We start from the raw sequence: 72,089 nt of genomic DNA, 5'->3' as shown, positions 1-72,089 counted from the left end.
ATTCAAATTCAGATCCTAAACTATGCCATCAAGCATAATATTGCTAAGAATAATTCCAAATCTTTTTTAGATAAAAATGCATAGTCTGGCAAGCAGTATGAAATGTTCTTATGCTTTGCTCTTCATAGCTAAAAGATGTATAGATCCTGCTGGTGGGGTTAAGTTCAGAGTACATTTTATTCCACATTATAAAACACTTATGTGATAATAACTGTTTTCAATTCTTTCCTAGTCATGCAGCAACGCTCAAAAGTAATTTCAGTAAAATTGTATTACTATTCTTTCAAATAAGTAGTGTGTGTTAATATAAAGACATTCTTTTCAAAGCACAGTCTAATTTTTCCATGGACATATAACCTTTTGCCAAAGCACAGAGCTCTGAGGCAGGCCCATGCCCTCATTTGTTCACAATTCCTGTTCACGTTTTTCCTTTGTTGCCATGGTGACCCTTATTAATCTGACTCATTCTCCACCGTTTTTCACTTTCTCCTTTATTTATTCATGTCTTCCTTTCTCCTCTCCTTCTTGTGCTTCCCTATGAATCATGCTTTCCATGGAGCAACTTTTCTTCCACCTCCTCTGGGTCTGATTTCAAGGTGATTTTTTCCACATAAATGGGCACTGTTCATCATGAGCAAGTAATGACACAACTTCAGGAGTGACAGCACCTACCATCCAGATACTCTGTGACAGACAGATGACCGAGGCAGAGCAAAAATAACCCATCACTCTCCAATCCATCCATATTTTCCAAGTGTAAGGCAAAGTACACAGACCAGGCAAGCTAAGACAACTGTCCTGGAGAGCTTTCTTTCTCTTGGTGGAAAGGTTTCTTACATCTCAGGATGTGTCTGAAGAAGATGTGACTTCAGAGATATTCAAAGCCATGTCTCTCATCAAAGAAAGAAGCCAGAGAGACAGTAGTGGCATTCAGAGAGAAAAACAGAATATTTGTCTTATAAATTGTTTAATTCAAGTCTTTGAAGGTTCCCTGTATTTTATATCCATTTCTTCAAGTCTGCTCCACAGTTTTTTTCACCAGTCCTGGGCTTAGTTCAAGGCCTGAACACTGTCCTTGGACTCTCTGAAGGTTAGTGCGCTACCACTTGAGCCTCAGTACCACTTTGGCTTTTTTCTATGTATGTGGTTCGAGGAATCGAACTCGGGTCTTAGTGCATGCAAGGCAAGCACTCTGACACTCCAGGGCCTGCTCCACATTTTTAATGAGCATCGTTCATTTCTCTTAATATGACTTTGTTAGAGTTTGTACTGTTTCATTCTCTTACAATGATGAATTTTATTCAGTCCCATTCCTTAGCACTTTTCTGAAACTATAAATTCTGCTACTACTTGTCTTTGTGATGCTTTTTTCCCTTAATGTGATGATCTACCATTTAACCTTTTTTTCCACAAATGACATTTTTAATGGAACCTAAATAATTCGCTATTCATTTATAATATACATATATCATGTTTTTGTTGTTTAGTCATCTGTCAATGGGGCATCTATTCTGAATCCATAACTATGCCATTATGAATAATGTTGCAGTAAAGATAAGCATGTAAATATCTCCAGAGCCCGCTGGCTTACACTCGTTTGGATTTATACTCAGGAGTGCTATAGCAGGACACTGTGGTATTTTTATTTTTAATTTTTTGAATGAATTTCTGTATTTATTTCACTATGGACATACTCATTTATATCATTTTAATGATATTTTTTGTCATTCTTGGGCTTGAACTCAAGGCCTGAGCACTGTACTTTGGCTTTTTCAAGGCTAGTGGTCTGTCATTTGAGCCACAGCACCACTTCTAGCTGAGGAATCAAACCCAGGTCTTCATTCATGCTAGGCAAGCACTGTACCACTAGGCCAAACTCCAGGCCCTTATCATTGTATATGATGTTTCCTCCTTCCATCTCCAATTTTTGCCATTGCTTGGTGTTCATTTTCTTGATTGCTACTGTGAGTCTATTAGATAGAATATCAATCTTATTTTAGTTTTTCTTGATTGCTAAGGATGTTGAACATTTCTAAATGTATTTATTAGCATTTCATACTTCTTTTAGTTGTTCATTCATTTGCTCATTTAGTGGTTGGATTGTTTTCTTTTATTATCCAATGTCTGATTTTTTGAGACTGTTATGTGTTCTGGATATTAATAAGTTATCAAATGAATATCTGGTAAACATCTTTTCCCATTCTATAGAATGTCACTTCACTGTTGTAATTGTTTCATCTGCTATGGAAACACCATTTTCTTAAATACAAGTAAATGAGTAACAAGTATATGAAAAAGTACTAAAAGTCATTAATCACTAGTGAGTAGTGTGAGTCAGAATCAAATGGGGGTATCCTCTCAGATTAGAATGGCTATTGCTATTATGAAAAAATTGAAAGATAACAATTCTTCAATACATGAAGAGTGTACAATATTGGTAGTATTGTAAGATGGGATAGTATGGAAAACTATATAAAGAGTCATCAAAAGACTGAAAAAAGCTTGATGCTAGTGGTTTATTCATATAATCCTAGCTTTCAGATCTCAGGATCATGGTTTAAAGCTCGCCCAGGCAGGAAAATCAGTAAGACTCATATCTAACTAACCACCAAAAAGCCCAAAGTAAAGCTGTGTGTCAAGTGTTAGAGCACACTTGCCTTGATTACAAAAGCTCAGCGATAGCAACTAGGCTCTAAATTCAAGGCCAAACACACACACACACACACACACACACACACACACACACACACAAGGAAATAAACAAAAAAGAACTGCCATAAATGATTTGTGAATCCCATATCTGTGCACATATCCAAAGGAAATGAAACTGGTATGCTGAAGAAATATTTGTGCCAAGTTTATTACATAATTATTAACAATAGGAAGATATGGGATTAACTTAAATATGAATGAATAGAGGATATGAATGGGTAGAAAAAGTGTGATATTCATACAATGGAATTCTGTTCAGCTTTAAGAAAAAAGACACCCTGGTATTTCTGGTGATATGGATGGATATTTAGGACAGGATGCTAGTCAGAGAATGACAATACATGTTTTCACTCATATGTGGAGCTTAAAACAGTAAAAATCAAAGGAACAGAAAGTACACTGGTATTTGTAAAGATCTAGTAAAAGATGAAATGGGAAGATGTTGGTCCAGCAGTTTCAATTTCAGCAATGCAGTTATGAACTCTGGAAACCTCGTGTACAGTAAAGAAATAATACTTTATACTACATAGTAAATTTTATACTTGAAAATTCATTGAGAGAGGAAATGTTTTTCTCATAACACATAACAAATAAGCAAATAAATGATACAAAAAATGTTTAATTAGGAGCAAGGAGTTTGGCCTTGTGGTAGAGTGCTTGCTTAGCATGCTCGAAGACCCAGGTTCGATTTCTCTGTACCACATACATAGAAAAAAGCCGGAAGTGGTGCTGAGGCTCAATGGTATAGCTCCAGCCTTGAGAAAGTCCAAGAACAGTGCTCAAGCCCTGAACTCAAGCCCAGGACTGGCAAAAAAATGTTTAATTAAACATGAAGCTTTTTAGTAAAAAAGATTCATTTGTGATCTTAGTTTGTAGTCTCCTTAAACTATATCATATACCAGCATGGTCCATGGGTCCTTTATTTAAAAGGCTGCATTCTTCTTAGGAGGACATGGTACTGAGGAGTAAACGGAAACCTCAAGGGCTAAGCCAGCACATGGCCAGCAAATCTTGTTCGCAATTATTTCTACTGCTGTTTATTAATTATATGAAAAGTTTTCATTGTAATGTTCCCATATATAGTGTATGTGTGTATATAAGTGTATATGTACACGTACAGATAATTTTAAGTGGTTTCCATGATTTTTCATGTACATACAGGGTGCCTCAATTATGCTTCCCTCCGCCCTCACTTTGCATGATTTCACCCCTCACAGGACTCCTCCAAAAGTCATCCTTTTTATGGTTAAGACAAAAACTTTAATTTTTCTAATCAAATAATTCTAATGTACTATGTGAACTTGTTTCTTTACTCTATTGTTTTTTATTCCCCTGTTGTTGTTGTATCTAACTTTGGTACCTCGTGTATTGTATAGGCATTTATCTGTTTATTTGAACTAGGGAAGGGGAGGGGAAAAACAAGATGATGAAACAAAAAACAAATGTAACAGTGCTAGTCACTAGACAAGATGCTGGAAATGAACTTTACAACTTGGGAGGGAGGGAGGAAAAGTTGAGAAAAATGTGAGAAGAGGTAATAATGTTCAAGAAGTAATGTACTCATTACCTTCTGAATGTGACTGTAGCCCCTCTGTACATTACCCTGACAATAAAATATTTAAAAAAAAAGACATTTAAACAGCACTGCCAACATAGTCATTGTTGGAACCATCCATGCCTCTCTCTAAGCCCATGGCATACTTCAGGTGGTTATCCAGAACTTTCGTGACTAGAGACAATGTGAGTCAACAAAAGCATTCTAAATATTCTGAAGGGATGAAAGAGGAAGTCTGCCCAGTCCTGCTTGCTTGTTATCTTTAGGTTTATTATATCTCACCATCCACATCTTAGCAGCATAACAAAGTGACCCCTCTCACTTTTTTAATATTAAAACTTCTCATATGAAAGTATTAAATAAACTCTGATGATGTTACTAGAATATTTCTCATTTTTTAGCTTTTTAGCTTAAGGCTACTAATCAGTATGGAGAAGGGAAGATTACTTCCTCCAGTGAGATTTACTGTAACATATTCACAGGTTTTTGATTAGCAAAGCCCTATGAAGCAAATAATTCTTAAGGCATACATTGACCTAAAATTTATCCCACATAATAAAAACACAAAACTTGCCATTTTGACCATTTCTCACTGCTTTCATGCGATAAAAATATCACCATGTAGTTTTTAATCAAACAAAGGTAAAGTTGTGTTCCTAAGCATTTAAATTAAATACTCTAGTCTCATATTATTAATAGCATTGTGTGTAAAAACTCTTTTAAATTCATGAGCTTATTTCTCTTATGAAAACCAGATAGATGATAGATAGATAGATGATAGATAGATAGATAGATAGGTAGATAGATAGATAGATAGATAGATAGATAGATAGATAGATAGATAGACAGACAGATAATGTGAATATGTGTCAAACTGGGAGATGTTATATTTATTCCATAGCCAATATATTTTCAAAATTGTTCAAATGGATACTAGAAATCACTGAGTTTGTGTATGCCAGAAGGGTAGAAATACTTTCTCCATTTAGAGGTGATTCTTTCTAATATGGAACACTTAACAACTTTGTGGGTCACTCTTGCACAGGGACCATGCTAATCTTTGCTGTATTTATCCAATTTTAGTATATGGGCTGCCAAAGCAAGCACATAGGTGATTATTTTTACATCCTGTGGAGAGCAGATATAGTGTTAATATTTCGTATCTTCAGACAAATCATAAATCTCACAAATTGGTGTTCTAGACAAAGTCTTCAAACTATGTACTTCCCATTGTGATTCATCAGTTTCTGAAAAATTGATTCATTTCTGGAAATGTGTATAAATATGTGAGAGAAATAGAATTAAAGATGGTCATGATGAAATGATTGTCAAAATGCATAAACTCATAAAGGGTGTTATAATTTTATAGACATTTTATACTGAAGAATACACCAAGCTCTCTTCAAGTGAATAACTTTACACAAAATTATCCACTTTACTTGTATGATTCAAGAGGTATTTTTAACTTCATTTTAATCATTCAATAAAGTATCCAAGGAATAAAACAGTTTGTAAAGCTTTTTGTTGAAGTTTCTACTGATGTCTACCTCCTTGTCATATGTGATACTCCAAAACTATCCTCAGATGAGAGGTGAATATTTTCATGTACATTATCTGTTTCTGCTTATTTTCTGGTACTAAATTTTGTTGTTTTGTCACACTTTTGCTTATTAAGTCTACATAATAATTATTTTATTTAACCCTCTTGTTATAAATGAAAATGCTAAGTCTCTTATAATGCAGTGTTTTGCTTATCCACTCACTGTAATTTTTGTCTCAATCTCCATTCATTTCTGACTTATAAAATATTTCTAAACTAGAAAAGATATCTCAAATATTACAGTGACATTTTTCCTGTCACTTCTATGCCTTTGCATTGCTGAAAATTTCTCTTTTATTTGCCTGCTATTTACTTTTGATCTTAGGCTATTTTCCTAAAATAGTCATTTTCTCAAAATGAACTCAAAAAATACCTGTTGGGAAAATACTTTTTTAAAAAAGAAAGAAACTCCATAAAAAGAAAAGAAAGGAAAGGAAACAGTTTTATTATTGAATAAATGCTAAAATCAGTATGTCAAAACAATTCACAAACAACAACAAAAACCCCAAAAAGAATTCTTGCAATTTTATGTAACCCAGAAGATACAACCCTATTACATTCAAGTTCTCAAGAAAAACAGTAAGGCTGGTCAGCATCATTCATCATGTAGAGTGAGAATCTGATTCCTTAGCTTTACTTGGTTAGTGACAGGAACCATCTAATTAGCTTTATCGAAAGGAAAAATAAACTTCTTATACCTTTCCACTAAGAAGTTATTTACGAGGGTTAAAGTAGAGCTGTACTTTTATATAGAAACTGGGAGATACTGCAGGTAGGGTTCTACCTTCATAATGACACAATTACAATTACAATACAAAAAAATGGCTACCAGCAGTTTGAAGATGATATCCTGAGTCATTTCTTGGACAAGAGGCACATTGAGTGTGGGAAAAGAAGGATACTATTGCAAGATCTCTAAAATACAAATGATCTAAGAGAGAGAGAGATACAAGGAAAAAACACAATTTTCAGGACCATGTGTATGACCTAGTGGTAGGGTGCTTGCCTAGCATGCACGAAGTCCTGAGTTCGATTCCTTGGTACCAAATACATAGAAAAAGCTGGAAGTGGTGCTGCAACTCAAGTGGCAGAGCAAAAATGTTCAAAGACAGCGCCCAAGCCCTGAGTTCAAGGCCCAGGATTGGCAAAAAAAAAAATCCCCTTATTTTCAACAAGAATCCTCTAATTTGTTAGTGCACATTGTAATGTGCTGTAACAGACTCACAAAGGAAAGGTAGGCTTGTACAAATATTCTGGGAAAACACAGAACCACGTGGTATCTCTCAGTCTTGTGTGAAGTACTATCTTGGAAATTCATTTTTATTTTTTTGCAAATCTGAGTTTTCAGCAATAACTATGATGCACAACATACTTGTAAATCTTAGCCTGAGGGAAGCTGGAGCAGGAGGATCACAAATTGGAGTTCTGCGTGAGACATTCTCTCAAAGAATAAGCAGTCACGTGGGTACAGGTGGCTCATAATCCCTGCAGGAGAGTTTGTGAGACTCTAATCTCCAAATAACCACCAAAAAGCTGGAAATGGAGTGCTAGCCTTGAGCACAAAAGCTCAGGGACAGTGATTATACCCTTAGTTCATTTCCCAGGTCTCTCTCTCTCTCTCTCTCTCTCTCTCTCTCTCTCTCTCTCTCTCTCTCTCTCTCTCTCTCTCTCACACACACACACACACACACACACACACACACACACACACACACAGTATGGGAGAAGAAAGGAGGGAGAAATAAAAGAGGAGTAGGAGAGTTAAAGGGAGTGAGGGCTACTTATGAAAATCACAACCATGAACTATGGATAAAGAAAGTAAGTATCAAACACAATCCTGATTTGAGAGGCTGGACAGTATCTAACAGGGAAAAACAGCAATAACTCAGTAACTGATTTTTTTTGTTTTTTGGCAGTCCTGAGCTCAGGGACTGAACAACACTGTCCTTGGGCTTTCTCAAGACTAGCACTTTACCACTTGAGCAACAGCGCCACTTCTGGCTTTTTTTTTTTTTTTTTTTTTGGATGTATTTGTTCTGAGGAATTGAACCCCGGATCTTCATGCATGCTAGGCAAGCGCTCTACCACTAGGCCAAACCACTAGGCCAAACTCCTGGGCCAATAACTGACAAAATAAAACATGCCCCAATAACAAACAAAATAAAAAAGTATATGTGTTATCTACTAAATAACAATTTGCTTATGTTTGAACTTATTTGATGATTAAACGCAAATGTCAGGCATTTCTTTGAGTCTGGATGTGTTATGAAATAAAAATTACTGAGACTCTAAGTTATCTGAAAACTACAAAAATTTGGGAATCTCTGGATCAAAACTTAATCTCTAAAAGAAAAAGGGAAAAAAAAACCAGATACGAAGAGTAGAGAAACCACATCAATCTGTGTCTTTTTCTTCATGGCATCAGTAGTGGAAAGGTATTTCTGCACCCTGGAAGTTTAGTGTACATTGATTGGAATGGGTATGCATCCATCATGTAATCTAAGAAGAAAGAGCTGAGTTAGTAACTTAGTTTAACTTCCCATTGCCAATTCCAGAGGTCACTGCTGGACTGCCAGGCTTATTCTTATTTCTAGACAAACAGGAACTAATTAGTGAAAAAATTATCTTTTACCAAATTGAAAACATCCACCCAACAGCCAAATGAAATACTGCAGAGTAAGCAATTCACTGAAAATTGGGAAGATACTCAGATAACACATCTAATTATAAAGTTCCTAGTGTATAAATCTAGCAATTCCATGCAACAATATTCATATGACATAAGAAAACGCTTGTCTTTTCTAGTAGAAAAGTACAATATAATGTATTTCCATTCTTTTAGATTTCCTATGCACAGATTGTTTTTCAGCAATGTAGCTAATCGTTCAAATCACAATGGGGGGAACGATAAACAGGGGAAAACGGGAAAACTGAAGGGAGTTAACCTATATTTGATCATCACTGCACTCATGAACCATTGCCAGTAAAGGTCATTTGCTTTCACTGGAATACAACACAATGGCAATGTAATTTTCTTAATCTCCTATATGACTTTCCTTTCATTCATTACACAGCTATACCTCATTTCTTTTGTCTCATTTCATGTCTTCTATTATAGTGGCTTTAATATGCTTACTCTCCAGTCTTTTATTGGCTCCCATTCAAACCTTTTAATGTAGGTAATTAGCTTCAGCGTGTCTGAGCCTTGTTATCTCAGCCTGTTCTGTTCACAGCCGTCTATTATGATTACTCTGAATTTAAAACCGTAAAAATAGGATCATTGTCTGTAGAGGACTCTGTGGCTTAATTTTTTAGCCTCCAGTGACTAATTGCTGTGTTATATTTGTCTGATTAAAACCACAAATCCACAGATAGATGTGCTGCTTAATTAAAATATAATGGAGTACGTCAGACTGAACATTGAAGAAAGGCTTTTCTATTGCAAAGTCAGTAAATCCAAAATCAAATACTAAGCAACTACAGGTTATGTTGGATTGGGGTGGTTATATATTATTTGGGAAGTGTATATGGAATGGATTTTTTTCCTGTATACATAAAAGTAAAGTTTTTCAACATTCTTGGCAAAAAATAGGCCATTTCTAATGTGAGTCATTTTTACCATAAATTGTTATTGAAATATAAGGGACTTGTGAAGTATTAAAATCTTTCCCAGGACCTGCCCTTACACAGAGTCCACATCAAAAAAAATGGGAGTAATTTACTGGTTGACATATATTTTACCACAGAAACATGGTTTACTAGCTTGGATAGTGAACAATTTTTTGTACTAGAAAGTTTTCATTGACCCACCTTAGGTAGCAATAAATCCTTTCACTAATTCTTAGGCAGATGGGGGCCTAGCAAAAACCTATCTTGTGGTTTTTATTTTACCACTTTAGTGGGCCACTAGGCTGGCTGTAAAGTTTAGTTACAATGCTCTTTCTCAAAGACTGCATGTTCTCATTTTCTATTTGTCATTCCCTTTGTATTTCCCAAATGTTCAGTGGTCATATACTACTGGTCAATTATGACAATCTACATCACTATCACATTTATCATTCTTCCTCAACTTCAGAGTGACTGTAACTTCTATTGTGCCTTATGGCAATGGATATCTTCATGAAAACCTGGAAAAGGAGTTCTGAGAATCTCTTTATATCTGTATTATTGTGCCAGATACTCTAGAACTGAATATGGGGGAGAGGGATTAAATTGCATTTTAGTACAATTATTTGTAATCCTATTTCAAAAAAAAAAATCAGAGAGCCTGACTGGGTACCAATAGCTCATTCTTGCAACTCTAATACTCAGAAGGTTGGGAAGTGGAGGAACTCCATTCAAAACCAGCTTGGGCAGAAAACTCTGAGAGATTTTATCTCTAACCAGCAAAAAGCTACCACAGAGGGATGGCTCAAAAATAAGAACATTGTCCATGAGCAAGCAAGCAGAGAGAGAATGTGAGATCCTAGGGTCCCTCGGCTCAGAGCTCTCTCCCTGTGCCAATAAAAACTAATGAAATAGATCAAATAAAAACCAGTGAGCTACTTCTCTTGCATTTTTCTTTTTTCATACATTTTTATTGTAATTAATAAAAGGGTTACATTATATTCACCAGAAGGTGCATTACTTCACTAACATTGATACCCTTTCTCATGTTCTCTTGCATTTTTCTCTTTACCTCTCATCTTTCCCTCATAATTTTTCTGGAGTTCCTGCAATTAAAAGATCAATAAGTGTTTTTCTGAAGCTAAATTTAATGCCTTTGACTTTAAATCTTCAATGACTAATTTTTTATCTTGTATTATGCTTTCTTTTTCAATTCCAGTCAGAACACACCACATTAAAGTCCCAGTTAACTTAAAAAGAAAATTTTGTAGGCAGCAACATGGCCACCTGCTGGTAGAAACACAAGCTGGAGCCTTAGAAAAACGGAAATAATTCACTTTTTTTCCTCTTCTATTCTTTTGCAGTACGAGTTATATAAGTACTTTTGTCACTGAGCTGGTACCCAGACAAACTCAAATCATGATCTCCTGGGTCTTGACCTTCTGAGTAGCTAGGGTTGTAGATTTGGCTACTGGGGCATAGCATGAAAGAATTTAAATTTAGGTTTTTTATTTTTCAGATAATCACATTTCTATGCATGGCATATCAAAATTTGCTTAATTATTTAATAAATCTTAATTTTTAGAATTGAAAAATGTATTGCCTAACAGCCATAAATAAAAACTGTGTTTTCCTTAACCCATTAAGTAACTTCAACATATTCTACTAGTAAAGATAAATTTCCATATTTTGAGCCACTGATACTTGCATGAAGTTCTAGTTCAGACACTGACATTGCAGCTTAACATCTTAATTACTGTGGGCTCATCTTTCTCCTGTGCAGTACCTCTAACCCATTTCTCTGTTCTCTGTGCTTGAGAAGTAAGCAAGAGGTGACATTTATCTCATTTTCACTTCAATTACCTGATCTCAACTAAACTCAAGGAAAATGTTTTTTTATCATCAGTTTTTGCTGCTTATAATTTTCAGAGTTCTAAATTCCCTTGGCAATTGTCACTTACTTATATGACAAGGAAGCTAATAATAAATTGCTTTTATTTAATAAGACCAAAACAGGATATATAGGAGACAAGGAAAGAGAAGGGGAAAGTAAAATAAATGCAGACACAGTTGACATAGTGATTTATTTTTCCTTGGGTAGCTTTAGGCTTTGCAGAAAGCAGAGTTCTGCTACTGGGCTTCCCAGATAGGTCAGTTGTTTCTGTATTATTTAAAGACTCCAGGTTAGTAGGATAGCTTGGCAGAGCATTATCAGGACTAGTTATGATTTTAATGTCTATGGTGAGTCTAAATCTACCCTAATTTCCTTAACAAAATTTCTGATAACATTATCAGGACCAGTTATGATTTTAATGCCTATGGTGAGTCTAAATCTACCCTAATTTCCTTAACAGAATTTCTGATAACACTACCATCAAAACATGATTCAATGTGATCAACTCAGCAACTCCTAGAGATCTAGAATATCCATATTTTTGCATAAAAAATGAAATTACAGAAGTTACTCACCAATGTAATGGGAGAATTTACCAATTATTGCTCCCTAATTTTTGTGTTTTGAAGGTATGAGCCTTAAGGAAAACTTAATAATGGGCTCATTTGACTCCATTGCTTTCCTACTTTTTTTTCTTTTTTGCCAGTCATGGGGCTTGAACTCAAGGCTTGAGCACTGTCCTTAGACTTTTTCTCAAGGCTGGTGCTCTACCATTTGAGCCACAGCAGCACTTCCAGCTTTTTTCTATGTATGTGGTACCGAGGAATTGAACCTGGGTCTTCGTGTATGCTAGGCAAGCACTCTATCACTAGGTCAAACTTCCGGTCCCTGGTTTCCTACTTTCTTATACCCTTTCTTCACTAACTCAAAGAGCTTCCATATTTTCAGAAAAATCCCAAGTAATGTCTCAGACCTCCAAAGCACCCTATTACTTCATTAGGTTTTACATGCCCTCAATCAGTTCTTTATGTTCAATGTTTAAAAATTCAAGTACAAATTTTATTCTCTCCAAGATCAAAATTTGAACTAAGAAGCCATGACTACATCACCAAAAAATAAAAGCTGAGTCATGGCCACACACCATCTTCTATGACGTGCTCCCTGATATTCAATAGTTCTCAACTCTGACTTTATTTGCTACTGGGCTTGGAGGCATGGCTTAGGTTGGTAGAGTACCAGCCAGTGTGTGAAAGCATCAGATACTGATTCCCTGCCTCCAACAACAACAACAACAACAACAACAACAAAAGATTGGCTGGGGATTTAATTAGTCCTGATGAAGCTTCAATAATGTTAGCTTTAAGAGTTCCAGGGGTCACTTAACTAATAGTCAGTTTGCCAACCACTCAACCCAAACTCTGGTTAGTGAACTTCCAAGAAGGAACAATATTTTACATTGGTGTCAGAGGAAGAAATACTAGGAAGGGCTTTATTTTTATCTCATTGCTACTTTTTTTCCTCATTGGTACTTTGAAGTCCATTTTATAGCACCTTCTTTCTTCCCACTTGTCAATGTTCTTTTTCAAGGATCTATAGTGATTTTAGATATTAGAAAGGTGTCATTGCTCTTCTTTCCCCAAATTAGGAATAACTATATGGGTTTTCCATGCCAGGGAAATGATGGAGAACATAGGGAAAGAGAAAACAAAGCCTGTCATCTTCAACTTTCTGTAGCCTGCCCCTTGGCTGACACTGGTTGAACTCAATAGACCTTGAAAATCTGGCTCATTTATGTTTGTAACTGTAGGTCTGTGTTGACTTCTACTTAAGTACCCCACACAAGATGATGGCCCCCTGAATTGATTTATTACAGGCCTAAGCCCAATCCATCTCGACTGTTCTTGCTTCAAGTGGACCTCTGTTCTTGTTTTAAATTGGCACATTAATATATATAGAAGAATAAAAAGGGGATAAATGGATACAAGTCAAGCACCAGGGGCTCACTCCTGTAATCCTAGCTACTCAGGAAGCTAAGATTTCAGGATTACAGTTTGAAGCCAGATCTTACAGGAAAGTCTATAAGACTCATATCTCTAAGTACGAAAAATGCAGAAGTGGAACTGTGGCTCAAGTAAGTAGGAGAGCACTGGCCCAGAAAAAAGCTCAGGGAAAGCATAAAGGCACTGAGTTAAAGTCCCAGGATTAGCAACCAAAAAGGAAAAAAAAAACTGCAAAAATTCATCAATGAAAATGTTTCTATGTTTTCATTGTCTCCATGCATTCTCTAAGAGCTATTTCTCAAAAATGAAGGGGAAAAGTAATGGTAAAGCAATCATTTGCTGAGAGATCCATAGTTTAACCAGCTGACAGAAGTTCCTTCATTTGTAGACATCACATACTAATTACATCTGTATGTTTATATATAGATGTTTATATGTACATATGTGTATATACAGTGAAAGTCCTTTGCAGATGTAAGATTACCAAAGTTGTCTGTGTGACCAGTAGAATGCTCTGAATGGGAAAGTATATCACCTCTAAACTAAGAGCACAAAATATACTGGTTTGAAATTTTGTTGTTTTCTCACTCTGCGTCATTCCTCATGCTTCATCACTAGGCCCTGCAACATATAGGTTAAATCTTATGCAGTAATTATGTTTTACATTATTGAAAACAATAACATAAAATCATTCTCTTAGGGCCAGGAGCATGGCCCTGTGGTAGAGTGCTAGCCTTGAGAAAGCCCAAGGACAGTGCCCAGGTCCTGAATTCAAGTCCCAGGGCTGGAAAAAATAAATAAATAAATGAAAGAAAGAAAGAAAAAGAAAGCATTTTCTTAGTACACATTTCATAATGAACACTGCTTACATCAAACTAAATAAATTAATTGAGGGCCGGGAATTTGGCCTAGTGGTAGAGTGCTTACCTAGCATGCAGGAATACCAGGGTTCAATTCCTAAGTACCACATACATAGAAAAAGCTGCAAGTAGTGCTGTGACTCAATTGGTAGAGCTCTAGCCTTGAGAAAGCCCAACAACAATGCTAAGGCCTTGAGTTCAAGACCCAGGACTGGTAAAATAAATAAATAAATAAGATACCAAAAATATTGGACTGTTTAACAAGTTTAAATGTGTATCAATGCTCCCATTTTTAAGATGTGCTTGCATTCACGAATAGACACAATCTAGATTCAAAACTCTGGTACTGGTATGTCATGGTAAGTATGGACCAGCAAGGTCCCTGTGCTAATATTTATTCCCTAGCTGGCTGAGACATGGGGTGGGCCTCTGGAAGGAAGGTCATTATATGCATGCCATTTAAGAGACCAAAGGGGGGAAAACAAAATGATTGCGAGGGGATGGGGAAGGAAAATAGGGACAAAAACATGAGAAGGGGTATCAATGTGTAAGAAGTAATGCATCTACTACCTGGTGAATGTAACTGTAACCCCTCCATACATTACCCTGACTAAAAAAAGAGAGAGAATATCAGGACCCCAGTCTGTTCTTCTCTCTGATTCCTGATCACCATTAGATGAGCCACAGGTTATACCACTTCAAAGATCCAAAGCAACTGAGCAAAGGTCGAAATGAAACTTCTGAGATCATGTGATAAAATACATCTGTCCTATCAAGCTGTCTTCCTGATTCATCACAGTAATGGAAGGGTGGAACAAAAAAGTCAAACATTTACCACAATGTAATACAAACATTCTGATTTTAATTTTTAAAGTATTCATATATATATTTGTATAATTCTTTACAACAAAAAATACTTGAAATAAAATATATTTAAATTCTCTCAAATTTACATAGTAAAGTCAGATGTATACAGCTTTTGCTACGTATAAGAGTTTTTACATTTGTATATTCAGCAATTAAGAAAAATCAAAATGTTTAGAGCTTTAAAGTATGTATTTAAATATGTACAAAATTACAATACGTTAACTTGTAAGTTCAAGCTTATTTTTATATAATTATAAATTGTGAAAACCACAATTTATTCTAAAGGCAGCATATCAATGCATATGATCAAAGTGAAAACAATGATTATAAATTATAGTACTGTTTCATCCTATCCTATCCAGAAAAGAGGTATTCTTTTTAAGTCTTTATACTATAAATACAAGAGCCTAATTCATTTTAAGTGTCAAAATCGTTGGTTCCCTTTAGCTATCTTTATTAAAAAGTTCATAAAAATATATCATTAAATAACTGAGCATAAGGAATACAACATAGCCCTTGGTTACAAACAATCTCTGTGAATGCTTATTATTTAGTCAGTTGTTTATTCAACTCTTTCTAGGCAGGAAATTACTTTTTTCTTCTTCCTAAATTAAGTGGCCCTAACTACTTTGTTTTTATAGATAACTCTCTTTTCTTGTTTTCAATTCTTTTTCATTTCTTCTTTCTGTCAATATGAGTTTTCAGGATTTGCTGTTAGTTTACAGCTCTAAAAGTCTTCCTCAGTCCCTAACTTCTACTTTTGTGACACAAAAGTCTAAATGCTCCATTAACTTTTGTCCAAGCTAGTGGCATTTAAAATGTGCCTGGCTGGGTGGAAGATTCTCCATTGAAGTATCAGAGTTTATTCCCCTGCATACCTTTCACTATCCTTTTAGTTGCTGAAATTTCATGCTTCCCATTTTCCATGAAAATTTGGCTTCATTCAGCTTTGATTTTTGCTGTTTAAATGTCTCTGGATTAGACTAGAGGTATAGATCAAGTGGTAGAATGCTTTCCTGCCATGTGAAAGTCCCTGAGTTCAATCTCCAGTAACACACACACACACACTCTCTCTCTCTCCCCTAATTTCTGACCCACTGCTCTTCTCATTTAACATACAAGGGTACTTGCTAGACCAACTCTTACTTCATTCTTTCTTCTTGAAGTTGAGTTTATAAACACTACTAAGGTCTTGAAAGTCACTGACTACAGGTAACTCCTGATGGCAGCTTAAATTCTCTTAATTTCTAGTGCATCTGCCTCTGACTTCAAGCCAGCTCACCACCCTCACTTCTGTTGCCCTGATTACAGTGTGTATTAGAGCGCTTCGTGGAAAGCATTAAACTAAGGGAAAGGAATGGGGAAAACCTAATAAAAATTTCATCAAATCAGAAACTTGGGGCTCAAGTAGTATAGCATCAAATTTGAGACCCTGAGTTCAATCCATGGTATTAAAACAACAACAAAAAAATAATCCCCCAAATTTAAAAAAAAAAAACAAAATGTAATAATCTACTTTTCTTTCTTCCTTCCTTTCCTTCCTTCTTTCTTTCTTTTCCTTTCTTTCCTTTCCTTTCCTGTGATGGGGACTGAACTTAGGACCTCATGTGTGCTAGATATACTCCTTTCCTCAGCCTGTCAACCATTTCCTTAATCAGAAAAAATAAATATAAGAATACTAAAAAGTAATTCTTACTGCTTGCTGTTCAATGATCCATTTCTTCCATATCATGAGTAAATTAGCCATAAATCTGACCTAAAGAAATTTGGCATTTAGTTATATTATCGGGTCTGTGAAAAGATGAATAATTTCAGAGTAGATTTTAATGTTTCAATCAAATAATAATAGCTGTCTGCTATATTCAAAGTACTATTTTAAGTGCTCTAAGTAATACACTAGGTCATCAGTTTTTAAAATAAAAAAGTGAAGAATTCAGCACAGAAACATTGGCCAAGACTGAATAAGTAATGTTGCCATGTCTAATTGGCACGTTCCATTACTGAAGGTTGGTCTTTCATCTGAATAATACTATCACAGAACCCAAAAAGCCTTAAAATTCAGCAATATGAGCAATTTGCTTCCTGGGATCCCTGAAGTGAAAAATATGTGTATTCATACAGAATAAACAATCTAGGGAGATACAGAGAAGACAACTAATAGCCATTCTCCTAGTTCAATAACTTGAAGTAATAAATAAGAGCCAGACTAGTAGATATAATTCTAAAACAAATTATATAATAAAACTACTTTTAAATTCACAAGTTTTCAGTAAGGCCCAGAAATCATTGCACAAATGTGCTTTAATATTTTTATATCACAAGTTTTCCACGTAAGAGCAAACATCTAGTCAACACAAATCAAAATGTTAACAAGTTATAATTTTTAAAAGAAAAAAACACCAGTATGTATTTTATGTTTTTGCTTTGTTTTGAAACAGGCTTACCTTGAATTCACTGGGGCTATAGGTCTTGCCACATCCAGCATCATCTCTGTGTTTCTTTTAATGTAAACTTTTAACTCATTGTTGGCTGTTTTTCTTGTTCATAGTTGGAGCTTGCATGCATAGACAATGGAAAATAGTAAGCCTATGTGTGTTTTTAGGCTTTTGATTGGCATTGATGGCATGGGTTTGCTTCTTTCACTAAGACAAAAGAAGATACACATACAACAAATACACTTGGTAACAACCCATCAGTTTTTAAAACATCATTGTTCATATTGAGTAGATAATGCTGTTATGGCACTCTGTGAAACAGATGTCAATTTTGTGGTTTGTCTTCTAATTTGTCCTCTTCATTGTCTGCTTTTTCCAGATCTTGGTCTACTGAAACAGTTGTCACCACTGCATTCTGACTTTGAAAAGATACTTCTGTGCCTGACGGTGGTGGTTTATACAAGAAGATTGCCAATCCATTGAAGATAATGGTGATAATTTTACAAGTAACACCTAAATTCAGAAAACAGAAAATCAGTCATAAGTTTTGGCCGAGTTACTTCGAGACTTGAGAGTTTCTGTGTAAATAGAAAGTCACCACGAAAAAGAGAATTACATATTATAACATTTCTAGGCTTTCAAAATTTAAAATATTCAGGAGGTTGATAATGGTGGATCATGAATTTAGTTTAATCCAAAGGCTGTGGAAAGAGGATCTAGAATTTGAGGTTAGCTTGGACTACAGAGTAAGTTCTGGGCTATCCTATATCTTATAGAGATGCTGACTGCAAACAAACAAACAATAAAAATCTCAGTGGATTATTCTCATGCCTAATAATCCTAACTACTGAGACAACTGAGATCTGAGAATCAAATGTTCCAATCTAGATTCAACAGGATAGTCAGTGAGACTCATATCTCTATTGACCCACCAGAATGCTAATGGAGGACCTCCTATGACTCAAGTGGTACAACACTAGCCTTAAGCAAAAAAGCTCAGGGACAAGACTCAGACCCTGCCTTTAAGTCCCAGGCCTAACACACATACACACATGCACGCACAAATAAAATCATTAAGAAAAAGGACAAATAATGTGGGCTAGAAGTTTGGCCGGGTGGTAGAGTTCTTGCCTAACATGCACGAAGACCTAGGTTCGATTCCTTGATATCACATACATAGAAAAGCCATAAGTGGTGCCGTGGCTCAAGTGGCAGAGCGCTAGCCTTGAGAAAGGCCAAGGACAGTGCTCAGGCCCTGAATTCAAATCACAGGACCTGAAAAAAAATTTACAAACAGCTAAAAGATAAAGATAATGATAAAATAAAATACTTTGTGTCATTCTTGAACCTGAATAAGCTGAAGAATTCTAATATAAAAAATGGAAGATATATGAAAAATAGAAAAGAAGTTTGGGGAAAAGTACTTCTAAAATCAGAAGAAAATCTTTTCAACTATATCATGTTAAATATTTACCAAATTTCTTTCCTACATCAGCTAAAGATATGAAGCATTAAAAATTTATTTCACGGGCTGTTTTTCTTTTCATAACTTTAGTTCAGCCATGTGAAGACAAATGAGTTCAAGAACTAAGCATTTACTAAATGTCACTAAAATTAAAAGTGGACTCACAGCACTTTTTTTTTCAGATTCCTGAGTTATATTTGTTAATCGTTGATATTTTTATGTAAAAAAATGTGCATTTGAAAAACACAAATGCTCATTGGTCTCAACATTAATAGATCTACAGTAAGATTAGTTATCTACATACAACAGTTATGATGCTTTTTTTGCTGGCTTATTTGGAAAAGTACATAGATTGTAATGTCTTTTGGAAGGTAAAATTCTCATGTTCATCAAATGAATAGCAGAACAATTTTTTTCATCCATGTCTTTTGCAAAATATAAAAATAAACCAACCTATGAAATAAATCTTAAATATGAACAAACCTTAAATTTGAATAAAAAGTTGTTTTTCATAAGTAAAATGATGATGGCTTTTTGGTATGCTTTATCAATACTTATGCTCGTGACTTTCTGAATTTATATGTATATTTCTCCAGTGCATATTCTATTTCTTCAAAATTATGAATCCAGTAGTATGCTATGGTTTTAAGCACATGTGAAAATAAGCTAGCCTTGACAAGTGTTTTCACATGAAAGCAGTGGAAAACACAGGATACACACATCAAAAATTTCTCTATATGTATATATTTTAATTTCTAAGATTAATTTTGGTGCTCAATTCAGCAGTACATATACTAAAATTGGAACGATACAGAGAAGATTTGCATGGCCCCTGCACAAGGGTAACACACAATTTGTGAACCGTTCAATGTTTTTTTATTCACAAGATTGTATGTTGGAAATTACCTTTATAACTTGAGAGGGGGTGGGAGAGGGAAAATGGGAGAAAAATATGGGAAGGAGTAACAATGTTTAAGAAGTAATGCCCTCACTACCTATGAATGTAACTGTAATCGCTCTATACAGCAGTAACATTTTTAAAAATAAAAAATAATAAAAGTAAAAGAATTAATTGAAAAATTTAAAACAAATTAAATTGTGATTGTGTGTGTGTGTTGGTCCTAGGCCTGGATGGGGCTGTACCTAAGCTTTACTTTGCTCAAGGATAGTGCTCTACTACCTGAGTCACAGCGCCACTTTCCACTTCTGCCTTCCACTGCTCCTCTTTGTTTTGGGGGGAGTGGTTGAGTGGGTAAGAGTCCCAAGGTCTTTCCAGCCTGAGCTTTCTGAGTAGCTCGGATTACAGACATGAGCCCCCAGCGTCCAGCTATACGTTAATTTTTTGGGTTTTGGTACTGGAGAATATGTTCAGGGCATTGCACTTGCTTACCTAGTATATTTCTCTGTCATTTGCTCCACACCTCAAATCCTTCTCCCAGACAACCTTAGTACCCTTCTGGTATCAGCCTTTTCAGTAGCTAAGATTACAGGTGAGTTACCAGTGTTAAATTTCAACCTGCTAAACTTTGTAAGCACAAACTGTAACCACAAGATGGTTTGCTTGCACTATTTTTTTTTTATTCTTGCCTTTTCTTTCTCCACATTCTTAGTGGGATATGCTGAATATTTCACAGTAACTCTGCCAAAGCAACCAATGACTAAAGAAACTTCACATGTGAATCCTCAAAGTATTCAAGATGTTACTTACTAATGGCTACTAGCATATGGGCCATCCTGATGTTATCATATATCCAGCAAGCTCCTCTGGTGCCACACTCATTTATATCCCAGAGAATGCATGTGCTATCTATTGTCACACCAAATATAATAGGTCCAGGTATTGTGCCTAAAAGAATTAGGGACAAAACACAAATGGATAAAGACCATGGATTACTGTCACAGGCTTTTAAAAACATAGTTACAAGTATATTCTTCTTTTTGTTTTGTTTTGTTTTTGCCAGTCCTGGGCTTCAGCTCAGGGCCTGAGCACTGTCCTTGGACTTTCTCAAGGCTAGAGCTCTACCACTTGAGCCTCAGCACCATTTCCAGCTTTTTTCTATGTATGTGGTACCAAGGAATTGAACCCAGGTCTTTGAGCATGCAAGGCAAGCACTCTACCACTAGGCCAAACTCCCGGCTTACACGTATATTCTTACGGATAGAAATAGGCATTAACCTTATCACAAGCAAATTAACCATATGTCAAAGACATATAAAGAAGCTGTATAGAATATTTTAAATAACTGCATATAATTGTGTTTCTAACAAGTTCAAAAAAGGATTTTAATAGAAATATCTAGATATATTGTTTTAATTTAATAAGGAGCTTAATGTATTTATTTTGAAAAATGCAATATTACACTTATTTATCACAATTATGTATTGTTTTTTACTCATAATGAATATATCTTTGAAATTAGCTATTTTAAAAACTGTGTTAAATTGTACTGATGCACAAGTCTGCTGAACTGTAGTATAGGGTCTATTGTCTGTGGAGAGACATAAACTAATGTGGGTATGTGTATACACATTAAAATGGAAGTATGTGCATGAGAATGTGTATGCCTATGCACATATTTAGTCATCTAGTAAACTTACTTCTATGAATTTATGTGAACACATATATTCTAGGAAACTACAAAATTCTAAATTTCCAATACTATCCATCTTTGCAGGGTCCAACAAAATGCAGATTCAACCAAATGCAAATTTAAAATATTCCAAATGAAAATCATCTATACAAAATAGTTCAAAACTATTATTTTTCTTGCCATTCTTTCCTAAACAATTTAGTTTAACAACTACTTTCATAACATTTCCCTTGTTTTATCTACTGGTCTGGAGACAATTTAAGTACATGAAGAATGGTTGTACATAAATCACCGCCATTTGCTATGAATCAAACATATTCTTGAGGCAGTATTTCTCAGAAATACTGGTCTGTTTTATAATAAGTGCACTTAATTAGCCAGCCACTAGTGTCTCATCTATAACCCTAGGTACTCAGGAAGCTGAGATCTGAAGATTCTAATCTGAAGCCAGTTTATGCAAGAAAGTCTATGAAACGTGTATCTATAATCAACTACCAAGAAAAAAATGAAAGCCAAAGGTGTAACTGTGGTTCAAGGAGTATAACATTAGCCTTGAGCAAAAAAACGTCAGGGAAATCACCTACGCTCTAGGCCCAAGCCCCAGGAGCAGTACACACACACACCTCACAGTGTACTTGACTGTGAGGCATCATTTTCTAGCCCCCTTTCTGCCATAATTAATTGTATAACTCAGCAAAATCTTGAATTCCTCAGGGAATTCATTTCCTCATCTGAAAAATGAGAACATGAACTAGATGATCACTAATGTTCTTTTTGTTTGATAAAAACCTCAGCATGATATTTATAGTATTAGTTTCATTAAAATCCTCACATATCTGTTACAACATCAAGTTTTCTGTTATAAATTCTTCAAATAATTTTTTTTTCTAATGCTGGGATTTGAACTTTTGCCTTCTAGTCAGGCCATCTACCAAATGAGCATTGCATAGGTTATTTTGTGAGACGAGATCTCACTTTAGGACCTAGTCAGACTTAACTGTTATCTTTCTGTTTCTGCTTCCTCATCTAGCTAAGAAGACAATCATTGTTTGAGATGGATTTTCATGAAGCCTCTTTACTCTCTAAACTGGCCTCAACTTGAAATCCTCTAATCTCTACCTTTGACATAGCTACTATTACTGGATAGACTCCTTGCAACCGGCCAGCAATTCTTAACATGCTATCTTGATCTCATTTCGTTCTCAAATGTTTCATTTCATTGTTTTTTATTGGTGGTGCAACATGGTCATATCCTAAATGGGGATAAAAGTGTGAAGGAAAGAAACTGTATATGGATGGTCATATTTTATATTTCAAATAAATCATACACACTTTTTAACAGTGGTTAGTACATCAGGAAAATGGACATGTAGTTTACATAAATTCATGTGCTATGTACAATTTGAACAAATATGTATTCTTAATTTTCTCAACTCATACCATATCAGAACAAATTAATAACACCAATGAAACAGAAGAGCAAACAGTTTCCAATAAATTATTTTGAAATGACATACCCAATAATCGAAGCAACATGAATTGTATTCCAAGTGCTAAGGACCTTTGCCTGTGATTAACACACCTGGAAATAGTAAACATAAATGAGTTTATATTGCATGTTCAGAATTTGAACATGTGCATACTTATATCGATTTAGCATTTCTATAGTAAATGTTGTTCATATGAAATAAATAATTTCCTGCAAGTTCTCATGCATAGTTTACTCACTCTAAGATTATAAAAAAATTATAGCAAAATTGGGTAAAAAAATAGAAAAAAGTTATCAGAACTAAAATATTACAAATAATGCCCAGTTATAATTCCTATGAGTTTTAACCAAGTTCATAGAAAAAAGAGACATGTATTATTAACAACACTACTCATTAAACTGCTCCGCAAAATAACTATAAAAAAATACACTCCAGGGCCAAGAGTTTGGCTTAGTGGAGAGTGCTTGCCTAGCATGCACAAAGACCCAGGTTCTATTCCTCAGTACCACATACACAGAGAAAGCCAGAAGAGATGCTGTAGCTCAAAATGGTAGATTGCTAGCCTTGAGAAAACTCAAGGACAGTGCTCAGGCCCTGAGTTCAAGCCCCCAGATTGGCAAAAAAAAAAAAATACACTCCATCATAAAAAAAGACCACAAATGACATATTCACAGAAACATTCTCAGTAGAGAAAGCTGAAAGTCTTTTATCTAAGATCAGCAGAAAAATAATTTTTTTCCTACAACCTCTACTCAACATAGCATTCAAATTCACAGCTAAAATAATTAGGGAAAAAGAAAAGCAAGTCATGCAAATTAGATAGAACTCTACGCAATAAAGAAGAATTATCCAAAAAGTTAACTAGAAAAGAATCTCTTTATAATTGGGAATAAACTTAACTGAAGAAAGGGAAGTCTTATATGCTAATAAATACATAAAAAGTAAAAATGCTGACGATAACACAAATACATGGAAAGATATCCTATGTTCACAAGTTGGAATAACAACATCAAATAAGATTATTTACATATCCATAATATGTGAAATAATCTACAGCTACAACAAAATCCATATAAAAATGAAACATGGGAAAATGGATGAAAACGGTGGAATTTATCAGTCACATAATGATAGTACAGCATATTTTCTCTCATTTATGGCAGCTAAAGGATAACAAATTAAAACCAAACACACCAAAATATGGAAATCAGAGCATATCTTCTAGAAATGGAAAAGGAAGGGAAAAGATGGAAGGTAGGGATAAGAAAAAATAGAATGTTATCAAATCATGTGTTATCTAAGAATGTAAATATCATGATTAAACTCTTTACTGTGTACCATTTAATATATGCCACTTAGTTGCCTTCTTTTATAGAAACAGAAAACTATTGAAACTCAAATGGAACTACAAAAATAACCAGAATGGTCACATCAGTTTTGAGCAGAATAAAGCTGAAGGCATACCCGATTTGAAATTTTAATACAAGTAATAAGATTCTGATATGAAAACATACATATAGAGCAATGAAGCAGAATAAAACCCCTGAAATAAATACACATGTTTGTTGCCCATTGCTCTTGGACAAACAAGATTTCAAAGAACAGTGGACAAAGATTTTTCTTCAGTAAATTATATTAGGGGAACTAGATATTCACATTCAAAGGAATGAAATTGAGTCCTTATCTAATACAATATACAGAATTCCATTAAATCTGCATAACAGTGCAGAGTTATAATCCCAGCTTTAAGAGGTTGAAGTAAGAGGATCAGCTGTTTAAGGCAAGCCTGGGCTTATGGAGGCACCCTATGCAAACAAACAAAAAAGGAAAAGAAAAAAACCAAGAAGCCCATTCAGAATAAACTAACATCTTAAAATGTAAAAGTTCCTTGACAAGCCAGACAAGGTGGCTCACTCCTGTAATCCTAGCTACTCAAGTAGCTGAGGTCTGAGGATCAAGGTTCAAAGCCAGCCCAGACACTAAAGACCCTGAGATTCTTGCCTCCAATTTACCACTAGAAAACTGGAAGTGGTGCTGAGGCTCATGGGGTAGAGTAATACCCTTAAGCTAAAGAGCTCAGGGACAATGCCCAGGCCCAGAGTTCAAGCCCTATGACCAACACACACAAAAGAATGTTCCTTGACTTTAGTTTGGCCAATGATTTTTTAGATATATCACAAGTACAGGCAACAAAAGCAAAAATAGGTAAATGGTATCCCATCAAACTACATGCTTTTTACCCCAAGAATCCATCAATGTAGAGACAACCAAAAGATACTTTAAAATAACAGCAAACCATACAGACAAAGAGTTAATATCCAAAAGAAATCTGAAAATCAAACAGCATAGTAATAAGAAAAAATTGAATTTTTAAAAATCAGCAAAAGATTTGAACAGCCATTTTTCCAAGAAAGACATACAAATGTGAAAACAAAAAGAAAAACGTTTCAAATTACTAGGTATCGGTGAATATACATCGAAACCAAAATAAGATACCACCTCACACCTGTTAGTATTGGCTATTGAAATAAAGACAAAAGACAAAAATGTTGGCAAGGATACAGAGGAAAGGATACCTTGGTGAACCCTGGGGAAGAATGTAAATTGGCACATCCATTATAGTAAGTAGAACAGAGGTTCCTCCAAAGATTAAAACCAGAATTAACATGGGCTTGACCAATCTTCACTTCTCGGTACTTATCAAGGAGAAATAAAAATCAGAATGTCAAAGCAATTTTGTACTCCTGGGTTCACTGAAATATTATTCTCAATTGCTAAGATGTGGAATCCACCTCAGTGTCAATCAGTGAATGAATAGACAAAGGAACTGAGGCGTATAACACCATTCTGTCTCAAAGAGAAAAGAAATTCTGTTCTATGTGACATGAATGACTTTAGAGGACTCAATATCAACTAGTATAAACTAGGCAAAAATAAATTACTGCACAATCTCACTCATCTGTGGATACCAAAAAAGCTAATCTCAGGAAAGTAGAAGATAGAATGGCAATTGTGGGAGTTTGAAGGTGAGGAAATGGGAGGATTTGGTCAAAGAATGCAAGGTTTCAATTTTGTAGGGTAAATTCTAGAGACTGATTTCACAGCAGGATGGTTGTAGTTAATGATTTTGCATTATATGCTTAAAATTTACAGTGAATGGACTGTACATTTTCTCACTAAATACAAACACGTGTGCACACACACACACGTGCACACACATTCTCAACAACTGGAAGGTCATGGATATGTACACTAGTTTGATTATGATAACCACTTAGGCAGTGAGCAATTATTAAGACTCAAAGTACTGACAAGGGAAAAGTCTAGAATTTGTTATGAAAGATACAGACAGATTAGGAAGTCTGGAAGGGCAGGTGGGAAATATCCTGGTAAAGAATAAGGAAGAGCTGGCCACCTCTGGCTCATGCCTGTAATCCTAGCTACTCAGGAGGCTGAGGATTGCAGTTCAAAGCCAGCCCAGGCATTTCTGTGAGACTCTTAATTTTCAATTAACCATCAGAAAACCGGAAGTGGTACAGTGGCTCAAGTGGTAGAGTGCTAGCTTTGAGCTGAAGAGACAGCGAATTCAAGCCCCAGACCCCCAAAATAAGAAGAGAGAAAGAGAGAGGGGAGGAAGAGGGAGAGAGGGAGGGAGGGAGGGAGGGAGGGAGTCAACCAAAAGTCCAAACTCTGGCCAGCATTCAGGTAATAGAAATATTTAGGCAGAATACATACGCTTTGGAATCTGGCACAAGTGGATTGCTTTTAATTTCCATGATTCCCAAAAACATTTTAACAAATCTCCAGTTCGTAACTGAAGACTTCATGAAACAATCAGGGAAACTTAAACTAACACCAGGTAGGTATAAGCCAAGCAGAGAAATGCTAAGACAAAACTTAAACTAACACCAGGTAGGTATAAGCCAAGCAGAGAAATGCTAAGACACTTATATATGATCTCAATTACTTCCCACTTATCTTAATAGCTCATCAAATACAGAGCTCATGACATCTTTTGGACTAAGTATACTTGAACAATTCACTTATTCAACTTATGTCCCAAATTAACCCAAGTCTATATTCCCACCATTGCACATGTTTTCTTAGAGACTGCAAACTTGATAATACACATACCTTAATATAGACACAGTTATAGGAGTACCAGCCATGAAAGTAAAAATCACTGTAATGAAGAAAATGCCGAGAAACATGGGCAAGTTTGTACACTGAGTTCCACATTTTCCAGCTTTAGCTTCAAAACTAAAACTTTCTTCTGCAAATGAAATTTCTAATTTTCTTTCGATACAGGAACAATTGTAGTATATCTGAAAACATTAGGCACAAAAACACTAAAATTGTTAACTTCTAAAAGGTATTTTATCATTGTTAATTCGATTATTTCTTAATACTATTCTAATCTATAAGTAGTGCTGAAGAAAAGTTATCAAGTTTCAGTGCTAGAAGCAAGCTGCATTTACAAAATAAGTCATCTGTCTTGATTTGTGAGGCTCTAAGTTCAACTTATGACTCATTATTGGCTTATTTAAAAACAAATGGGCCAGGGGCCAGGAGCTTGGCCTAGTGCTAAAAGTGCTTGCCTAGCATGCACAAAGACCCAGGTTCAATTTCTCCATACCACCTACATAGAAAAAAGAAGAAGTGTGTGGCTCAAGTGGTAGAGCTCTAGCCTAGAGAAAGCCCAAGGACAGTGTTCAGGCCCTGAGCTGAAGGCCCAGGACTAGCAAAATAAAACAAAACAAACAACAATAAGAAACAAATGGGCCAGGCTTGGTGGCTCACACCTGCAATCCTAGCTACTCAGAAAGCTGAGATCTGAGGATTACAGTTCAAAGCCAGCCAGGGTACTGAAGAACATGAGACTCCAATTAATCACTAGAAAAAAGGAAGCTGGGCTGTGGCTCAGGGGTAGGGTGGTAGCCTTGGGCTGATGACCTCGTGGATAGTGCTCAGGCCCAGAGTTCAAGCCCCACGACCCACAAAAAATATAAAAACATAAAAAAAATAAAATGGATGATAAGATTTATGATTTCACATACACCATAACTGCTCAAAATGTGTTTCCATGCTAACTTTTTCTTTTTTATTATAGAGAGCAAAGAGAAATCTATAGTAACAATCCTCAGTAGGTTGAAAGACCAAACACCACAATTCTGGTAAATACCACAGTAAAATTATCTACTGCATCCTATGACCTTGGAAAATATTCTGCTTTTCACTACATCCTTTATACCTACAATTTTTGGTATAGCTTTAGTGAAAGAAAACTGTAGCCTTCTTAAAATGATATACTTATCATATATAGAGTTATCTATGTAGATTTTAAAAATATGAAACATTGAAAGTTAGCATGTCAAAAAAAGCATGAGTTTGGCCTTTATAGAAAAAAGAAATTTCAGATATTAAAAAAAAGGTTGTTGGATGACATAGACATAAAAATTTATACTCTATAGACATAATGTTTTATTACATAGATTAATATGTATATATGAATACAAATCCTCAGCCTAATTTTAATTGTGTTCTAAAATCTAAGTGCCAGTGATTGTATAAGATTCCCTTCTTGAATACATGTTTGTTAAATGTCATTTGAAATATGATGTAAAAATCAATGTTAATAAATTCTTTAAAAAAAGAATAATAAAAGGTTGTTGGTCATAACTATTTTTTCCTGAAGTCTTCTATTAAGTTTTTATAGATAATACTTAATAATGACAGAATGTTTCATTCCAATGATCAGAACTGCATATAATGAGCCTATAAGGTCTATTATGAGTCGACATGGATATATTTATGTAAGACTTGTCTCTTTTGGTGGTACTGGGGTTTAATCTCAGGGACTTGTTCTTGTTGGATTTACCTTCTTGAATTACATCCTCAGCTCTAAACTGCAAATCTCTACCCCACATCCCCATTGTATAGTTCTTAGTTTTTAATTCATTTTAACTAACTGTACAAACAACTTTCAATTCAATACAGCAGTCTGTAAGTATAATGCATCTTGATCAGTGTTACCTCTTGCATCAATCTCCCCATACAATGTTCATATGCGAAACAATGGGGCTGGGTAAACTGAGGGGATAGGTAGGGTTAGAAGAAATGAGAAAGAATGACGAAGGACTATTGAATGTTTTCATATAACCATCTTTAAAAAGTGTAAGTTGCATGCCAAGTGTTGTGGGTCAAGACTGTAATCTTAGCTACTTAGGAAGTAGTTCATGGTTGAAGGGTAACCAAGGCAAAAATAAGTTCAAGACATGCCATCTCAACAAATAGCTGAGAGCAGTGCTATGCACATAATCCCAGATATCTGGGAAGCTCAATGGTTGGATAGAAATGCCTGTCATCCCAGGTACAGGAAAGCAGAAGTAGGAGGATCAAAGTCCAGGAAAGTATGGGAAAAAACTTGGCCCTAACTTGAAAAAGCCAAAATGGAGCTGGAAGTATGGCTCAAGTGGTGGGAAGGCTGATATGCGAGCACGAGGGCTGCTGAGTTCAATATGAAAATCTTATTACTTGCTATATTTTGATTTATTCCCAGAAGGAAGATCAAAGCCTCGTCTACTGAGGTAGTTTTAATGTACTTATTACATGTAAGTATATTAAATATATTTTCACATATATACATGCATGTACATATGACCAAATAAAGTATACAACTACATGTACACATTTCTATATTTGTTTTAGAATGAATTTCAAGCAGCTTTGCAGACTTTAATCACTTGTACCTATTTGTTATACATTCTTAGAATCTTAAACTTGCCTTCATAAAAGAAAATGAATGGCACTACACTACACTATCCTGTATTTCAATTTTCTGTTCTGGTTCTAAGATTGAACTCAGAGCCTCATACTCTTACTCAGTTTGTTTGCTCATGACTGGCATTCTACTAGTAAATTCATGCCTGTACCTTAGTTTTTCATGGAATAGTTAGAGATAAGGTCTCATAAACTTTTCTGCCAAGGATGGCTTCAAATCACAATCCTCCGGGTCTCAATTTCCTAAGTAGCTAGTATTGATTACAGGTGTGAGAAACCAGTGATTGGCTCTCCTACATCTCTGCAAAGTTACCATGTTAGCTACGAATACCCGGTTCTTGCCTCTTTCATTACCTGAATTATCAACGACAGTTGCCCATGAAACTATTGGAGTCTTTCTCCACTTGAGAAATAAGGACCAGCTATGGTAGACGTGGGGGAGGAAAGAAAGAATAGACTCCACAGAAACCCAGGAGAAGGTTGCAGGGAGGGTAATCATAAATAGACAAATGCGTGGCTTCATCAAGGGCAGAGTTACCTTTGATTTCCTATTCAAAACAGAGTTTAAACAACCTGCAAAGCAGGGAGAGAAATATTGGACTCCATCTCCACCGCAGAGAGGATAATAATAGGACCTCAAACAGTTACAATTGGCATTACAAGGGGCTGTCAAGTTCCCCACTTTTCCTGTCCTGCAAATAAGAAAAGACAGATGGTTAAATTCCTTATGGCATAACTTCTTAACAAAGAGCTGAGAAGCATATTTCACCCTGTCATTCAGCAATGTATTCTAGTCACTCAATACCTAATTCCTGAAAGGATAAGACAAAATTTCTTCTTTTGCACATAAGAACAACTTCTTGTGAGAGATGGTTAACCAAACAAGAACAACAAGCAGTTACACAACTGCAATAGAAAATATGAAACCAAGTTTCTGTGTCCTCGCTCTACCATTCCCATGAGGAAGTGGGTCTGTGAATTCTGGATCTTCAGCAGTGACCCCCACCTCTATCCACCAGATGCCATTAGCTTTCTCAAGTTGCAGCAAACAAAAATTTCCACATTTGTAAAATTTCCCTAGAAGACATTATTTAGAACTTAAAAAGGTGAATAAAATCAAGTTGTCCAACACACTCAGTTCCCAGTGAGAAAACTGAGGTTTAAGATACTTTCCTTTACTTGCCAAATACAGTTTCCTATGTTCCAAGCCAAGTATTCTTTTACACTGTAACCTAAGAGAAAGCAACATCTGTTACAATATAAAGCTTACTCTAAGCTGGGCGATCGGTGGCTCATGCCTGTAATCCTAGCTACTCAGGAGGCTGAGATCTGAGGATCAAGGTTCAAAGCTAGCCCAGGCACAAAAGGGCCTGAGACTCTTACCTCCAATTAAGTGGGGCTTGGCTCAGGGGTGAGGTGGTAGCCTTGACCTGAAGAGCTCAGGGACAGCGCCCTGGCCAAGGCCAAGTTCAAACCCCACGATCCAAAAAAAAAAACCAACTTACTCTAGGGCCAGGAGTGTAGCGTAGTGGTAGAGTGCTCACCTACCTACCATGCATGAAGCCCTGAGTTCAATTCCTTGGTACCACATACACAGAAAAAGCAGGAAGTGGTTCTGTGGCCCAAGTTGCAGAGTGCTAGCCCTGAGCAAAAAGTGTCTGAAGACAGTGCTTTAGATCACAATCTGAAGCAAATCCATGTAGGGACCCTTATTTTTCAAATAAGGCAAAAATAGGACTGAGGGCAAGGCTCAAGTGATAGATGTAAAGGTCCTGAATTCAAATTTTAGCAGTACCAAAACCCAGAAAAATCTTAATCTCTGATAACTTTTCTTATTCCTGAGGAATCTTTAAACCTCATTTTTACTAATTAGGCCAGAGTCTCTCTTAAAACTTGTCAAAGAAAATTAAAAACCTCTCCTTCTTTTGAATTCCATGGTGCATCTCCAATTACCTATTTCATTATTTATTCACTACTGTATTTTCTAGTTGTCTCCTTCAGAATGAGGATGTGGCTACAAAATCTTGTCATAGGGAGCATTCAATGAATGTTAACTAAATGTAATGGAGCTTAACCAAACACTGCTATACAACAAATGCTATCATGTGATGCCAAGGAATGCTAGACACATGAAAAGCAACCACAAATCACAATTATTGCCAGTGACATGACAAACATTACTATGGAAATTACTCTTAATTTACATCATCTGAATATTCTATGACACAAAATTACAGAGTCCTTGGACCTAGAATACCACCTACCTTCACAGCCTCATGCCATTACCCCCTGCTGTGCAATGTCCACCTGCCTGATCTGCTTCCCATGGCTCAGAAATTCATAGTAAAGCAAAACAGATAAAGAAAACCAGCTACAAGGACAAACATAGCCACAGGACAGAGGAGCCAAGAAATATCAACCCCTAGGATTAGCTTCAGGTTCTCTTCTATTCCTACTTGGAATATTTTCAGGCCACCTGTAGTGGTATGTTTATAATCCAAGTGTAGTATGTTTATAATCCAAGACACTCATGAAGTAGAAATTGGAAGAATCGTTTTGAGGCTAATCCAGGCAAAAAGTTAGTAAAACTTCATCTCAATAAATAGGCTGGGCATGGTATCATGGGCTGTCATGTAGTTTCCAGCTGTGCAGGAATTGTAGGGAGGAGGACTGTAGGACTGTAATCCAAAGCCAGTCCCAGGCAGCATCTGAACAATAACTTAAACAAAAGGAAGTAGAGTTTGTCTCAAGAGTACCTCACAAGAAAGGTCAAGAAAGAGAGACACACACAGACACAGACAGAAAGACAGAAGCAGAGATACAAAGACAGAGAAAGTGAGACAGAAAGAAAGACAGAAAGAAGACAGAGTCAAAAAGAAAGACACATAAAAGAAGACATAGAAGGGAGGCAGATGCACAGAATTTTATTCAAAAAAGTAGTTCTAATTTAAAATTTTTAAATTAATAAGAAAATATAATGCAATCTTCTCCCTAAGATGTGCCCATGTGCTTTCTCTTATTCTAACAAAATGCAGAATAGGACAATGTATAGAGATTACCAGATGACTTTGGCTGGCAGGTCTGGAGGCCAGAAATCCAAGACCTTGTGATACTGGTATCTGCTATAAATCCGGCAAAGTCCTGTTGTGTACTGTAAGATGGTGGAGGGATCTCATGGCAGAACAGAGAGAGCAAACTGACTTGGATTTCTTTTCACTTTAGATGAAATCACTAATATGAAATCCCTAATCTACCATGCATGCTCCATTTGAATGACTTCCTATAATCCTAGCCATCTTCCCAAAGTCTCCACTCCCATATCATTAACATGTCAATTTGAGGACTTTTTTTTCCAACCCAGAAATTTTTAGGAGACACATTCAAATCATTACAAATCTAAGTCCTTCTTAGGTAAGAATTCTGCTTTATTACTGTTTTTATCCCTAAACCAATAAAGGTGCCAAGGATACTATTTAAATGTCCTTTAAACAAAGGCCTACAAGTTTTAAAGCAGCAATCATTGAGACAAAATTCAGGAAGCAGAAACTGGGCATGCTGGCTCATGACTGTAATCCTAGCTACTCAGGAGGCTGAGTCTGAGGATCAAGGTTCAAAGCCAGCCCAGGCACTAAAGACCCTGAGATTCTTGTCTCCAATTTACCACTAGAAAACTGAAAGTGGTGCTGTGGCTCAAGGGGTAGGGCGGTACCCTTGAGCTGAAGAGCTCAGGGATAGTACCCAGGCTGAGTTCAAGACCCATGACCCACAAAAAAAAAAATCAGGAAGCAGAGATCTGAAAGCTAGTAGTAGAAAAAAATAAGTTTGAAAAATCTCTTTTTAACCACTATCCAGGCAAAGTGGCACATGGATGGCATCCCATGTCATTTCCTACAGCAGAAAGCTTAAATAGGAGGATTATAGTCCAGGCTTGCCTTAGGCAAAAAGCACTAACTCAAAAATACCAGAGCAGAAAGAAATGGAGATATGTCTCCAGTAGTAGGGTACCTGCCTACCAAGTTCAAATTCAAAGCCCTGAAGTCAATCCTCTTTATCACTGATAGGAAGGAAGGAGGAAGGGAGGGAGGGAGAGAGAAAGGGAGGGAAGAAGGGATGGAGGGAAGGAGGAAGAAAAGAAGGAAACCCCCACATACCATGTATTCTTACACAGAAAACAAAATGGCTTGTGAAGTTATTTTCCTCTTATTTTTCCCTTATGATTGTTACTGTTTCTGACTTTGTTACCTGATATATTGTATATACATTTTTTAGTTGTTTATTTGAAATAGGGAAGTGAAGGGGAAAAACAAGATGATTGGGAGGGGGTAGGAGGAGGGAAAGGGGAACAAAAACTTGATAAGGGTTATCATTGTTCAGGAAGTAATGTACCCACAACCTGACGAATGTAACTGTAACCCCTCTATACATTACCCCAACAATAAAATACAATTTTAAAAAATTCGTATCATCTGAGTGAAAAAGCATATGTTTTTGCAAATGCACACACAATTCATTACTATTTAAAAATACTGAAATTTGTATTTGGTTATCTGAAATTGGATAGGGAACGGGGGAAAACAAGGTGAGGCATGGGGGAGGGGGAAGGGAAATGGGGACCAAGACATGTGAAAGGGTATCAATGTATGGGAATTAATGCACCATTTATCTGGCAAATATCATGTAACCCTTCTATTAATTACAATAAAAATATATTAAAAAATACTGAAATATATTTACCCATTGTATGACTCAGACACACCAGCAAATGGTCCATTTTCACATTTGGCATAAATAAATACAAAACTCAAGACGAGGGCCACTGTAGATGTAAGCAATGCAAACTTCATAGTATTTTTACAAGCCATCTTGAATTTTGAAACAAGGACACCACCTAAAATCTGACCGAGGGCAGCACCAGGAATTAGAACAGCCCCTAGTGAGAAACAAAACCGAGAGACACACACAGACATTCAGTCATTCACACCAACCATTGGAAAACATTAAAAATATCAATAAGGATGTAAAGTTAAGCATTTACCAAACATTCAAGTGCAAAAGTGACTCACAGTTCCACTATGGAAGAGCTTAATAAAATGATATGTTGAGCATGAAGATATTTATCACCACCACCTTAATTTTATATAATTAAATTATCTGATATAAACAATCAGAGACTTTTCTCAAAGTCAGCATGACATATAAATTTCAAATGTGAAATATCTAAAGTACAATGTGCAATGTATTAAAGTAAAATAAATAGATGAAATTAAACAAACAAAAAAGAATGTTTTACCTCCAAGGGTGGCTGCAAAGCTGGATGTCAATCCAAATTGATTTTCTATAAATTTAGGTAAAAATGTAGCAAATCCAGTAGTAACTAAGGCTTCAGAAGAGGTTGATAGAACTAAACACATAAAGACAGTATTCCTCATCAGATTCTAAAGAAAAAATATAGTTCACCAAATGAATAACTATGACCATACTGTCCAGTGAAGCATTATGGTGATAGCACAATGAAGCGGGTTTTTAATAAACACATATTACCTGGGAAACTCAAAAGATGTCTTCGAATACAAAAATGTAACTATAGATGATTAATACATTTACAATGATTAAAAATGTACATATGGAACACATAGAAAACAGAGAGGTCATTCATTAGGACAATGATTAAGGCTTTGTTATACCCTAAGGGCCAGAACGGCAGGTAAGCACCAGACTTACTATTAACTGTCCACACTGTACAGCTTGCCCTATTATGTTCTTAAACTGTGTTTTGAATTCATATGTCCAGTGAATGAAGACCTTAAGACTGTAAATATAGGTGCAAATAGTTTCCAAGGAGGAAGCACATATCTTTCTATAACTCAAAATTCAGTAATTAAAAACCTTAGCTACACAATTTAGCAACTAAATAAGAGTCTCTGTTGCTATATCCCTCATAATTAGCCTAAACTAAATTGCTCACCACAGTTAGCCTAAACTGGTCAATTTTCTGAAATCAAAGATAGATTCATGTGGCACTGTTTCAAGACTGAGGAGCATAGCTGCCTTCTAAAGATTAAAAAAAAAAGATCACAAACTAAATATGGACACATAAGTCAAAATCAAGCTGACATGAAATGTCTCATCTGTACATTCAAACACAGAAAATTAAACAGCATCTATTTAATATTGGTTTGTTTTACCTTTAAAGCAGCTGGAAAATCTTTAATACTTTTCCCAAAATTTTCATCTGTGTGATGTAATACAGTACTTTTATTCTGATGAGCCTGGGAAGTTTTTCCTGCTTGAATCTTTGCTGTACCTACAAACACAGTAAATTGACTCACTTGCTCATCCTTTCAAAAATGGTTCCGTATAGCTGACATATACTTACTTCAATAAGTACATGAATTCCCTAAGACATAAGGCCAGTTCTTCTCTCATTAACTGGTAGGGAAATCCTACCAGTCTAAACATTTTAAAATGAGACAGTTCGATCACAACACTTACTCCAAATAAGGAGTCTAAAACAATTATATCTTTCATGGTGTTCTTTTTTTCATAGTAGATGTACTTTAAAGCATTTATGCTGTATACCTTTGCTTTATAATGGAAAAATTTGCTGGCAAATGAAATATTTTCTATCTATCATCATATCCTTTGAGTTTTAATAATAGTTATATGAATAAATCTGAGAGTATTTTAAATGAATAGTTATAAACTAGATGGGCCAGGGTAGAAAGAACTGCTTCTGTACTTTCAACAATAAGTAATTAACATGCATGATGTATATCAGATTGGTCCTTGAAACTTATGACCAATTGAACATGAGCTACCAATTTATCATATGCTTCATATAAAGCAGGGATCAATATACAACAACAAATTAGTAAATACTAGAGATGAATACACAGTTTCATTAATTACCAGTTTGAAACAAAATTATGTTGGCTGTTACCTTATAGTCCTCAAAACAGACATTTATAAATTTATGCAGGCAACTGAAATTTTATAAAATAAATGAGAATTTTTGGTTGTTTTCGATCCTATAGGGAACAATATCTGATCTAGAATAAAATACTGAAGTTTACAAAAGAATTTTTACCTGGTAAATGTTTTGGAAAGCAAGAGAAAGGTATTATCAATGACCAAGCAAAGAGCCAAGCTATGAGAAATCCAATCCACCAAGCCCCCAGCCACCTTGGGTCCTCTTCTGTGATACCACCACTGTGTGATAGAAAAACAGAAAAAAAGAGCAACTCAGTCTTCAAATACTTGACATTTTGATTTCTAAATGTGTGTGTATATGTGTGCGCGCCCACACACATGCACGCTCAGGCACACACCAGCCCTGTTAAAACTCAGGGCCTGGGTGCTGACCCTGAGCTATTCTGCTCAGGGCTAGCACTCTAGCAATTGAGGCACAGCTCCACTTCTAGCTTTTTGGTGGTTAATTGGAGATAAGAGTCTGGCTTTCTGGCCAGAGCTGAGTCCAAATAGCTATCCTCAGATTTCAGCCTCCAGAGTAGCTAGGATTATAGGCGTTAGCCACCAACAGTCAGCTAAAATTTTCATGGAGCCGTTGTAATAGATTCAGAAACATAGAGCAGACATAAATGAGTTATGGGAACAATAGTTTAGGGGCCAGGAGTGTGGCCTAGCGGTAGAGTGCTTACCCAGCATGCCCTGGGTTCAATTCCTCAGTACAACACACAGAAAAAGCCAAAAGCGGTGCTGAGGCTCAAGTGGCAGACTGCTAGCCTTGAGCAAAGGTGCTCAAGGCTCTGAGTTCAAGCCCCAGGACAGGCAAAAACAACAACAACAACGCAATAGTATTTTACACGGCAAATATATCATAAAAGTTTAAAATATTTAATAGTAAGCATAAGCATATTAAAAACATGAAAATATATACGGAATTTCTAAACATTTTTACTTTAGTTATATACTTTTTAGTTTATTTAATGAGATAAAGTTTGACAGGAAAACATTTAGTTTAAAAGTTTATACACTGCATTTCAGTTCTAGCATTTCTTTTAATTCAAGTTAATTTTTTGTTTAACGGATCTCTTATTTTAATATTGATAGGCTCTTTCCAAAAGCTTTCATTTCTGCAACTCATACAATTACTTGCTGTCCTATAATTCTTCTTGTCTAATTCCAGATTTGTTGCGCTTACCTATTTTACTTTCTCCCCAAAGACTGAAGTAGGATAGACAGCACAGAGAACAAATCACATATCCAGCATGATTTCTTACCCATCACTGTGTTTATGTTAAGCTTTGTACAGTCAGGACTCTCCAAGATGAATTAGGAAATGGTAAGAGGGCTCTTAGATTTGACAACTTGCCATTTGCCAGTTTGTGTATATCACTTACCTTATAGAATTATTGGGAAGATTAAATAAGCTATCTGGACTATGATCCAGGATAAATAATGTGAACTATTACTATTTTTACGATTGTTTTTGTCACATTTGTAGGACACAAATATAATTGTGATCTCTGTGATATTAGCAGAGATACCAGAGAACTTAATCTAATAATAATCATACTCCTTTAAAACTATTCATGCTATCTACCTCCAACTATGTCTACTGAAAATACAGTTCATTTTTATTACTGTTCCCTGCCATTGAATAATATTGGGATCCTAAATACATGTATTTAACAATTTTACCAGATGACACCACAAGGAAAATTGTAAGTAAAAATTGTGTATTCAATTTCCTAAAATTTCCACGACACCCTGAATAAACATCGAAAATGTTCTGTGATCTTCACATTTCTAAAACAAAATAAATTTAAGTGAAAAAAAAAGATAGTGCCTTGCCTTTCTTCCACAGCAATATCAATGTACATGGTTAACAACTGTCCACCCAACACATAGCCAATCGCAGGACCTAAGATTGACATAGAATAGCCAATACCTAGAAGAAGATTAAAGGTATTAGAAACATCCACATGAACAACTCTGTTTCACACATCAAATAATTTTGATGATAAATACTTTTATGTAGAAAATTCTGACTGAGTAGGCCTGCATCTAAATTACATGTATTTCCCCTCTAAAATGATATTTGAATGATATCCATTTACTCGATTGTTAGGACAAAGCACCTAAAAATGTACAACTCACTGCTAAAGTTATTGGATTGCCATAACCATTCTAATTAGCCAAATAATTACAAATCTATGGTCAGTTATAACATGTCAATTGGTGGAAGGACAGAACACTTTTACTAATAGTAATAATTACATTTTACTGTCTTGTAGAAGAACATGATGTGAAAAACTATCTTTCCCACTCTCCATGTACTGGAAAGCATACATTAACTTCATATGGCAGATTTCAAAATGTAGATTGTCTGATAAGTAACCAGTGCATTCTTAGTTATTTCATTAGAGACTGACCCATTTCCATAAACAATGGGACTAAATTAAACATACATCTGCCAAATATTTTAAATTTTCCTACTTAGAACAGTTGCAATAAAAAGAATGTGACTATTTTACTATTGTGATTCTTATTCTCAGATGTGAAATAATATAAAACTTCAATTACACCCAAAACTTAGTATATCACTGGTAAAATGAGTTATATAATAGATCAAGTGTTCAATGGTGATGATAAGATGATCTAAAAATTATGTTTTTATTTATTAGTCAACTCCTTGACTTGTAGGGCTGTAGGAAAAAAAAAGCTGTAGGAAAAATTTTATTAAAATGCTCTCGCATAATGATTGATAAATTAGTTTTTGTAGCAAGTGATTTCCAATTGCTTTAGACTGAAAACTTATAAGGTACTTATAAAGTACCTTATAAATTTCACAATAATGTAAAATTATGGTAACTTATATATTCATTATCATATATTTATGGTAACAATAATTAACATATACAATATGTTTACAATACAATATGTTCATTAATGTTAGGTGTGTGCTCAAGTAAACTTACTGTCTCTGTTGTGGCTGCACTGAACATACTGATTTCTGGTAACTGTGACAATTAATCCCCTATTATGGAATAATAAACTGACAAAAACAGCACATGAAAGTACAATACTGTAATCCCAGAAATGGAGACATTGAGGCAGTGAGATCATAAATTAAAGGGCAGCCTGAATTACAGGGCACAAACCACACAACCCCCTCTAAAAAGAAAAGAAAAAAAACTGATAGAGAAAATGTATGTTCTGATAAAAACTTAACCATAATTTAAATATCGGGTCTTGCATAGTCCAGTTAACTCAGCTTCAAGGAAGGAATTCAAGAGAAATGCAGACTATCCTAAAAACTTCCCTTTTTTCCGTTTTCTTTCTTTACTTCCTCCTATCCTCCCTTCCTCTGTTCCTCTCTTCCAATCCTCCTCTCTTTCTTTTTCCCTCCCTTCCTTCTTTCCCTCAATTTCATTTCTCTCCCTCCCTCCCTCCCTTCCTTGCTTTTTAGGCTTGTTTTCTTGCTTGCTTTCTCTGTTTCTCTCCCTCCCTCCCTCCCTCCCTCCCTCCCTCCCTCCCTCCCTCCCTCCCTCTCTCTCTCTCTCTCTCTCTCTCTCTCTTTCTTTCTTTATCTTGAAGCTAAAACCTCAGGGCCTGGGTACTATTTCTGAGCCTCTTTGCTTAAGGATAGCACTCTACCATTTGAGCCACAGTCCCACTTCTGGCCTTTTGGTGGTTAACTGGAGCTAAGACTCTCATGGACTTTCCTTCCTGGGCTGGCTTCAAACTGCAATCCTCAGATATCAGATATCAAATAATCCTCACGAGTAGTTAGGATTAAAGGCATGAGACATTAGTGCTCAGTTAAAAAAATTTGTTTCTAAGCATTACCTTACAGTTTTTTTTTTTCTTTTCGATTCCTGTCATGTTCATTTAGGATACAGCCAGTCTCCATACTCTGTGTAAATTATTCTGGGATTTCAGCGATCCAAACAGAAGACTGCTCAGAGGCTACTTCCCACTCAGGAAGAACAAATACAGAATGGAATCTCAATCCATTCTATGAACTTGACATGACAGTGAATTAAAAAAAATAAAATTAGTGCTATATTTACCTAATGGAAATTAATATGACACCACAACTTTTTGTTTTGTTTTTGTGAGCCTTGGTCTATACCAGGTCCAGCCCTAACTTTTTAATAAACTTATGTTATGCTTTCATTGTAAATTAACAGTAAGACAAAATGATAGAGAGACCATTGTATTGGAGAGCAAGCTTACCTATATAGAGAGAAGATTTGTGTGTGGGCACAGAGTCATCAATGAAGGCTGTTCCCAGAGTGTAGAGAGGAGTTCCTCCAGTTCCCAGTAACAGTTGTCCCAAAATGAAGACATACAAGTAGTTAGAAAGTGATGAACTCGAGGATGTACAACTGGTGCCATTCCTTGTTGTTAAGCAAGTATCTTTGGTGAAAGAAAAAAAAATGTGAAGTTATAGGAGTTAATAATTTAGGTATTTATTTTATAATTATCTATGATAACCTTTGTTTTTTTCAGTCACCACCATTATTTCCTCTTTGTCCTCCTCTTCCTCCTTCTTGCCGGTCCAGGGACTTGTACTCAGAAGCCTAGACAATGCCCCTCAGCTTCTTCTTTTCAAGGTAAGCACATTACCACTTAAGTGTGGTACTGAGAAATCAAACCCAGGACCTTGCATGTTAGTCAAGCACTCTACGACTAAGCCACATTCCCAGGCCCCAATCACTTCATTTGGATTATATGTAAACCATAAAAAGACCTGGATCATTTAGAGAAAAAAACTGAATTATTACCATGTAGAAATTTAGGAAACAAAAAAAACAGGACTAATAAACACCACTTAAGAATCAAAATTACAAATATTCAAGCAAGTAAATGTATACACAATAGGTAAGATTTTGGAGCTGGCTGAGGTGGCTCACGCCTATAATCCTAGCTACTCAGTAGGCTGAGATCTGAGGATCAAGGTTCAAAGCCATCCCAGGCACTACAAATCCATGAGACTCTTATCTCCAATTAACCACCAGAAAATGGGAAGTGGGGCTGTGGCCCAAGGGTAGAGTGGTAGCCTTGAGCTGAAGAGCTCAGGGACAATGCCCAGGCCTGGGGTAGGGTGGTAGTCTTGAGTTGAAGAGCCAGGGACAGCACTTAGGCCAAGAGTTCAATCCCCACACGCACAAAAAAATCCGAGGACTGGAAGCGTGGTCTAGTGGTAGCATGCTCACTTAGCATGCACAAAGCCCTGAGTTCAATTCCCCAGAACCACATACACAGAAAAGGTCAGAAGTGGTGCTATGGCTCAAGTGGCAGAGTGCTAGCCTTGAGCAAAAGTGTCCAAGGATAGTGCCCCAGCCCTCAAACCCCAGGACTGGCAAAAAAAAAAATCCCAATGTTTAATAAAGGAAACTTTCCTAACATTGACACCAAGGACACATACCTGGAATTCTCACTATTTAGGAGGGTGAGATCCTGGGGACCATAGTTCAGTCTCCACAGAAAATCCATGAGACACCATTTCCAACAGGGCAGCAAAATATCTGACTAGAAGAAAGACTCAAATGGCAAAGCCACAGCCAAGAGCAAGAACACTTTCCTAAAGTTAATCAAGACATATTCTTGACTTAGGTCATAGACCACCTCACTAAAAATTAATGTGGAACTTTCAACACTAAAAGATTCCCTTGTAAATCTACTGGATTTTAAAAGTGAAAAATATTTTGAACTGTCAGGTGAAAAAATAAATGCACTTATATGGCAGATTAAAAATAAGTCAACTTGTACTTCATTCCATACCGGCAGCAAAGAAATGCCAATAAAATTAATCAATTGAAGATTTTCATCAATGAATATTTTATTCTCAAATTGTGTTGCAGATATAAAACGCAAAGTAACATATCTTGCCCTACTTTTCATCTCACAGAAATTTCTATGGGAAAAAATAAAAAAAAACTACTAGACATTCCAGCTCAGCCTACTCTGTGTATGTGTGTGTATGTCTGTGTGTTGTATTAATTCGAAGTGCCAGGTGGATCTGAAGAACATCAGAAACAAGTTCAAAGTAACTCTTAATTTATCTTTTTTTTTTGCCAGTCCTGGGCTTGAGCTCAGGGCCTGAGCACTGTCCTTGGACTTTCTCAAGGCTAGAGCTCTACCACTTGAGCCTCAGCACCATTTCCAGCTTTTTTTGTATGTATGTGGTACCGAGGAATCGAACCTGGGGATTCGTGCATACTAGGCAAGCACTTTAGCCACTAGGCTAAACTCCCGGCCCTCTTAATTTATCTTTAAAAGACAGCTACATACAATACATTCAACTGTTCTGTGAAGTATTCTATGGTATTTGTTAGTCAAAGAAACTATCTGAACTGATTTCTGCTAGGAAATCATTTTATTTAAAGACAAAAACACTTTCAATCTTGTTTAAAAAGGGAATTCATTAATGGGTATCAAAATATAGTTAGACAAGAGGAATAAGTTTTTAGTAATCTACGAAACAGTAAGTAGACTTTTCTCACAACTGTTAAATAAAAAAAATATTACATAAAATATGTAGTACTTGCCAGGCTCCTGCCTGTAATCCTAGCTTTTCAGGAGGCTGAGATCTGAATATTGAGGTTCAAAGCCAGCCTGGGCACTAAAAGTCTACGAGACTCTTATCTCTAATTAATCATCAGAAAACCAGAAGTGGCACTGTGGCACTACTCAAGGGGTAGGCTGGTAGCCTTGAGCTGAAGAGCTCAGGGACAATGCCCACACCCAGAGTTCAAGTCCCACAACTGGCAAAACAAAATATGTAGTACTATAAAATTTCAAAAGCCTAAACCATGAAGAAATAATCAATGTTTAAGGAAATACTAAATTCTCTGAAACGGTTATTTCCCCATTGTAAATAAATATTTAATTATCACACTGTACCCCAGAAATGTGGATAATTAATGTCAAAATTTTATACAAGCATGTGATTTGACAATGTACCACAAGATGGAGCTGCCACATTGCCTAGGTGTTGAGAATATCACCCTACAGAAAAGTATTTACAGTGCCTGAAGGAAAAGGACAAAAGAAAAGCCAAAACATTTAGAAGTTAAATATCAAACTTATTTGTGTGTGTGTGTGTGTGTGTGTGTGTGTGTGTACCCGTGCATTTCTGGGGCTTGAACTCAAGGCCTGAGCTATTCCCCCCCCTCACCTCACTCAAAGCTACCACTCATTTTAGCCACAGCAATACTTCTGGTTTTTTGCTCATTTATTCGAGTTCAGAGTTTCAAGCATGGACTGGCTTTTTTTTTTCTAGCTTCTACTCCATAGCCCACAACCCCTGGGCATTCTCCCTAAAGAACTGGAGACTAATGTCATTCATTTCCCTTGAGCTTGGCAGCTATAGGGGTAGGAGGGTCTTCTTGGATTTCCAAGGTGTCTAAACCTCAAGGGGAAGAGACTGAAGAAGCTCCAGGGACTCTAGTTCCCCAAATTTCCAGAATCAAGTACACTAAAATGTCTAACTGTAAACAAGATCTATCTCCTCTTCTCCCTTCATGGAGAGTGACTCCAAGTGTTTTCCAGTCCCCACCCCAGTCACTATCCTAACAACAACTACAAAAGAAGCTACAGCGTTTGTTCATTCTTAAAAGCTTTACAAGGTTTAGCATTTTTTGGCCTTGAGGAACTTAGGTCATTTTGGCATTCCTTTCCAAAGATGTCTTTTTACTTGCTAGGATACCAGTCCCCCAGCATATCTCATAAAACTTGACTCAAAAAAAAAAAAAAGCCTCCTTCTCTAAGTCTTGAGGTCCCTATAAGAAACTGGTTCAGGAGACCTTCTAGCCTCAGGGTCCTTGGTGTTGTTAGCTTAGAAAAGAACAAAGAATTTTCTCCCTGCTGGGGAGGAGCAATAGTCCCAAGTCCAAACTGATATGTTTTTTCCAGTAACTAGAGACCAGACAAGCCACAGCAGAGCCCTCCAGCTGCAGAGCCCTCCAACTTTGATTTCTAAAACTACAGGAGGTAGGTGGAAAGAGGTTGTACAAAGAGTCATACTAACAAATGGACACTCTACCGTTCTGGGAGCCTTTGTCAACCACAACTCACCTGCCTCTGATGTCAGCCTGGCTGCTCTTCTGTGGGAATATGACCCTAACCCACCCAATGAAGTAATTTTCAAATGAACATAACATCCCAGAAAGATGAGAAAAATCCACAGCACAATCATGATTAAGGTCAGTATCAGGACAGGAGCTGCTCCAATATTGTATGGAACACAGGAAAAATGTGGATACATGGTTCAAAGGAAGCCATTACTTCATGAAAGCAGAAGTGAAATGTCAGAAAAGAAATGGTAAGAGAAAGCAGGAGGAGAGGGTTTGTGGTAGGTAAAGAAAAGGAGATAACTGAAAGAGCTGATAAAGCAGCAAGATATAAGCAAGATAAATGTTCTTCCAGCCCCTATATAGTACAAGGAAAAGACAAGAGGAAAGTGAGAGAAATGCCTAGTAATCAAACAGGGAAATATTAAACATATAAAATAGTCAAATAGGACAAAAGTATTTGAGAAGAAAAGCTAAAACAATGAAAGAAGATACTCAGTATAATTTAAGACAAAAATGCTAAAAAAAAAATACCTATGAATGAAGCCTTCATACTTTAAATCTGCCTTCTTGGTATCACAAAATGCAGCAGACTGGACTGTAAAGAGACTAAAGGACATACACACTTGGACAGTCATCACTGTAGGTATGTCACAAGTCTAAAGTTCTAAATGATTTTGGAACATACAGGTGTAGACAAGGATTATGAAGTATTTTGTGCTTATCTTCCCCTCTGTGGGAGTAGTAAGTGGTATTAACATGCATTTATACACTTAAAAAAAGTTCACAAAGCCGAGTTTGGTAGTTCACACCTGTAATCCTAACTACTGAGGAGGCTGATATCTGAGGATCACGGTTCAAAAGGACCTTATCTCCAATTAACCTTTAGAAAACCAGGAGTGGGGCCTGCCTCGAGGTTTGGAAAACTGGGCAACCATATGCAGAAAACTAAAAATTGATCCCAGTCTACCATGATGCACAAGCATTAATCAATACCAGGCCTGAAACCCTGAAACTGCTGCACAATAGAGTAGGAGAGACGCTGGAATATAGGCACAGGCAAAAACTTCTTGACCAGAGTACCAGTTCATAACAGATTGGAGAGAGCCTACCTAAAAATAAAAAGTTTCTGTACAGACAAAGCCATAGCTACTAAAGGAGAAAGACAGCCAACCAAATGGGAAAAGATATTTACTAATAATACATCACACAAATGCTTAATAGCCAATATCTACAAGGAACTCAAGAAACTAATCCCCCCTAAACCCAACAAACCAATCACTAAATGGGCAAGGGAACTAAAGAGAGACTTATCAAAAGAGGTTAAAATGGCAGAAAAACATATGAGAAAATGCTCATCATCCACGGTCATAAGGGAAATGCAAATAAAAACAACCCTAAGATACCACCTTACACCCCAATCAGAATGGCCAATATTCTTAACTCAGACAACAACAAATGCTGGCAGGGTTGTGGAGAAAGAGGAACCCTACTGCACTGCTGGTGGGAATATAAGCTAGTACAGCCACTCTGGAAGGCAGCTTGGAGGATCCTCAAAAACCTAAAAATAGACCTTCCCTATGACACAGCCATTTGGCTTCTGGGCATCTACGCTGAGCAACATAACCCAGGATATGATAAGGACACCTGCCCAGCCATGTTCATTGCTGCACAATTCACAATAGCCAAGCAATGGAAACAACCCAGATGCCCCACTACAGATGAATGGATACAAAAATGTGGTACAAATGTACAATGCAATTCTACATAGCCGGCAGACAAGATAAAATAATAGTATTCCCTGGGAAGTGTATGAAGCTAGAGCAAATCAAGTTGAGTGAGGTAAGTCAATACCAAAGGAATAAAAGGCACATGGTCTTCTTGATATGTGGATATTAGATTCAAACGATAAAAGAGAGATAGTTCAATACTCGGTATTCAAGGCCATTGACATGATCTTGGAGATATAAATAAAACTACATAGCCATAAAAATCTGTGATGGGATATATACTCTATAGACATAAGGTTATATTATATAGATCAATATGTATCTATGACATACAAACTCAGCTTAATTTTAATTATGTTATAAAATTTATGTGCTAGTGATTGCATATAGAGATTCCCTTCTTGAATACTTGTTTGTTAAACATGACATTTGAAATATGATGTAAAAAATCAGTGTTAACAAAATCTTTTAATAAAAAATCATTATGGCTATTTTTTGCCTGAAAATATTATTACAACTGGCAAAAATAATGACATTCACATGGACAGTCCATTCTAAGGGCCTCTTTCAAAACCTGATGACTTCCCATATGTAGTACTGACAAGTAAGTAACAAAACTATCTTAATACTCAGCCCTATTCCAGGAGACATACTCAGGTTAATACTCTTTATTCTCCTCCTCAGCCTTACTGTTTTTTGTCAAGCTTTTGTCTGACCAGCTCATCTGTTAGAGCTGCACATGCATAGATACAGATCTGTATTTTAGACTTTCTTTCCTTCTATTGAACATTACGTGTTGGGGCCTAGCCTCCATCTGTGAGGCCTGATTCTGGCTCAGCTGCAATTAAAGGGCTTTGACCAGGCATTTGGTCTTTTGCATACCTCTCTTAAGGCATCTCTGTGTAGTGACTCCATTGAACCCCCCGCAGTTTCGCGGGTCTCGCAGCAGCTCAAGTCTCGCGCGCTTTCCTGCACCTGTCTGCCCAGTACCTGAAAGCCCCACCCAGACCCTTAGTGGTAACACAGAGGCCCTCTTCCTATTGGCTAGCTTCCAAGTGCCCACCTTCTCCTACCCTAACAGTATATAACTAATTGTCTGACGCAATAAAGGAGGAGAGCATCAGAGAGAGCATCTGAGATCAGCAGAGATCAGCAGAGAGATCTGATGCGCTTTCATGGTTAACACTGCTTCTGACTCAGCGTGGTTTTTTCTTCCCTGGTGATTGGGGGAGGGCTGGGTCTTTGACACTTACCATCTCGCTCGGCTCCTGGGGGACTACAGGCTGGCCCTGTGTGTCCCTCCCCATTCCCGTGTTGCTGCCCCGGAAAGGAGAGGAGCAACAATTACGTTCCATTTACCATGGCTTCTTAGGAACATGACCAATTGAGGCTGCTATCCAGAGCACTCCATTTATAGTGGTTCATGGTATACCTTTCAGACTCTTTATAAAACAGGTTGTAATCTTTCTTCTCTTAGCCAGCCATGAGGAAATTTCCATAAGATCTTAACAATGAAGACACAGGTTTTTGTAGTAAGACCATGCAAACTTCTCCTTTTGTACTTCCTCTATTTTCAAAAGAGGAAGTACAAGTTACCAAAAGCTAGAAGTATAATAATGCAAGATGCTCGTCCATGCAGTTACATGGACCTTCCACAACTGCTTACTCTAGCCCTTTAATTTAACTATGAATAATACCTTCCATGTATACACTACCTTCCATAAAGTTTAGGAAAGTGTGAGAAATTCAGGTCACATGATAATGTCATATGTCTAACTTATAGCATAAACCCAGTAATCCTACCGTCACAGGAAGCTGATATCTGAGGATCACAGTTTAAAATCAGCCTAGGCAGTACAGTCCAAAAGATTAGTATCTCCAATTCACCATCAAATAGAAGTGGAGCTGTAGTTCATGTGCCAAAGCAAAAAAAGCTAAGGAACACTGCCCAGATCCTAAGTTCACAGCTCTGTACTGGCATGTAAGACAATTTAAGAAATAATAAAAAGCCTGGTGGCAATAGTTCATGCCTGCAGTCCTAGTTACTCAGGAGGTTGAGTAACTTCTTAGCCCCAGGCAGAAAAGTCCAAGAGACTCTTTATCTCCAAAAAAACAACTCCAAAAAGGCAGGAAGTAGAGATGTGGCTGAAGTGGTAGAATGCTAGCCTTGAGCAAAGGAAGCTCAATGACAGTACCCAGGCTCTGAGTTCAAGCCCCAGGACTGACCAAAAATAATAATTTTTTAATAATAATAATTTTTTTAAATAAAGAGAAATATATAACTAGCATCCAGCATACAGAAGGAACAACTGCTTTACAAATGAAGAATAGTTATAGGTAAAGAGAAGTGATGGTCTCATTACATTATGAAAATGTGTCTCCTCACTGTGATTTCCCTATGGAGACTGACATAGGCTACTTCTACTCTCCTGCCTGCAATATAGACAAGCCTTTACCTAGTACAGAACTTCTCTCTTTAACCATTCCTGCCTGCAATATATACAAGCCTTTACCTAATACAAAACTTCTCTCTTTAATGCTTCACTAAAATCTGGTTGGTAGACTCATGCATTGTCTAGTGAAAAAGCTAAAGTTTGTACAAAAGGAATAGAAGCTATCTCCATAGGCTCCAAAGGAACACCACCCAGTATGCCTGTATTGTAATAGAGCATAGGCTTGACCACTAGGGCTGTCAAGATTCTATATGTTCAATAGCTACAGGAAGCCTCTAAATAAATGATTTTATGGTTTATCATTTACACGAGTGCCTGCATAGGTTTTCTAAAGTATCTGAAATGCAAATTGCCATTTAAGTATAGATAACTGTTTGTTGTAGAGGACTCTCCTATTGCATAGCATGATACTGACAGGCATCCATGGTCTCTATTCACTATCTACAAGAATCCTCCACCCAAGCTGTGATAATAATAATATGAAAATGGTTCCACATACAGCACATTGGCTGTAACTGAGAACCATATACTGCTCAAGACTACATAATGACAGAGATCAAGTTGGTTCACATAATACTGAGATATCACAATGATGGAATAGTTTTATTCCCCACAGGAAAGCAAACCCCTTGGTTCCACCCTTAATCATAAGTAGATGTGAGACTAAGATATGAAAGACAGCAATTCGAAGCCAGTCCAGGCAGAAAAAGTTCATAACTAGCAAAATGTAGAGCTTCAAGAGTGGCTTAAGTGGGAAAGAGTCAGCTAAGAAAGCAAGACTAGTAAGTGTGAGGATCTGAGTTCATATACCAGTATCACCAAAAACAAATAAGCAAAAAAATAAAAATAAAAAAATAACACTGAATTCTATGAGAATGTAAGTATGATTAAATATGAAGATCTATTGCTTTAAAGATGGTTAAAATATAAACAATTGGACAAAATTTATAAGGGAATGAATAAAGATTTTGGCCTCACCAAAAAGGGAAAAAAAAAAAGAAAGAAACAAGCAAGCATAAGAAACCACCTTGGCTTCGTAGCTCAAAAGTCAAAGAACCTCTAAGGTCAATAGCTATGTATTAGGTAGCTAAGACTGTGCTTATTTATGCTTGAATAAATATAAAGTCTGGATCCAAGACAATATCTCCACCAGATTGTCTTTGCTATGAGAAACACTTCTAATGAAGGACCATCTTTCTTCATTCTGTTATCATGCAGCTGCACTACACAAATGCATGATCTCTTCTTTTATAGTGTCACTAAGCTTCTTATTTCCCAATTAATTCCCTTAACAATTTAATATTACTTGTTGTTTACGATTTTGTTCAGAGGATTCTACTTAGCCCTTCTGGCAATTGGCCAATTCTTTTTTTTATTGTAATTAATAGAGGGTTGGTTATAGTTACATTTTCCAGATAGTGGGTGCATTACTTCATACACACTGATACCCCTTCTCATGTTTTTGTCCCCATTTCCCTCACCCCACCCCAGAAACTGGCCAATTCTATCAGTTAATGTTTCTATACTTTCCCTGTATCCTTAAACGAAAAGATCTGCCACCAATGTGATGACCAGGACAGCTAATATGCCCTTTCTATAACTTTAGTCCAAAGAAAGAAATATTAACAGATCATTCAAAGCTACGATTCAACAATCACATGAATCCTTTCCATTTTACGTTCAGTCAAGATCAACAAGAACTCCGGGATTCCTTCTCATTGTGGTCATAATAAAGGGCCTCTTGACCTTACCTCAAACCCATTAGAGCAGTGGCAGGGCAAGAAAGAAAAGAAGGAAGTTTGAATAAAATCCTTGGTCTAATAATATTAATAACAAGACTGTCATAACTTATAAATATGGACTGAAAAACCTTGAACACTCAAAAAGCTATATAATAAATACATTCAAAACACTACCTTTTAGTCAAAGTGTAAGTCTGGAAATAACCATTGGAGCTGGATGCTAGTGGTACATGTCTATAACCTAATAACACAAGAGACGAGGACCTGCAAGGTGGCAGTTCAGAGCCAATTTAAGCAGAAAAGTATTTGATTTGTTTTGCTTGTTTTGTGTTTGCCAGTCCTGGGCTTGTACTCAGGGCCTGAGCACTATCCTTGGGCTTTCTCAAGGCTAGAGCTCTACGACTTGAGCCACAGCACCACTTTTGGCTTTTTAATATGCATGTGGTACCAAGGAATCAAACCCAGGTCTTCGTGCATGTTAGGCAAGCAGTCTATCATTAGGCCAAACTCCAGGCCAAGCAGAAAAGTAATTGAGTCTCTTCCAATAAACAATCAAAATGCCAGAATGGAGGCATAGCTCAAGTGGTGGAATGCATGTTGTGAGTAAGAAAGCCTAATGCAAATGCAAGGCTCTTAGTTCAACTTATGATACATAGTTATATGTAGTTAAGCACACATACATACACACACAGATATTCTGAATGGATTAATAAACTATAATAGGTACAGTCTACATGACTCAGTTCAACTGTAAAGATATGTATAGGCTGAAATTTAAAAGGACATTTAAAAAGGCATATGGTCATACAGGATGAGACTAAATGAAATGAACTCTAGGATATGGAAACAAGAGGTTTATCTTTGTGATTGTTGTTCTTAATGTACTATGTGAAGTTATTTATTTCTTATTTCCCCCCTTATGATTAATCTCATGTGGTTACTATACCTGACTTAAAGCTACCCTGAATATTGCATATATATTTTTTATTTGAAATAGGGAAGGGGAAAAACAAGATGACTGGAGGGGGTGAGGGACAAAACATGAGAAGGGGTAGCAAGGTTTGAGAAGTAATGCACCTGAGGAATGTACTTGTAACCCCTCTATACATTACCCCAATAATAAAATACAATAAAAAAGGCATATCATTAAAATACTAATCAAAATTTAGTAGGAAATTATATCAATATGAGAGAAAAAGATGACTTTAGAGAAAATATACTGATCAGAAACAGAAAAGGATCATAAACTATAAAAATAGTTGATCTACCAGGAAAACAGTAATTTTAAATACATATTCATCAACAATAGAGCTGGAAATCATGGAGTAAAAAATACAGACAAGCATTCAATTCAATTCAAATGTAATTTACATTCAAATTACATTCATATATTTCAAGACTTTCTCTGGGCAATACATAGAACTAGACAGAAAATTAGCATGGATGTAGAATACCATCACTGTCTATCATGATAATCTAAAATGGCATTTCTATAGACTCCCCCTAATAATGGCAGAACATTCTTCATTTTACAGTGTGCAGAGAACACTTTTAAGATAGACCATAATTGGAACCATAAGGCAATTTTCAATAAAATAAAAAGAATTAAAATCTTATTAATTATGTTTTCTGACTAATTGCATCAATAACAAAAAGACAATAGGAAAATCTTCAAATTTTACAAATCAAACAACACAGTTTCAAGTAATCTATGAGTCAAAAGAAAAGCATCCGGGGACATACACACACACACACACACACACACACACACACATATATGTATATACATATATACATATACATATATATATACATAGATTCAAATGAAAAGTATGATCTAATGATTGCAGTATAGAGAAAAGCAAAACTGAGAGAAAACTTATAATAAAAACAAGAAAATCTAAATTGATAATATAAGTCTCATGTTAACCAAGAGGAAAAAAAGAACAAATTATGCCTAAAGTAAGCAAAAGGATGTGCATATATATGCATATATATATACATATATATGCATATATATCAATGAATTTTTAAATAAGAAAATAGACAATCAATAAAACTGAAAGCCTTTCATTGAAAAGATAAGTGAAACTGGCTATGTCTAGCAAGAATGATGAAGAAAAAGAGAATAGACGAATACCACCAGTGCCAGATGCAGGGACTTCACTACAGACCCTTGAAGACAGCAAAAGGAGAGCAAGTGTGACAATTTAGTTAAAATGGGCCAATTTTGTGAAGCACAAATTACCTATACTAACCCCAAATGAAATATATTTGAAGATCCCTAAAATTCATAAGGAAAATGACATTGGGGGGAGAACATATTTTAACTGAAAAATTTCCCAAACAGAAATCTATAGAAATATATGGTTTCATTTGAAGAATTCTAACAAAAAAATAAAGAAAAATTAGCATGTGTTGCAGGTATCCTTGCTTATTGGCAGAAAGCTAAATGAAGATTATACATACTGTCATACAGTGTGCCAGCAGATATCCACATCCACTTCTCCATGAGCCTAATCACAATGCTACACAATCCAAACTTTCATTAAATAAAATGTGTATTAGCATCAATGAAATGAAAAAATTAAGTAAAACACTGGGCATTTTTTTACACTTTTAAGAACCATGACTACAAAAACAAAATTTCTTTCTTTTTTTTTTTTTTTTTACCATCCCACAAACCGCATTTTTACCAATCTTTCCGAGGAAGCTACAAAACCCATTATCTCTTGTGGACACATCACTATGCCTATGGTTTGAAGGCCCTACCAACTATTTTGACTTTATATGTGAACAGAAATAACGCCCAACCCAAACAGGATGTTGCATTCTCACACTGAACTAGAAATACAGCAGTGAAATCAACGTTATAGCAATCACTCATGACACAAACCAAAGAAAAATATTAAAGAACTTCACTACTATTTCTGAAAATGCTTCTCATTTCAGCTTCCTTTTTTACATTGCAAAATGTCTCAGATCTCAAATGTTACCCATGGTCATTTATAGAAAAATACGTTTTGCCTCTGGTAAATATTTTTTTTCTTCCTGATTCAGTAGAGCTCTTTCAGAATTCATTGCTACTTCTTCAAGGAAAACATGGAAATTGTCTTGGTACTTCTATTGTACCTAATTTATATGAAATTAATATACTATTTCGTAAAGACTTTTTTTTTTTCGTCCCTTAAAACTGGCAATGTCCTTTCAGAGTACAGAGACAGAAAGACAGACATTATTCTTTAGAACTAGTTTTGGAAAATGTGACCAGTAAATCTCAAACTGTCTTTATCTATCATTGCCTACTTTCACTTCAGTCTATTAAAGAAATCCTTATACAATATGAGAAGGGATCCATTTATTCATTATATAGCTTTTGATCTCACCTTAGTCATTTTTCAAATAAGATTTCACACATTTTTGCCAGGGCTGGGCTTAAACCACCATCCTCGCTGTTTCCTAGGATCATAGGTGTGTACACCATGTCCAACTTGCTTTGTGAGATGAGATTTCACTAACTTTCTGCCAAAATTTGTCTTGAACTGTGAGGCTCCTGATCTCTACCTCCTAAGATCTAGGCATTGTGGGCATGAATCATCATGACAGCTCAAAAAATATAATTACCTTACCATGCTAATTGTTCTTGATGCTCATCAGAATGAAGTTTTTAAACTTTATAAAGGTTGCTTAGATGCAGTACAAATAGAAAATGTCACTAGAACCTCGAAGAGGAATTATAAAGGGAGGGGTGGAAGCAGAATAATGGCTACAAGCAGGAGGTTCAATTCCTTGGTACCATATACACAGAAAAAGCCTAAGAGGTGCTGTGGTTCAAGTAGTTTTTGTAAAACTGCTGGCCTTGAAAAAAGCTCAAGGAGAGCACCCAGGTCTCTGAGTTCAAGTCCCAGGGCTGGCAAAAAAAAAAAAGAAAAAGAAAAAGAAAAAAAAAGACACAAGCCACGCATAGTGGCTTATGCCTGTAATCCTAACTACTTAGCATGCTGAGATCTGAGGACTGCGCTTCAAAGCCAAACAGGGCACTAATGTCTGTGAGACTCTTATCTCCAATTAACCCCCAGAAAATCAGAAGTGATGCTGTGGTTCAAGGGGCAGCCTTGAGCAAAAAGCTCAGGGACAGAGCCCAGGCCCAGAGTTCAAGTCTCACAACTGACAAAAAAAAGACACAAAATGCATTTTTATTTTTATGTTGGCATTTTATGCTATATTTTTATGTTGATACAGTAGGACATCTATAAATCTTTCACTTTTGTTCAACCCACTTAACCATGGAACAGATTTATTTTGCCAGTCCTGGGCCTTGAACTCAGGACCTGAGCACTGTCCTTGGGCTTTCTTAAGCCTAGAGCTCTACCACTTAAGCCATTACCACTTCCGGTTCTTTTCTTCTATGTACAAAGGATGAAGGAATTGAACCCCGGTCTTCGCGCATACTAGACAAGCACTCTACCACCAGGCCAAACTCCTTGCCCAACCATGGAACAGATTTTGAACATACTCAATACTGTCCAGAAATTAAGCCCTGCAGATTATCATAGTTTAGACAGTGCTAAAACATGTTTTCACCCTTGATGAAGATCATGAACTTTTAAAGTACAAAGAACAAGCAAAGGATAGGTTATGACCAATACAGGGTTTATGCTAATATCTCATTGATGATATTTTTCCTACATATTTTTCTCTGTAAGCTTTATTTTAAAATTAAGTCATTTGGATTTCAATAGTACTGGCTATGTTCAAGCAGTTAGTATTTTTTCTTATTTTTTTTCTTTTTCTGATGATTTACATAGAGTGCACTCTTGTCCACATCTGTGGAAAGGTGGAGGAAAAGCACGGAACCAAAGGGAAAAGTAAAAAAGTACAGTGGTGGAGCACACTGGACAGTGATGAAAGTGAATTATGCAACTCATGAATGGAGATGAGAGGGCAGGAATGGGAGAGAATGAGGGAACAGATGACACTGCATGAAAGAAAATGTACTTGATACCTCTTGTGTATACAGATAGCTCAACTGTGCATCGCCTCTAAAACAATAAAGTAACTTAGGAAAAAAAGATAAAAGACAAAAAACAGCTATTATTTCATAGTGGTTGTGAGACTCCCATTTTAAAAGATGACATTTTTAAAAATCCTAAAATGAAAACTTTTCTCTTTTCCCACAGTTGAAGATCTCACAATATAATGAGCCACTAAACTGACAATGTGTTTTCAGAATTGGGCTATGATAATCTGGATAATATATTTTCTAAGAAAATATTGATTTTCAAGTGCTATTCCAGACTTCCTGAAGAAATGCATCCACAAGTCATCATTCAATAAAGTCAGTCATCTGTCTAGTTTAAAGTATCTGAGTAAGTGGGGGTGGGGGAGATTAAAATGCCTCTAATATAAAAGTTACAATTTTATCTAGGGTACTTGATATCTCTAACAACTCTTTTCATTTTGAAAACTATATTTTAATATTTTTTATTGCACCATTATATCTTCCAGCCTAGAAAGGGATCTCTACTAAAGAAGAAGGAATAACAAAAGGAAGAATGCTCACAGACCTAGTAAAAATAAATCATTCTGTTGAATTAGTAGTTGCAAAGCTACAGGATTTTTTTAATCCCTAGTCTTCTTCAATCTGACCATTCCATAATTTATAATAGATACACAAATAAGAAAAGGAAAAATGAACTTAAGGAACTGTTGGAATAGCTCAGCGCTACAGCAATGATATAGCAAATGTGAGGTCCTGAGTTCAAATAACAAAATCAATGCTTTCTCTCCAAAATACTTTGCATTTTTGGGGGGAGGAGGTCATGGAAATTGAACTCTGGGCCTGGGCACTGTCCCTGAGCTCTTCAGCTCAAAGCATCTGCACTACCCCTTGAGCCACAACTCCACTTCCCATTTTTTCGTGATTAATTGGAGGTAAAAGTGGAACATTCACTAGTGAACCTGGATCCTCAGATCTCGGCTTCCTGAATAGCTAGGATTAAAGGTGTGAGCACTGTGCCCTGCTCAAAATACCTACTTTTAATAATTCCATGTTTGGTTGGTATAGAAGCAAGCTCTCTGTCTCTGTCTTTTGTCTGTCTGTCTGTCTCTCTGTTTCTTTTGTAGCCCATACAACTAAAACTTTCCTGTGATGAACTACTCAGCTTCAAAGTTATATATCTCTAAACTTTGTTTCTATTTATAATTCTCCTGCAACAAAAAATTCTCCCAAACCCACTTTATTCTTTTTGGGGGGAGATGGTCATAGGGCTGTTCCTGAGCTTTTCAGCTCAAGGCTACCACCCTACCCTTGAGCCAAGTTCTACTTTCCATTTTCTAAAGGTTAATTGGAGATAAGAGTCTCAGGTTCTTTTGTGGCTGGGCTGGCTTTGAACCTTGATCCTCAGATCTCAGCCTCCTGAGTAACTAGGATTGCTTGGGCAACCTCATCCGGCCTAAACCCACTTTATTTTTATTTTATTCATTTTTCCTATTTTTTACAAAGCAATAGAAAATGAAGGTATATTTATACCTTTCTACCTTTTGGTAACACTCTTTGTGAGTTGTGTGTGTGCATGCTGCTGCACTGGATACCTGGGAACAGTCCCACTACCACTTAAGCCACAACTCCACTTTCAGCTTTTAGGAGATTAATTGATGTGAAGCATCTCAGGGACCTTCCTGTCCAGGCTGGCTTCAAACCATAATCTTCAGAGTTCAGCCTTCCGAGTAGCTAGAATTATAAGGGTGAGCCACTGGTACTTTGTTGACCTTTTACTACTATAAACCTCTTATAAAAATTATCCATGCTATCATATTTCATGTTTTGTTTCCATCTATGTACTATTAGATTGCTTCAATCTCCTCCTAGAAATTAACTCACTAAAAGTAAGCAATTTCTTCAAACAAACATATGTACATAAAAATTCATTAATTTCCTCAGTGTTGATTTCAAATTAAACTGTATCTATCATTTTAATTAATAAACTTCTTTCTCAATGGTATCTCTGCCTACATAACATTATACTTTTCTATAGTATATCACTTAAGATGTTCCCATTGCTCCTAATTAATAAGAAATTTTGAAGTTATCTCTTTTTCTTTTCCATTGACATATAGTTTCTTCTATACTTTTGCGGTTACACAAATAATGGTTCTATGTTCCAGCTTTTCATATTTACAAAAGTAGATTTATCAGCATGAACAAACAAGCTATCATGCTTTAACAAAATTCAGAGTATTATTTTAACTTCTTAAAATGAGTAAAAAAGAATTACTCAAAATAGGTAATAACCTACAATGAACAATAAGCATAAAATTAGCAAAGAAATTTTCTAAGCATTCAATTAAGCATAAGATCTAGAATTAGTTTTAGCCATTGTTAATCACAACATCCCCAAGGGGTTATTTCATATTAAATAAAGGTCAGGGCTGGGAGTTTGGCCTAGTGGTAGAGTGCTTGCCTAGCATGCACAAAGACCCAGGTTCGACTCCTTGGTATCACATACACAGAAAAAGCTGGAATGGGGCCGGGAGTTTGGCCTAGTGGTTGAGTGCTTGCCTAGCATGCACAAAGATCCAGGTTCGATTCCTCGGTACCACATACATAGAAAAAAAGCCAGAAGTGGTGCTAAGGCTCAAGTGGTAGAGCTCTAGCCTTGATAAAGTCTAAGGACAATGCTCAGGCCCTGAGCTCAAGCTCAGGACTGGCAAAAAAAAAAAAAGCTGGAAGTGGTGCTATGGCTCAAGTGGTAGAACTCTAGCCTTGAGAAAGCACTACTCACACCTATAATCCCAGCTACTCAGGAAGCTGAGATCTGAGGATCAAAATACAAAGCCAAATTGAGCACTAAAGAATGTGAGACTCTTATCTCCAATTAAACACAAGAAAAACGGGAAATGTCACTGTGACTCCAGGTGTAGGGCTGTAGCCTAGAGCTGAAGAGCTCAGGGACAATGCCCAGGCCCAGAGTTCAAGCCCCAAGACCCACAAACAAAACAAAACAAAACAAAAAAGAAGAAGCATTCCATTTCTAATTGTCTGGGTCTTTCTAATGTTTCATGCAATTCAAACTGAATTATATATCTATTATGTTGTGAGCCTCTAAACACACATACTCACACATACAAATTGATATTTCTGATAATAAAGGACTTTAGAATGAAAAAGAATGGAGAAGTATAAAAGGAAAAATGGCCAGGTACCATGGTTCACGCCTATAATTCTGGTTACTCAGGAGGCTGAGATCTGAGGATTGCGGTTCAAAGAGCAGCTCGCTTGGGTACTAAAAAGTCTGGGCACTATAAAGTCCATGAGACACTTATCTCCAATTAACCACCAGAAAACGAGAAGTAGCACTGTGGTTCAAGGGGTAGGCCAGTAGCTCTGAACTCAAGAAGTCAGGGTCAAAGCCCAGGCCGAGAATTCAAGTCCCAAAACTAACCAAAAAAAAAAGGAAAAATGTATCTGGGCACGTTCATACATTAATAGGGAGTAACTGACATAGCCCTTATCCTAAAATCAGTGACAGCATCAGTAAAAAATTAAAATGAGGAAGTTCTTTGAACCCAGGGTTTGCACTAGCAGGAATTAAGCGTAACGAATGAACATTTAGGTAAATATTTCCAAGGAGATATATTGTGTATATACATTGTGTAATGTAATATGTACTTCATACTATATCAAGTCCAAACTGAGTTCTATTTCTACTCCTGATTCTCCTCTACCTCTTCTCTCACATTCAAAGAGAGAAAATGCATTCCTCCTTCACAACAAATCCAATAGTGATTCTTACCTTTTCTTCCTCTAAAATATTTACCAGTTATCCTCCAGATACCTATTATTATCAACACAGGCCCAGCCACCTTTTTATCTCCTGGACTATTGTATCATATCACCTGGACCATGGTTTAAAAAAAAAAAAAGCAAACAACAACAACAACAAAAAACACTTCCTGGTGATTTCTTCCCTATTTCCTCTTGCCTTTCAGAATTGTACAAGCCCAAACTGATTGCTTTATTTTGGACTTTATTTTACATTGTTTGTGATAGTACTGGGGTTTTGAACTCAGTGCTCATGTTTGCTCAATCAGCACTATACCAATTAAGCTCCTTCAACTTTCTTCTGGTTATATGTTGATGGTTATTTGGGAGACGGAATCTAGTGTACTTTTCTGCCCTGTCAGGGTTCAATCCAAGATCCTCTAAATCTCAGCATCTTGATTTATGCTAGGATTACAGGTGTGAGCCAACAAGACTCTAGCCAAGATGATCATTTTAAAAATTAATTTTCTATTGTAAAATTTATCCATGTATTATTGTTTGTATTGCTCTGTATTCCATTCAACAACTAAGTGCCTCACTGGTTTTCCAGGCTCATTACTGGACACATCGACACATACTGTGGTCATGCTAGGTCCAACTAATCAGTCCTAAAATGAACCAAGCTCCAAGACTCTTAGTCAAGTTTTTCCTTCAGCATGAAAAAAAAAAAAGTCCCTTGTTATCCAGTATTACTATAGTATCCATTGCAGCTCATCTAGTTACACATTGGTAAATTAGTCTCAATCTTAATTATCTCATTTATTTGTTAATTAGTCGTGTATTTTTCCTAATGGTATAATTAAGTCCTGACAAAATAAACTGCTTTTAGTGTTTCTGAGACAGGGTCTCACTATATAGCGTAGGTCAGCCTTGAACTCACAGTCCTTCTGCTTCAGCCTCTTTAAGGTATGTATAACCATGCATGTATGACTTCTTGTATTGCTTTTATCTCAGTGTTATATAGGAAATGTGAGCTTCTCTACTTTAGTGATCTACTAGAATGACAATAAATAAGCTAGAACATCAACCTTCACAGTACATAGTAATAAGTAACTTATCTGAGCTTCTCTACTTTGGTGATCTACTAGAATGACAATAAATAAGCTAGAACATCAACCTTCACAGTACATAGTAATAAGTAACTTATCTGAGCTTCTCTACTTTGGTGATCTACTAGAATGACAATAAATAAGCTAGAACATCAACCTTCACAGTACATAGTAATAAGTAACTTATCTGACCGTATTAATCTCAGCTTCACTTTCTGGACACACAGGGACACACACACATACACACATACACCTTAATTTGTAGCCATTTCCCTTTGAGAAATACAAACTCTTGACATTGACTGTAACTCTAGTACTGCAAGATTTAAAACTGAGAAAATCATGGAAGACAGACCAAGCTGGTGTAATACAAGATAATTTAAGAGTTAAGAGCTTAGAAAGTAAAGATTGTTTTAGCAAGATTTGTTTACATTAAGAACAAGAAGAGCATCAGATTGACCAGAAGGGTAAGAATCTAGAAATAGCTCAAAGATTACTACCCAAACGTTCTTCACACAGAACCATTTTCACTATCATAGATCAGTACCATGTGTTCTTGTGTGGCAGATTAAAGTTTAGACTGTTCCTGACTATTTAGATTTCAGAGATGTAAAGCTAGAGCCTAAGCTACAATTTGTACCTTGCTCCTAAAATCATCCCAATTAATTTATGTCACATTTACCTTATAGAACCATGTCCAATCAACGAGATTTCATAAAACTACTCTTCCCACTGACCACATATCTCCTTATCTTATGCATTCCAAAACTCTACCATGTCTTAAAAGCATCCTCTATTTATCCATGTTTAAACCTTCTATTTGTGTTTCTAAAATTGGTATACTTACCTAAGAACTGCACTGGTAAAGTCACACTGCATAGCATACTTTGTTATTAAAAACATGATCTTATTTGTATTATTTTATAATTTAGAAACTGATTATGGGAGAGACTAGCACTTCCATATTAATTTTCATTAACATGAACATTAATTTTTAATTTTTTATGTTTTATTGTCAGTCCTGGGTCTTGAAGTCAGGCCTTGGGCACAGTCCCTGTATTTCTTTTGCTAAAGGCTAGCACTCTACCACTTAAACAACAGAACCACTTCTGGCTTTTTCTGTTTATGTGGTACTAAGGAAACGAACCCAGGGCTTCACACATGCTAAGCAGGTATTCAGTTACTAAGCCACATTCCTAGCCCTTAAATTAATTTTTATATTTATGAAAATTTAAAATTGATGCCTACGATACAACCATGCCAACATCTTTCTCTCTTATTCAAGAGCTTTTGATTTTACTTAAAAACTCTTAAAGCTAGGCGAGTGGCCTGTAATCCTAGCTACTCTGGAAGCTGAGGTCTGAGGACTGAGATTCAAAGCCAGTCCCTGCACTAAAGACCTTGAGACTCTTACCTCTAATTAATCACTAGAAAACAGGAAGTGAGGCTATGGCTCCAGGGGTAGAGTAGTAGCCTTGAGCTAAAGAGCTCAAGGACAGAGTTCAAGCCCTATGACCCCCCCCCCCACACACAAATACTTCCTGAAGTCTTCTGTAACCACCTAGTTTTATTATTAATGATTTCAAAGTCTGCTATTGCAAGTCCCCAAAAGGACATAAAAATGCAACGGTGGGGGCTGGGAGTTTGGTCTAATGGTAGAGTGCTTGCCTAGCATGCATGAAGCCCTGGGTTCAATTCCTTAGTACCACATACATAGAAAAAGCTGGAGGTAGCTCAAGTGATAGAGCTCTAGCCTTGAGAAAGCCCAAGGATAGTCCTGAGGCCCTGAGTTCAAGCCCCAGGACTGGCCCCCTCTCCCCGCCAAAAATGCCAAGGTGTACTCTCATTAACACAGTCCTCTAGTTCTACACTAATTTTTGCCATTAAAAATGGTACTTTGAAAAATATTAAATTATTAAATTTTTCTGTGAGTTTGAATAATCTTTGTCTAATCTGACAGAGCAACATCAAACCAAAACTAGAGATTTTCTCTGAAACTAGGGGTGTCTCAAAAGGAGAGCCCTAACTAAAACTAGTTTCAGTTCTTAAGAAAAGTCTTTCTTCTATAAATGTCACCTCTTTATTGTCTCAAATCAAGAACTCACAATGTGCGGGGGGAGTAGAGCTCTAAACACTGTAAATAATAGAATGAAAAGGAAAACTATAGATCACAGAACTCATGAGGTCACAACACCTTTGTAAGAGGGATTGTATGCCAGAGAATGAAAATCAGAGGATTAAAACTCAGAAAATACTGAGACAATGTGCAGTTTATCCCTGCAATCGTCTGCCTCACACAATTCACAGACCAAACGAGGCAATGAGGAGAGACAGGGATTCATACCTTCCTGGAAAGGTAACACAGTATGGGTAGGTTGTAGTACAGAATAAATGTTTAACTTGCATACTGCTAGCTTTCAAATACAACAGAAACTTACCTTCAAAAACAGACCCCAGCGTATATTTTCCACTGAAAAACTGTGGCAAGGAAAATACAAGTGCTCCCAGTCCTATCATGAATGAAGCAAATGCAAGCCACCGGGGCTTGTGACCCCTTTCACCGAAGAATGACACAAATAGCGACAACAAGCAGAATGCAATATCATAGCTGGATGATATCAAGCCGGTCAGGGAACTCTTCATTTCATAGCGTTTCTCAATGGTGGAAATGCTAATATTCACCAGGCCATTCACTACAATACCTTAAAAAAAAAAAGGAAAAGAAAATTTATATGCATTATTATCACTTTACTATATAGATTAAGATGATTAACCTAGTATACGAAACTTGGTTCTATCTTGCATTAAAAAAAATGAAGAATGGGTTGGGAATATGACACTGTAGATTTTTTGTCTATCATGCGTGAAATCCTGGGTTCCATTGCTGAGTACCACATAAACAGAAAAAACCGACAGTGGTGCTGTGGCTCAAGTAATAGAGCTCTAGTTTTGCGTAAAAGAAGCTCAGAGACAGTGCTTAGGCCCTTAGTTCAAGCCCCAGGACTGGCAAATATATATATATATACACACACGTATATACCTATACATAGCTATGCATACCTATATATAGGTATACAAACCTATACATAGGTATACATAGATATATCTATATATGTATGTATGTATGTATGTGTACATGTATATCTATGTATACGTATATATCTATATTTAAACAGATACACATAGAAATACATATATATATATTTTAAAAATGAATCTAGAAGAGAACAAATAAGACCAGAGTAACACCATCCATTATTCTAATGATAAATTGCCTCCTAATCAGATTTTTATCTTGACTTTGCTGTAAGAAGGGGAAAGTGAACTCTCCATAATTCTTGAATTTTGTTATCATCTTCATAAATATTAAAGTTTTGTTTTGGTTTTGTTCTTGTTTCTCCCTCTTGCCCATGGGGTTTGGAGATGAAGCTTAGGCTGACTTTAAACTTGAGATCTTCCACAGCGTTTACCCTTAGGAAGGCTGAGATTACAGATGTGAATTGTCACACTAAGTTTAAACTTATACTTACAGGATTCTTGAGTAGAAATAAACATAAGCTAAGAATGTTTTCTTAACTATTAATATTCTAAATTATATTCAAAAAAGAAGAAATAAAAGAAATTCTTGCACTCCATTACCTTACTATAATTATAATAAAAGACCAAAATAGAAACAAAGACTGAAAATCCAATTTTGATCAGTTTTAAAAATGTCCTCTCCAGCCAGGCATGATGGTCCATGCCTGTGATTCTGGCTACTCCAAACTCTGAGGCCAGCCTGATTAAAAACTTTACCCTCATATGTCCTAACACACTCATGTAGTTAGTAATGCTTAAGCTACATTAGTGGTAAGTGCATGATGCTAGAAAGTTAGGCAATTACACGCAAAAAAAAAATTCATCTCTGAAAACTGTTGCATTAAACTGATTTGCCATTCTGGTTTTTCTCCCCAATTAAGCATCTGTTAATAACAAAAGAAATGATGAATCATTTTTGAGAAGCAAAGTAGCAATGTTTTCAGTCATTAAAGCTTATACTAAATCACAAATTAAATTACTGGGTCATTTTCATCTCAGGTTAGGCCATTTTTGTGTGTGTTGGCATATTGGGGCTTAAACTCAGAGCTTTGTGTGTGTGTGTGTGTGTGTGCGTGCCAGTTCTGGGGCTTGAACTGAGGGCTTGGGCACTGTCCCTGAGCTTCTTTTGCTCAAGGCTAGTACTCTACCACTTTGAGTCACAGCACCACTTCTGGTGGCTTTTTCTGTGTATGTGGTACTGAGGAATTGAACCTAGGGCTTCATACACTAGGGAAGCACTCTACCACTAAGCCACTTTCCCAGCCCAAACTCAGGGCTTTCTGTTCTTGCTTAGTTCTTCACATTCCTCCTAAGACTGGTGCTTTTTCACTTGACCCATACCTCCACTACCAGGTTTTTTATATACTGGTTAATAAAGGTTAAGAATTTCTAAGATTTGTCTGCCCAGGCTAGCTTCAAACCTCAATTTTTAGATCTCAGCCACCTGAGGAGCTAGAATTACAGGTGTGAACCACAGTGCCTGGCTAGATTGTGGATGTCTAGATAGAATATCAATTATGTTGACCAATTTAACAACTGTATTAGATTTCAAATGACAAATTGGAATAACTTAGAAATATCAGAATAAACAAAGGACTTTTTGTGTTCCAACTTCTTAAATTTTGTATTCCTTTGCACTCAATGCTTTACAACCTCTGATTTTAGATCACCAATCTGACAGCTTTACTGAAGACAAACTTCCCAGAAAGAAATGTGGGGAAGGGAAACATTTCATCATTTGAAATCTTAGGTAGAAGAGTCAACTTGCAATTGCAAACACTTAGCACTTAACACGTGAAAAGCATGAGGTATGATCTCCTTGAAGGCAGGAAGTGGCAATAAGAACAGGTATTAATAGTCTTTGATTTAGTTTTCTATTAACTTAGAAACATTTTTTTTTCCAATCTGGGGGGAGGCCTCCAGTGAAAAACTGCTCTAGTTCAAACTGCAGTACAGTCAATAAATAAGACAGAAAAGGAGAGGAGGAGGGAGAGGAAAAAAAAATCGTATCCCACAATATTTGGCACGTTCTATACTGTCTTATATAGATCATGAGACAGAAAATATTTTGAGACTATGGGTCAAATCACACACACACACACACACACACACACACACACACACACCTACAAATCAAATTCAAACTGTTGACCTCTCCTTTAAGATTTTCTACTTTATAAATGTGTCATGCAGCTTCTTTTGTCACCTCAAAGTAACTTCCCATTTCTGTCAACCCTTCCCTTAGGGGAAACAGGGGCTTAGCAAACTTCTCCTTACTAACTTTTCAAAGGGGCCTTCCCTCTTGGCCTCCACCTCCACCACACCCCTCCCTCCCTCCAATCCTGGTTTCAACTGTAAACTCCTCAGGGTATAGACCTGAGCTTAATCCGTAACTCCCAAGAGAAAGGGAAATGAGATCCTAGAACAAAACAGATACTGGAAAACTCCTGTGATTAACTAGATAATGGGCGATACACATCCCACACAATCCTTTTTTCCTTTGGTTAAGCATCCTTTACCCTTCTCTGCAAAGGTATTCAACCCTTTGGCTGGGGGTGAGGGGGGGAGGGATACACAGTGGAGAAAAATCTCTTTAAGGATTTAGGAAAAATAAATAAACAAAAAGGAAAGATTCTATAGTATAGACAAGATTAACCCCCCCCCCACACACACACACCGGAACGTTCCCCTCTCCTATTTCCCCTCCGCAGGGAGGCAAACTTGGGTAGAAACACCAGAGAGTGTCGCAATGAGGGAGGCGTGTGGAGGGCCGGACCCCGTGGGCAGACCGGACGCGGCGGCGGCGGAGGGGGTGAGGAGCGCGTGCGGGTTCCCAGGCCCCGAGCCCCGGCCGCGCTCGCGCCGCGGTGGGGGTGGGATCCCTCCGCACCCGCCCGGCCCCGGGCCGCGGCCCGCTCGGCGCCTCTCCGCCGCGGTGGGCCGGCCGGCCGGCCGGGCGGGCGCCCCCCCCCCCGCCCCCGGCGCGCGCGCGGGACCTCACCTTGCGTGAGGGCCAGGAGGCAGTAGTACAGCAGAAAGCCTCGGGGCGTGTTGCAGTGCTGCACGAAGCGCGGGTGGAAGTTCCTCCAGCCGCAAGGACCCTCCTCGTACTCGGACGGCGGCGGCCCCGGCGGCTCCGGGGCATCCGAGGGAGTCGAGGTGGGCGGCGGCGGCTCGGACGACTTCTGGGGTTCAAGAGACTCCGGAGGTGGCGGCGGCGAATCCTCTCCCGGGGTGTCGGTAGGCAAGTCCGAGACCTCGACCCGGGAGGGCGATGCGGACGCGCGGCGCGGGGTGTCCGGGCTGCTGGGGACGAATGCCGGGTTCTCGATACCTTTGGCGCCGTTCATGGTCAGGAGCGCTCCTCGGGACTCCGGCGGAGCGCTCCCGGCGGCCCAAAGCCAGGTTCCTGTGTGGCGCCTCCCCTCGACAGGTGACAGGAGCCGGCGGCGCGACCAGTTCCCGCCTCCCGGTCCTCCCACTTCTAGCGCGGCGGCGGCGGCGGGGGCGGCGGCGGCGGCGGCGGGGCGCCGGCGGGGGCGGCGGCGCGGTGCGGACCCTCCCCTCGCGGCACTCGGGACCCCGCGCGGCGGCCCGGCGCGGCCGCCCGCCTGCAGGCCCGGAGGTCCGAGCGCCCTGGCGCCACACCTGTCACCGCGGGAACCAACCGGAACGCGCTGCGGGGGCGACCGATCGGAAGCGGCCGCCAGGTGAGGGGGGCGCCGGGGGCGCGCTGGGACCTCCGTCCCGGAGCCCAGGGGACGGCGGAGAACGACTAGAGATTGTGGGAGTCTGCGGTGAACGCCCCCCCCCATGTCCACCCCCCGCCCCGTGCAGACGGAGAGCCGTAAACACAATTGCATCAGGAAGTCTTCCAGGAAAATGCACAGCAGTCTTCTTCCTTCGCTGCCTAGCCAACCAAGGATCCTGCCCTCCAACACGCCGGACAGCCACAGGTAGAATGTGTTGCATTCCCAGAATGTTGTGGTTAAGACTTTCACCGGCCATTCTTCCTCCAAGCAGAAATCCATCCTCAGCCGCTCTCATAGTTCAGGACAACATTATCTTCCCGGTTTGGGTTTTAGGTCCGTCAACCCAAAAGAATAGAAAATTATAATATATATATATGCGTCTATATATTGTTGCATGTGTAAAAAATATATGTATGAGATATATATGCACATGTATATGTATATAACCTATGTATATTTGCATGTGTATATATACATATGCATATATACATATATAACGCATATGTATATATACATATATATGTATATATCTATCTGTATCTTTGCATGTGTTAAGATCAACAGTGCTGTTGGTCGTGGAAATAATCCCCACCTGCAAAATAAAGAAGAAAAGCAGTTAACCCCATCCTGTTGCAATTCATTCCTTCATGATGTCATTCCGCATCCAACAGCATGTACTGTTGAATGACAGACAGACATAAATAAATAAATAAACCTGTCTTTAGTAGACTAACATTCCAATAGCAGATAGGTAATAATAAATAGTACGCTGTGCATGGTATATATGATGATAAGAAATACATATTCACAGCTTTGTGAAACTTTTCTCTCAGCCATATGCACTGTCTTTGCTGATTTGAGAGACCAAAAATGTAAAATACATATTCTACTTTGATTAAACAATATAACTATTATTTGTTCCTTCACAGTAATAAAAAAATAGGTTCAGAGATTTTAAATGTCTGCTATATGCTGAATTAGTGTTAGTGTGTCTAGCTGTTTTCCTTTGTATATTGCTCTATTTATGATACTACAAAACTATATTCCAGGCATATACCAGGAAGGACCAGTAATTCTCCCAGGGTCACTTAGTTCATAAGTGATTTGCCACTTGATAAGAACTGGAACTCAGTTCTCTCAGCCTGAACTTGGCAATTTTTTTTGTTTCTGAATTAGTTCATCCTGTTCTGAGAGGATTGCCATGCTTAGCCACCCTGGGCAGGAAAATCCCTGAGACTTTTATCTCCAAATGAACAGCAAAAAAAAGCCAGAAGAGGAGCTTTGGTTCAAGAGATAGGGCAATGGCATTGAACAAGAAATCTCCAGGACAGCACCTATGCCTTGAGTTTAAGCCACCAATAATAAATGATAAATAAATAAATAAATAAGACTCATTGCTATTCTGTCTCAGATAAATCCTATTAGACCCTCTTCTGATAGAAATGGACTCCAAGCTGACATCTGCAAGTTAATAGTCCTCTCAGTTTTACCTGTTGGAAGTAATTTACCTGTCCTTGGTACCACATACATAGAAAAAGCCGGAAATGGTACTGTGGCTCAAGTAATAGAATTCTATCTTGAAGAAAACCTAATGACAGTGCCAAGGCCCTGATTTCAAGCCTGGGACTGGCACAAAGAAATATTAGTAAAAGTGTTGTTGCTTCATCTTAAATGCATTTGGTTCTTATTGATGGTGACACCAAAACCATTTCCTAATACCTTACAAATTGTATGCTGCAACAAAGGAAGGAAGGTAGACTTGGTTTTGCAACAAAGAAAAAAAACTTTATAGTTCATCTTCTATTAGGTCTATGTAAAATTTCCATATTTTAATTCTTGGATCAACTTTTGAGAAATCCATTTTAGTAACTATTATCAAAATATATACTATGTTCACTTTTAGAAGGTAATTTGAAATTTGCTATTCTTAGTGAATTTCATTTCCTAGATATTTGTGTTTGTGTTTGTATTTTGTTTGCTAACAAGAAATACATACATATGTTTATGTATTTTTTGTTTTTTATTTTTATTACTTGGTGCAGTCTAAGGGACTGTCCTTGAGTTTTTAATTGTTCAAGGTTACCATTGTACCACTTGAGCCACAGCATCACTTGCGGCTTTTCTGTGTATGTGGTACCAAGGAATTAAACCCTGGACTTTGTACATGCTAAGCAAGCGCTTTTACCACCAGGCCAAACTCCCAGCCCCTATGTATTTATTTTTTCAGGCCAGACTCTATAACCCAGATTGACCTGGAATTATCTATGTAATTCAGATTGCCATTAAACTCTCCTGCTTCTGACTCCCCATTGCTGGGATTGTAGATGGATGTCACCATGCCTGTGTCATAAGCTGTATTTTTGGAGTGTGGTAAGTCCAGATGAAATTGTCCATCTTTTTTTGGTTGTTGTTTGTTTGTTTTGTTTGTTTTTTGCTAGTCCTAGGGCTTGATTGAACTCAGGGGCTGGGCACTGTCTCTGAGCTTCTTTTGCTCAAGGTTAGGGCTCTACCATTTAAGCCCCAACACCACTTCCAGCTTCTTCTGTTTATATGGTAGCAAGGAATCAAACCCAGGGCTTCATGAATGCTATGCAAACAGTCTACCACTAGGCCACACTCCAGGCCCACATACAAACATATATAATCACAGTTTTTTAAAGGAAAACCAATAAATATTTTTGTGTATATGTACCAGTGCCATGCTTGAACTAATGGTTTTACCTTATCAGCCTTTCTTGTTCACAGCTAGCACTGTACAACTTAAGCTACAACTCCAGCTTAGCCTTTTGCTGACTAATTAGAAATGGAATCTGACAGACTTTTCTGCTGGGCTGTCTTCAAACTTCAATCCTCCAGGACTCAGCCACCACACCTGGTGAAATGTGAACACTTTATACAATAATTCCATCAGAAAGCTAAGACTGTATACTAAAAAAGAATCATGGCCAGTGGTGGCTCACGCCTATAATCCTAGCTACTCAGGAGGGTGAGATCTAAGGACTTTGGTTCAAAGCCAGCCCTGGCACTAAAAAGTGTGAAAACTCATCTCCGATTAACCACTAGAAAACTAGAAATGACACTGTGACTCAAGGGGTAGGGTGGTAGCCTTGAGCCGAAGAGCTCAGGGACAACATCCAGACCCAGACAGAGTTCAAGTCCCATGAACAATGAGAAATTTTTAAAAACTAAAAAAAAATCATAAAAATTTAGTATTTAGCTGTAATTGTGCAAAACACAATTGATCTCTACAAAGGTATAGATTTAATACAAATATCACATTATACAGAAGACATATTCTTTTTTTGTGTTTGTTTGTTTGTTTGCCAGTCCTGGGGCTTAAACTCAGGGGATGAGCTTCTTTTTCTCAAGACTAGCACTCTACTTTTTCTGTCTATGTAGTAGTGAAGGATAGAACTCAGGGACTCATGAGGCATGCAATTACTAAGCCATATTTCCAGACAAAGTATTCTTTCTTTTTTTTTTTTTTTTTTTTTTGCTGGTCTGGGCCTTGAGCTTTATCAAGGTTAGAGCCCTACCACTTGAGCCACAGCACCACTTTCAGTTTTTTCTATGTATGTGGTACTGAGAAATTGAACATGGGTTCAAATCATCCTTAGGCAAGCATTTTATCACTAAGCCAAAATTCCCAGCCCAGACTTACTCTTTTAACCAAAAGAAATCAATTTAAAAAGACAACAATCAGGGCTGGGAGTTTGGCTTAGTCGTAGAGTGCTTGCTTTGCATGCACGAAGACCCAATTCCACATGCATGGAAAAAAGCGGGAGGTGGTGCTGAGGCTTAAGTGGTAGAGCTCTAGCCTTGACAAAGTCCAATGACAGTGTGCAGGACCTGAGCTCAAGCCCAGGACTGGCAAAAAGAGAGAGAGACAGAGAGAGGGAGAGGGAGAGGGAGAGGGGGAGAGAGAGAGAGAGAGAGAGAGAGAGAGAGAGAGAGAGAGAGAGAGAGAGAGAGAGAGAGAGAGAGAGAGAAACAATCACCCCTAAAATCTGTTTCCATTTTTTATGTTCAGATTTTGTTTTATTAAAAATTCATTTTATCCTAGCTACTCAGGAGGCTGAAATCTGAGGATCAAGGTTCAAACTAGTCCAGGCAGAAAAGGACCTGAGACTCATCTCCAATTAACCCCTAGAAAATGGGAAGTGGGGTTTGGCTCAAGGGTAGGCCATTAGCCTTGAGCTGTACAGCTCATGGACAACATGCAGGTCCAAGGGTAGGACGGTAGCCTTGAGCTAAGAGCTCAGGGACAGCACCCAGGCCTACTTCAAGCCCCATGACCCACCAAAAAAAATTGCCTCTTGTAAAATACAATTTTAACCTCTTCCTTCTCCACATTTTTAAATGACGTTTAGCATGTTACATGTTAGTTCATTTCATATATATAAATGTCTGTATATATATAATGCATTTTGATCAAAACATACTTCTTTTTTACTGAACAGATGACATGGATCGCTTGAATAATTTTCGGTATGCTGTGACTCTGTATGAGATATGGATCACAAAAGTCATAATCCCCTCCCCCAAAATTTTATTTCTACTGA

The 72,089-nt window shown here is 37.1% G+C and overlaps 1 protein-coding gene and 2 non-coding genes across 3 annotated transcripts; 1 reads left to right on the top strand and 2 right to left on the bottom strand.

Moving 5' to 3' along the window:
- Positions 1-5,267: 5,267 nt before the first annotated feature.
- Positions 5,268-5,374, bottom strand: LOC150064154 (U6 spliceosomal RNA). Its single transcript, XR_016535362.1, has one exon. It is a non-coding gene; the product is annotated as a U6 spliceosomal RNA (small nuclear RNA).
- Positions 5,375-16,587: 11,213 nt separating this feature from the next.
- On the bottom strand, positions 16,588-67,160 carry Slco4c1 (solute carrier organic anion transporter family member 4C1). The gene is made up of 13 exons (XM_090331580.1): positions 66,777-67,160; positions 63,136-63,399; positions 41,058-41,240; positions 38,670-38,766; positions 36,943-37,064; positions 36,041-36,159; positions 35,146-35,290; positions 34,590-34,785; positions 30,394-30,547; positions 27,210-27,400; positions 23,103-23,167; positions 20,703-20,840; positions 16,588-18,042 (listed from the first exon to the last, which is right to left on the bottom strand). Exons 1-13 carry the CDS (start codon positions 67,123-67,125, stop codon positions 17,855-17,857), a joined length of 2,211 nt encoding a protein of 736 aa, XP_090187706.1. The 5' UTR covers positions 67,126-67,160; the 3' UTR covers positions 16,588-17,854.
- LOC150064153 (U6 spliceosomal RNA) lies at positions 19,765-19,870 on the top strand. The gene has a single exon (XR_016535347.1). It is a non-coding gene; the product is annotated as a U6 spliceosomal RNA (small nuclear RNA).
- Positions 67,161-72,089: the final 4,929 nt, after the last annotated feature.

Source organism: Megascapheus bottae, chromosome 4 (genome assembly GCF_031878675.1).
Source record: "Megascapheus bottae isolate mThoBot1 chromosome 4, mThoBot2.hap1, whole genome shotgun sequence".
Classification (NCBI taxonomy): domain Eukaryota; kingdom Metazoa; phylum Chordata; class Mammalia; order Rodentia; family Geomyidae; genus Megascapheus; species Megascapheus bottae.
This window is presented reverse-complemented; position numbering and strand designations above follow the sequence as displayed.

Excerpts from the sequence above, each read along its gene's own strand:
- Slco4c1 (XM_090331580.1), bottom strand. The coding sequence starts at position 67,125 with ATGAACGGCGCCAAAGGTATCGAGAACCCGGCATTCGTCCCCAGCAGC. Across the intron at positions 37,065-38,669 it reads GATATTGCTGTGGAAGAAAG|TGGTGGTATCACAGAAGAGG; the intron begins GCAAGGCACTAT and ends TCTATCACACAG. Across the intron at positions 27,401-30,393 it reads TTTTGAATAGGAAATCAAAG|ATATACTACAATTGTTCCTG; the intron begins GTAACTCTGCCC and ends TAATGTTTTCAG.